At 37.9% G+C, this 72089-nt stretch overlaps 3 protein-coding genes across 3 annotated transcripts; 2 read left to right on the top strand and 1 right to left on the bottom strand.

Moving 5' to 3' along the window:
- The first annotated feature begins 8385 nt into the window (after positions 1 to 8385).
- On the top strand, positions 8386 to 9282 carry LOC122294684 (phylloplanin-like). The gene is made up of 2 exons (XM_043103604.1): positions 8386 to 8652; positions 8738 to 9282. Exons 1-2 carry the CDS (start codon positions 8475 to 8477, stop codon positions 9022 to 9024), a joined length of 465 nt encoding a protein of 154 aa, XP_042959538.1. The 5' UTR covers positions 8386 to 8474; the 3' UTR covers positions 9025 to 9282.
- Positions 9283 to 20499: 11217 nt separating this feature from the next.
- Positions 20500 to 26581, top strand: LOC122301810. Its single transcript, XM_043113185.1, has 10 exons — positions 20500 to 20821; positions 20931 to 21199; positions 21295 to 21504; positions 21620 to 21712; positions 21954 to 22049; positions 22165 to 22824; positions 23882 to 24165; positions 25341 to 25473; positions 26063 to 26159; positions 26278 to 26581. Exons 1-6 carry the CDS (start codon positions 20500 to 20502, stop codon positions 22552 to 22554), a joined length of 1380 nt encoding a protein of 459 aa, XP_042969119.1. The 3' UTR covers positions 22555 to 22824; positions 23882 to 24165; positions 25341 to 25473; positions 26063 to 26159; positions 26278 to 26581.
- Positions 26582 to 47715: 21134 nt separating this feature from the next.
- Positions 47716 to 48615, bottom strand: LOC122294691 (phylloplanin-like). The gene is made up of 2 exons (XM_043103611.1): positions 48346 to 48615; positions 47716 to 48260 (listed from the first exon to the last, which is right to left on the bottom strand). Exons 1-2 carry the CDS (start codon positions 48521 to 48523, stop codon positions 47974 to 47976), a joined length of 465 nt encoding a protein of 154 aa, XP_042959545.1. The 5' UTR covers positions 48524 to 48615; the 3' UTR covers positions 47716 to 47973.
- Positions 48616 to 72089: the final 23474 nt, after the last annotated feature.

Here is a 72089-nt window from a genome sequence, read left to right on the forward strand (position 1 = left end):
GGTCATGGTTCCAACAATAGCTAATGGGCAGCTTGCTAATTATGCTAGCCTCTTTATCTGAGAAAATTGTATGCATTAGAGGGAGGTTCCACTATAGGGTATTTAGGTTAATTAATGAGGATAGTTTGGCATCTGTCTCAAAGCCACTGATTAGAGATTGGACACGATAGGTAGAAGGACTGGGAAGTGATTTATCATCCCAGATCCTCACACTACTACAATTCTTAGTTTTCCAGATTAAGCCCTCTAATAGTAGGTGCCTTGCTAATAGAAAACTTCTCCAAAGAAAAGAGCCATTGCACCTTGGTCTACCCGGAAAAAAAAAAAAAAAAAAAAAAAAAAAAAAAAAAAAAAGGTCAGATTTTGGGTAGTATTTAGCTTGTAAGACCTGAGTAGTGAGGGAGGACTAGTTTTAGATGATTCTCCATTCTTATTTAGCAAGTAAGGCAAGGTTAAAATGTTCAAAATCCCTAAAGCCTAGACATCCAACACTTTTATGTTTACCAAGGGTTTGCTAATTTAGCCAGTGTATTTTAGACCTTTGCTCCTTTTGACCCCATTGAATAATTGTTGTAGTTTCTTGAGGCTTTCGAGAATAGTTTTAGGGAGCTTAAAGATATGAGAATAACTTCTCACCGATTTATCCAACAAAGTCTTTTTATCGGAAACCAATAGATGATAGCCATGTAAGGGCTACATCTTGAAACAACACTCTTGCGCTACAAGGGAACCACTCTGTCGAGACCCCCCACCCCAACCCCCCTTCTCTCTCTCTCTCTCTCTATCTCTCTCTCTCTCTCTCTCTCTCTCTCTCTCTCTCATGCAGCACTAAAAACCCCCTAATGTTCCTTGCAGTACGCTCCTTCAAAGTTTATAAAAGCAAAACAAGTTTATCCGTTTGATTCTCTGCGTGTGGTCTCTCTCTGTCTCTGCTTGTCTTCTTTCTCTGGCCACCGATCCATTTCTTACGATTGATTCTTTTCAAGCGTCTCTCTCTCTCTATATCTCTCTCTCCACCCTTGCTATCTCTCTCCCAAGCAACTTCATGAAATTGAACCAGACGAAGAAGTGTTACCCTAACCCTAACCCTCCCTCCCTCTCTCCCTCCTCCATCTGAAACCCATAAAACCCTAACCCATTGACCTTTCTCCCTCCATCTTGCATGAAACTAAAACCCATAAAACCATAACCCTCTCTGGATTGCTATTAACTAGAAATCTTTAAAACAGAGTCCATTTTCATGTTCATGTTCATGTTCTAAATCTTCCCATTTCAGTTTTAAATTACCGCACTGAAAAAGGGGAAACAAAATGACAGCTTCCCCCATACAGATGTTCATCTTCTTGTTCTAAATCTTCTCATTTTAGTTTTAATTTGCCTCGCTGAAGACTATGATTTTTCTGGTCACTTTAGTGTTTGTGAAGGAAAGAGAGGGATGGGGAGAGAGAGAGAGAGAGAGAGAGAGAGGGTTGGGGTAGAGGTCTTTATAGAAATCTTCCCCTGTTGCGCGGCGTACTAGCTTTGAATATCTAGCCCTTATGTGGCATTCCTCCATTGGTCTCCATTGTTTTACCATTACAGGATAAATCGGTCTACAGCATTTATCTAAAGATACCCATATAGTAGGTAGGGATGGACTGAAGTATTGACTTGAGTAAGATCTCCTTTCCTGCCTAGGACAACATATTGGTCTTCCAGCTAGCCATCTTAGGTTTGATTTTGTCCAATACCGAGCCGAATGCTTCTGACTTGTGTCTCCCAACATACGAGGGGAGTCCCAGGTATTTGTCAAAGGTGCCAGAAGCTTTAATGCCTGCTGTGGCAAGGATGGTTTGTTGGACTTCCTGTCAATTGTTATTGTTGAAGAAAATTAAGGTTTTCTCTAGATTTAGTCTCTGGCCAGATGCTTTCTCATATGTGCCAAGGAGCTAATGCAGCCTACTCCACTTAATAGGATTGGCCTTGTAGAAGACAAGGTTGTCATCCGTAAAAAATAAATGGTTGACCTGGAAGGCACCTCAAGCTACTAGGATACCAAACATCAAACCTTACTACTCAGGTTTGATTATTGGTAGGGCTATTGGATAGCCACTATCATTCTTGCTTGTTTGGCCCTCTTTCGAGTTAAAATGGACCTATAAACTGCCTCTCCAGGCCTCTTGTTGTACTTTGGCTTGTCAACAACACCCATGGCCGCATTAGACAAGCCAAGTGGTCCCATCATCCGAAGCCCCCTGGCCCTTCTTTTCTAGCTTGGCCCATCCTTCAAATTACCTAGCTTGAAAGGTTTTATAGGAGAGCTAAGGGAGGAAGAACTAACCTATTTGTTCCTTGGGAGAGGAACTTCTATGGGGACAACAACTTGGGGAGAGAAAGAGAAAGGAACATTGGTGGGAGAGGCTAGCCTGGATGCAAAAGTGTCATCCACATGCTTATCAATTAAATGTGGGGAAGTCTTGAGACTAGCTAAACTTGCTTGAATTGGAAAGGCAGATTGAGCTTGGAAATCAAGGTTGCTTTCCTTACCATATTTGGACCCCATCACATACTCATTGTCAGAGCTCCCAATGTCAAATTACTCTAATGCTGGGATAGGAAAGCCTTTATCATCAATTCCCAACCCAACTCTAAGGCAAACATGTACAATGATGTTGGGATGGGAAATGATGATAAAGGCTTTCCTATCCTAGCATTAGAGTAATTTGACATTGGGAGCTTTGACAATGAGTATGTGATGGGGTCCAAATATTGTAAGGGAAGCAACCTTGATTTCCAAGCTCAATCTGCCTTTCCAATTCAAGCAAGTTTAGCTAGTCCCAAGACTTCCCCATATTTAATTGATATGCATGTGGAGGACACGTTTGCATCCAGGCTGGCCTCTCCCACCAGCGTTCCTTTCTCTTTCTCTCCCCAAGTTATTGTCCCTACAGAAGATCTTGTCCCAAGGAACCAATAGGTTAGTTCTTCCTCCCTTAGCTCTCCTGTAAAAGCTTTCAAGCTAGGTAATTTGAAGGATGGGCCTAGCTAGAAAAGAAGGGCCAGGGGGCTTTGGATGATCGGACCACTTGGATTGTCTGATGCAGCCATGGGTGCTATTAACAAGCCAAAGTACAACAAGAGGCCTGGAGAGGCAGTTTATAGGTCCATTTTGACTCGAAAGAGGGCCAAACAAGCAAGAATGATAGTGGCTATCCAACAGCCCTATCAATAATCAGACCTTAGCAGCAAGGTTTGATTACTGGTATCCTAGTGGCTCGAGGTGCCTTTTAGGTCAACCATTTATTTTTTAAGGATGACAACCTTGTCTTCTACAAGGCTAATCCTATTAAGTGGAGTAGGCTGCATTAGCTCGTTGGCACTTATGAGAAAGCATCTGGCCAGAGACTAAATCTAGAGAAAACCTCAATTTTTTTCAGCAAGAACAATTGACAAGAAGTCCAACAAACCATCCTTACTATAGCAGGCACTAACGCTTCTGGCACCTTTGACAAATTCCCAAGACTCCCCTCGTATGTTGGGAGACACAAGTCAAAAGCGTTCGGCTCGGTATTGGACAAAATCAAAGCTAAGATGGCTAGCTGGAAGACCAATCTATTGTCCAAGGCAGCAAAGGAGATCTTACTCATTTCAGTACTCCAATCCATCCCTACCTACTACATGGGTATCTTTCGATAAAGTCTTTAAACCAATATATCCTATAATAGTAAAACAATGGAGACCAATGGAGGAGTGTCACGTAAAGGCTAGATATTCAAAGCTGGTTGGCCGTGTAGTAGGGGAAGATTTCTATAAAGACACCTACCCCACCCTCTCTCTCTCTCTCTCTCTCTCTCTCTCTCTCTCTCTCTCTCTCTCTCTCTCTCTCTCCATCCCTCTGTTTCCTTCACAAACACTAAAGTGACCAAAAAATCCTTATCTTCTGGGCCATAGAGCACTGCAGCAACATCTAGAGGACCTCAAAACCTAGGATGCCAAGTTTGTAGGCCACCATTTTTTATCTTCATTCTGTATATTGTTTTCCTTTTTCAGTGAGGCAAATTAAAACTAAAATGGGAAGATTCAGAACAAGAAGATGAACATCTGTATGGGGGAAGCCGTAATTTTGTTTCCCCTTTTTCAGTGCGGTAATTTAAAACTGAAATGCAAAGATTTAGAACAAGAACATGAACATGGGCTCTATTTTTAAAGATTTATGGTTCATAGCAGTCGAGAGAGGGTTATGGTTTTATGGGTTTTAGTTGCATGCAAGATGGAGGGATAAAGCTCAATGGGTTAGGGCTTTATGGGTTTCAGATGGAGAAGGGAGCGAGGGTTACAGTTAGGGTAACACTTCTTCATCTGGTTCAGTTTCATGGAATTGCTTGGGAGAGAGAGAGAGAGAGAGAGAGAGAGAGGAGACTCGCACAGAATCGAACGTAAGAAATGGATCGGTGGCCAGAGAAAGAAGACAAGCAAAGACAAAGAGAGACCTCACGCAGAGAATCGAACGGATAAACCTGTTTTGCTTGTATAAACTTCGAAGGAGAGTACTACAAGCAACACTAGGGGGTTTTTAGTGTTGCATGAGAGAGAGAGAGAGAGAGAGAGAGAGAGAGAGAGAGAGAGAGAGAGAGAGAGAGAGAGGGGGGGGTTGGGGCTGGGGCTCCCGATAGAGTGGTTCCCTTGTAGCGCAGGAGTGTTGTTTTAAGATATAGCCCTTAGATGGCAATCATCGATTGGTTTTTGATAAAAAGACTTTGTAGGATAAATCGGTGATAAGTTATTCTCGTATCTTTAATCTCCCTAAAACTATTCTCAAAAGCCTCAATAAACTACTACAATTATTCAATGGGGTCAAAAGGAGCAAAGGTTTAAAATACACTAGCTAAATTAGCAGACCCTTGGTAAACATAAAAGTGCCGAACGTCTAGGCTTTAGGGATTTTGAACATTTTAACCTTGCCTTACTTTCTAAATAAGGATGGAGAATCATCTAAAACCAGTCCACCCTCACTACTCAGGTCTTACAGGCTAAATACTACCCAAAATCTAACTTTTTTTAAGGTAGACCAAGGTGCAATGGCTCTTTTGTTTGGAGAAGTTTTCTATAAGCAAGGCACCTACTATCAGAGGGCTTAATTTGGAAAACTGGGAATTGTTGTAGTGTGAGGATCTGGCATGATAAATCGCTTCCCAGTCCTTCTACCTATCGTGTCCAATCTCTAATCAGTGTCCTTGAGATAGATGCCAAAGTATCCTCATTAATTAACCTAGATACCCTATAGTGGAGCCTCCTTCTAATCCATACAATTTTCTCAGATCAAGAGGCTAGCATAATTAGCAAGCTGCCTATTAGCCATTGTCAGAACCATGACCTGTTAACTTGGGGATGCTCAGCTAATGCAAAGTTTTTAGTGAGGAGTGCTTACCATCTACAAAGGTCCATTCTAGAAAATAGGCTAGGTGAGTCTTCAATTGCTTAATGTATCTACTCCATCCTGAATATGTTGCTCATGCTATCTGGTCGGGCAAGGCTACTCGAGATATATGGACCCTATCCTCGAGGAGGATTCAGAAGACTAGAGTTGATGATGGTTCATTTAAAGAGCTGCTGCAGAACATTATGGCCTATTAATTAAAATTACAATGAAACTTGACTTATTTAAAATGGGTTTTAAAAACTCACTACGGGAAATTAAGATTCTAAAGTAACCCAAAAAGAAGTCCCAAATGATCTAGAAATAGTGTAAAAAAAAATAAAAAATAAAAAACCCAAAACAAAGCCCAAACCGTTGAACCTGTTGATGGAAAAATGAGCGTATGGGCATATTCTTGTAAAAAACCTATGTAAAATAGTGTTGTAACAAGTGTTGTTGAGGAAAGGCTTGAAGTGTGCTCGTTATTGGTCAAAATAGATGTCTTCACTCGACCCTCGCTCAACAGGGCACTCGAATGAACTGTGCCACTCGACACTCGCTCGACACTGAGCTCGAGCGAACTCTGGTAGAGTGGGCCGCTTGACACTCGCTTGACACTGAGCTCGAGAGAACCTAGGCAGAGTGTGTCCCTCGACACTCGCTCGATGCTGAGCTCGAGCGAACTTAGGCAGATTGTGCTGCTCGACCTTCGCTCGATATTTCGCTCGAGCCAATGTTCCAGATCACTTACAATTTAGGGTTTTGAAGCGCCTCCTTTGATTGGAACTATAAATAGAATAGCTTAACTTCTGTTTTAGGTGTGGAGAATCAGAGCAAAAACCCTAAGAGCCTCCAAGAACTTCTTAGAGCAATCTCCCCCCCATTTGGTTAATTCTCTCTTGGATAAACACTTCTCCACTACAACATACTCAAAATCAACTCTTACATGAGTCCATTGAAGTGGACATATTTGTTGGCCGGAAGAGTTCGAAGCTGCTGTTGATGCAGAGATCGAGAGGTTCTCGTGGGAAGCTATAGAAAGGTCGGAGTTCCGACACTACATGCGTGTAGAGATTGAGTGGGTCGCTCATGGTTTTGCAAGTCAAGTTTAGCTATTACAAAGGTTTTTTGAGTGTTTCTAAATTGGTCGTAACGAACTAAAATTTTTATAGTTGATTTGAGATGGTGTCTTACACCCCTAGTGGTTTTAGATTTTGAAGATGTTCTGCAAATGCGTTTCCACTCCGTGATCAAAATCATATGTTGATTTTTTGTATTATTTGATTCATTTTCTAACTGCGTGTTTGACTAATTTTCAAAAGGTCATAAAAATTGGATTACACCTATTCACCCCCCTCCAGGTGTAGTGTCATGTAGAACCACTGCTTTTTCAAAACCAGTCTGGCCAATTTTCTCACTCTTCCTGGGCTGATTTGGTTATGAATTTGGCTTATAATGTTTGACCTCGCCACGTGTGTAAAATTGTGGCCTCTGATCTCCAACCTTGTCATGGGTATAAAATAGTTTTCTCTAATGTCTAATTCCGCCATGGGTATAAAATTGTTACTTCCAATTTTCAAGTGAAATCCCTTTGCTAACTTGGTGATTTATATTCTGTTTGACTATTCACAGAATGCACAATCCTACCATGGGGTAAACATGACATCTGTTTTATTTCTAATGTTATTCATTATGATTGTACCGAAGATCCATTATTATATATATATATATATATATATATATATATGTACCATCATTGAAATAAGATGCTTCTGGAAATAACACTACAATTTTGACAATGGCCAGTTGTCTAATGCATTCTGTAAATGGCTTGTCTTTACACACTGGGATAGATAAGTGCCTCTTGAGTTCTTGATAACTCATCCTTTTATCTCTAATATTCTTGAAATGACTTTGAGGTGCCGGTAGAACATCAAGAACAGAAAGCATGGATGGGACTAGTTGAGCATAGAGGAATAAGTGCTTGATAAGCAAAAGTGGGTTACCAATTTTGAATAAGTGCCAAGGGGACAGGGGACCATTGGAGTATTTTATTCAAGAATTTAATTCTTCGCTATGAAAGTATTGTGAGTGAGGGGGACAGTTTCTAGCCTTGTGGAGTTTCTTTCCTGTTATTTTATTTTACACATTCGATCGGGCTCAGTTCAAAGAAACGGATAGGTTTGGAATAAATGAGTTTTACATGTTATGAAGTTGTTTTCTTGTCATTTAGAATATATATTCGTATTGTTGAGTTGTGATTTTAAGAGACAGAAAGTAATCCCTTGACCCTCCGGATATGAGGCGTTAAAGGTGTTGCAAAGAGTGAAAGGACTTCGGAAAGGGCTATAGAAAGCTTTCTTTGATCAACAGCCAATGCACAAGTCATGATATTCACATCAAGCGGTCTGTCGCTGTCTGCAAATTCCACCCCGAATGCCCGCAGGCGCCGGAAGCAACTAGCTGTAATTGTAGCGTGAGATCAAAGAAAAGTTGACAAAAACCTGGATTTGCTCAAGCATTATATGTATATATGGACCTATCTATAACATTTTGAAGTATCGAATTTTCAATTAGCGCTTATGAGCAATGGACCCATCTACGAACTTATGGAAAGAATCAAATGAGTTACCGGTGATTTTTGGGTTTACCAAAATTAAGGGGCAAGGAGCAGAAGGGGTGCTGATGATGACGACTCTTATCGTGTCGGATTGAAGACGTAGTAACCGCACAAATTAATTAACATGGCGTGCATGGTGTAGCTGAGCTTCATGACAAACTTTGATTTTCAGAAGTGAAAAAGTGAGAATACATAGGTAATAGAATGTATAGTTGTTATCTCTTTTGACTTCATTTACGGATCCTCCAAATTAATTGTATTTTTCTTCTACACGCATGCTTGCACATGCAGCAAGCTATTTATGTTTCAAGTCAGAAAAATCGGTTGCAAGTTGGACACTCGCATCCTATAAAATGGTTGCATGCATGGGCAGAGTTCCTGCAAGTCAGTTGTAATATTATTAGAGCAAGACACTGTAACTGAAGTACTGATACTCCGTTAGTAATCAACGTACGAGACATGGCCTCAAAATCAGCTGTCTTTGTTTTGCTTATGGTAGTTGTTGCAGTAGCAGCCCCAATAGCAGTAGCACAAACTGGGATCTTGGATAATCCGCTGTCTGTGATCCGCATACAGGGGACTGTGTTTTGCTCTATCAATGCCACTCTCAATGGTACTGCCAGCCCGGTCTTCCCAAGTAAGTAAATTTCTCAAAATTTTTTACCAGTTCGTGCATGCTTAAATATTCCTAATATGTTCTTCACTTTGTCATATTGTTATAGATGCTCTGGTACAACTGCGGTGCCGATCTGGAAATGTGGTTTCGATTTCAACGACGAATCGGTTGGGAGTGTTCGGCATCCTGGTCCTTCCCATACAAATATCGCTCCCTTCACTCTTGTCTGATTGCAATCTAATTGTCACCACACCACTCGTCAGGTGCAATGCTACTCTTCCCAGTGTGGGGGTCTTGAGATCGCCCTTACAGTCCGTAGGAAACACTACTGTTGGCCTCCTTCGTGTTTTCAACGTTGCTCCAACTGGATTCGTATATGTTCTCTCACCTTGATCAGCAAATAAATACAAGGATAATTAATTAAGCTGATCATGACCACTGCATGCAGCTTGTTAATTACGTATGCGAATAAGGCCATTGGTACCAATCACAGGAAGATTATAGTATTAAATATTACTTTTCTAAATCAAGTCGTCCTATCCTAAGAATTGTCTCCTTTCTTATTGCGAAGGTTGTCATGACCAAAACTGTAAACTTCTTTACGAAGCAGTTCTGCTGTCATTAAGGAATAAATTAAGCCTTCTATCAAAACTAGCTTGTTTCTGAATATTATTCTATCCATTCTGTTTTTTATTGTGAATATTAACAAATTTTCAATTGAGTGTTGATTTAGCAATTTGAATTTGAAAAGAATTAATTTGAAAAGTCTAATTTTTTGTAGCTTACCTTAAAAATACTATATAAAGATATTTATCAAAACTCATAATTGGTTTGCCAAAATTGGTTGAAAATGCTATATATACACTTTTAAGAAAGCTGTAGAGCATTTTAGCTTTGCTGGATCCATGCGGGGGGAACTGGGAAGAGCTTTGATTCAAACAGTTTACAAAGCAAAGGTAGAAAATAGAATAAAATAGAAAAGGAGAAGGAGAAGAGATCGAGAGACTTTTTGGCCTACATCTTTACTATTGTCAATAGTTCTCAACTACATAAAATATATCCCTATTTATAGATGAATGAGATTAGAAAAATAATGGAAATACAATAAATCAATTAGTATAATGATTTACAAAATAAACTAAATATCCTACCATTCCCTCAAACTCAAGATGTGATGAAGATGTCATCTTGAGTTTGGAGATAAGATCATGCTGCCGGCCAGGGGAATGGGACTTGTGGATCCAACTGACGACCTGACAAAATGTGTATTTGTGACACATGGTGCAAGTGGACAGCAAGTATAAACAAACCGATGTACGAGTTTGATGGCGAATTAGAGAGCAATTATATGGCCCAACAGGCTGCATGGGATGCTCTTTCCATCGATGATTTCATTGTAACTTTGGAGGATATTCCTTTCTATATCTCTTCTTTGATATAATAGAATGAAAACGAGTTTTCACCTAATAAAAAAACGGTAAAGCAAGCCCGTTGAGTGAAGGCCAAGAAGGAAAGTGTAAGGATTGAACTAAGTCCAACATTTTAGACTTTCTAACTCTTCAAGTCCTAGCCATGAGGTTCCAGTCTTCAATCTTAGCTTCTGAAGCGTTATGAACAAAAGCATTGAGAAACAAGATCTTAGAACGAAATTGAGGCCAATCATTTGCTCACCAATATGGTTCAAATTTGAAAACAACAATGCAAGAAGCAAAACGTTGAATAGGCCAAGATAAATCAATAAGAATAGCCTCGTAAATTAAAATGAATACACCAAAACTCAAAAGATGTTGGCAGCACAAAGTAACACAATCCCAAATGAAAAATGAAACACAACAAATAATAGCAATGATTTCTTATCCACCTGACAAAGATGATTCCCAACAATTGCCTATCGTTCCACATTATTCTTCAATTCTCTTATAAATGGTTTATCCGGCCTTCTTCTATCTATGTGCCCTTTTATTCGTTCCTTTTTTTTTTTTTTTTTTTTTTTTTTTTTTTTTTTTTTTTTTGTGCGTTATGTTTCTGTTTTTCAGTTTCTTTTTTTTTTAAAAAACAAAATATGTACTATTTTTTTTCTAGTTTGTTAATAAGTTTGTTTTTTTGAGGAAAGTGTAACGTTCATATGTCCAGGTATGAACACTTCACTACAAGAATTTGGACTTTTAGCAGCGATTTAAAAATCGCCGGAAAAGAAATCGCCGCATCATATCACTTATAACGGCGATTTATTACTCGCTGGGGTAAACTTTAGTCAAGCTGGCGAGATTTGTCACTCGGAGTATCCCAGCAATTTTGTAACCTTTTAGCGGCGAAAAATGTCGCTGCTAAATGTCATAACTCATCTCAGGCGCCAAACTTGAGTTTTATTTCCCTCCCCGCGAGTAATTCACACAGTACCCTCTCTGCTCTCCGTGTGTGTTTGTCATCGATTGCCCATCAGCTTCCTCGAAAATCCGTTCCGGCGAAGCCATACGTGGTAGTGAGAGTAGTAATCCCCATTCCAGAAACGCTCCCGAAGCCCAATCGATACGCCTCCACTACAATAGCTCAGCTTGTGCCGGCGAAGGTTTCTCATCCGTTCCTTCCAAAACCCAAGCTTTGCCTCCATCTTACGTTTTACCCATTAGGCATTCTATGAACCCCCTTCCATTCTTCTACTTCGGCCACCCAATACTTCGGCTACCAAAAAGTTTTTCCCCCTTCTGTTGAAATTCCAGTGGACAGACGGCGAGAACTGCCAAATACGCCCTCTGTTGTGCATTAGATCTACCAGAAATCCCCCGAAAATCCCATTATCCCATGCATCCTGTGTGCGAGGATGAGTAGTCCATTCTAAGCCCTCGGGGAGCCAAATTCCACTGCTCGGGTGCTGCTCAGCGTGTCCAAGGTATAGATTCTACTCAGAAACTCTGTTTGGAAGTCATTATTTTCTCCATACATGCATGAACATAGCGCCATTTGAGGGGTTACTTGGATTGTTGGATGACTATAACAAATCATTTTATATAAACTCTTCGTCGTTTTTTTTATATTTATTTTAATTTTTTTGTGATCTGTCGATGCTGTGGCTATTGTGGATTCATTGGTTGATTATCAGTTGTGGTAGTTGGCAATTTCCCCATATAATTCCTCTAATATATTAGGTCTTTCACTTTGATTATTTTTACTGCTGTGATTTCTCCATGATTCTAACAATGTGCATTTGAGGTTAGTTTTAGGGCTAGATTCTGGGAAATAATTGATTAGGGAAAAATGGATCCGTATATCTCCAACATGAACATGCAGTCTTTAAACAAAAAGCCTTGAGATATAGCAAGAGTTATTTTTGTTCTACTACAAGTATAAAGAATCAGGGAAACTTTGATGAGTGCTTCCATATTTACTACTAGTCTGCCCAATTTCTCCTGGTTCTAGCCACTATCCCTTCTATTATTGGTCCATGTATATTTAGGCCCCTTAGTATAAATGCCACTAAGATCACAAGCTGAATAAACTTCGAAAAACATTTCTATATATTTATAGCTTCTCAAAGCTGCTCTGAGTGTTTTTTCAGAGTAATTTCAGAGTAATTATGTAGCTGGCCTAATTGGTTTCAGTAGATCCCAACTTGACACCCTTTTTGAGGTTTATGGATGGCCATAGAATCTATCGGACACTTAATGCTAAACTAACTTCAGGTTCCTTCACACTCACACTAATATGCCAAGTAGAATAATTAAATGAGGCTCACTTCCAACTCCTTATTCCATAATAGACACAACCCACCACTACTACCCATACTGCCATCACTAAGAAGATTATGATTGTTGCAAATCATAAATTTATATTGGAATCCCATAGCATTCCTAAACCCAAAAGTTTAGGTCAATAGAGTGAGTTGCCCATAATCCAAACCAATCAACTCGGGCAGTTTTAACACTATATATGAAACATAGACACAACTCTTAATATCAGTGGCTAATACCTTTTTCAAGTCTTAAAATACCAACCTGAACAAACAATAATAAATTTTAAATTCTCACCTGAAATTTAAAATGAAATAGTGGCAATAGGAAAGTCACGAAGGCTTGAGCAACTTCTAAGATTAACCACCTCGTAAGGACCTCTAATCAAGGCTTCTTTGTATTGTATTTGCAAATACCTATGAAAAGCATGCACCTCAACTAAACTTGTACACCATTCGAGGAACGCTGACTTCAATTTTGATTGTGGTTAATAGATCTGGGATATTTGCTTAAGAAATGACAATCATGTGAAATTATAGTTGTCACATCCGATTAAAAAAGAAAAAATCACGATAATATTTACTACATAAACTCAACATCCAGAATTGCATATACAAACTGACCATATATAGCAAAAATAGTGAAAAATAGGTAATGGAGGGTAAAGCCACTAGCTTGATATCTAAGATTTAGACTTCCCTTGCCAGATTACACAAATGTAATCTAAACTCTTACCAAAACCATACATTTACTAGCATTTAAGGTCACATTCAAACTTAGCACAAGTACTAAATCTACTGAAACTGACTGAAAGATTTAGACTTCCCTTGCCAGATTTGGTATTGACGTTGTGATTCAATATCCTCATGCATCTGCTTCTCTTCATGCACAATTTGATTGCTGAGAAAACAGAGGAATAATGGGTTTGCGTATCCCACCTGTCTAAACAGCCATCTTCATGTGGCACGCGTGGATGAATTTTCACTCGCTGGTATTCTTTACTTTGAAGAATGCCAAGTTTGAAGTGCAAAAAATAATACCAAATGAAGCTAAGTTTTTTATTGGGGCCCAAAACATGGCTGGAAATATAAACAGCATAGAGATGCAAATTATTTTGGTAGCTTCACAATGGCTATACGTAAAATCATCCAAGTGACAAAATTAAATGTACAAGTGAAAAGATTGTAAACTGTATATAATGTGTGTGTATGCTAGACACAATAATTCTGCCTTAAGTGCACCTGATCTTGTGTCATGTCATACTCATGCCCTTTGCCTTTTTCTGCTTGGTTATCTCTTTATTTGTTTCAACCAATGGAACCATCTAAAAAACCCTATTAGGTTAACAAAATATAAAAATAGATCAATATTTTTGCACAATCAATAAAAATTGATTGTGCAAAAGGAAGAGTATATGTTTACTTCAGTTCAATCTGGAAAAACTCCCCTCCATTTCAGCTATAAAGCTGTTTTCTCTCTTCCTTTCTCTTTGTGGGGTCTCTAACGACCCGCCATGCATCCCAAAGGCTTGGCTCCACTTAAAATGTCTTAATTTACCTGCTTTTCTGTTATATTGCATGTACATGATGATACTTTCATGAGTGAATAAATATATAAAGGTTACTCCTCCATATTGTCTCCTTTGTGTTAGTTATGCAGTAGTATTTTTTCTGCCATTCTCTTCTATTAGGTTTTGTCATAAATTGTCCAAATTCATGCATTAAATATAATGAATACTACCTCAATAATTGAAACTTGAATACATTAGTCTCTTTTTCCAAATAGCAAATGTACAGAAATTAGAAAAATGCTAGCCTTTATCCTGCAACTTCTGCTGTTTTTCTGTGAATCTCCACAACTGCAGCAGCTAGATAGCTATCTGCTCTCCATATATATAACATGGAGATGTATGAGATGCAAAACTAGAGTGCTGCCTGCAAATTATGGATGGTGATTATCTCATTCTTACTGTACTACTTATATTTACATTGATGTACTGACTCTTTTCATTTAGATTAGGATAATTATTTAGGATAGTTAATATTCAGCCTGGACTGCTGAGTATCTAATTCTTGTGTTAATGTTATTTTTGGCTGAGGAATTCATGTTCTAAGGTAATTACCTTCAAACCTTCCGAAGGTTTGATTATCTGGAAAGGAGAATCCAGCCATTGTCTGGAGTTGCTGCTATGGAGAGACACCCTTTGAAATGTGGTGATACCAGTAATTATTATCCTCCACATCTGTCTATCTTAACCTTCATGTGCATACATAAGTTGTCTGAGAACTACTTAAAACGATAACAATCAAAATAACCACCACACAGATGGAGTTAACAACCAATCTTAATCAATAGATTGGTTGTCAGGAGAAGGATTAGTTGGGATATAAGAGTCTGTACTTCATGTTTTATATTATCTGTTATTGCATTTATCAATAACTTCACCAACGATTTGAATCCTTTAAGCCAGTAAGTAAGAGAATCTTTTACCAGCGATACATTATGCAAAACACAAAAACAATACAGAATAAATCATGAGTATAAGTCTTCCAAGGTGCAATCTTTGCACTTTGTTTGATGATAAGCGATTAGATAGGTATCTAATTAACCTTCATGATAACGTATGCTTGTATCACCTGTCTAATTTGGCATAACTGGGCATAACCTGTCCTCTTAACTTGGTTTTGCCGCCTCTTAGTAAATCCAATGCAGACCATCCTCAAACTGTAACTGTCAGTAGCTTCACATCCACATGAGCCTCGATCATTGTCTGCCATTTCCTTAGCATTGACCTCAACTTGTCTTTGGTAAAATCCATTCTCTGAAATGTTTGACACTTGTTAAAAAAAAAAACGTGTTTGTTTCTCATCCTAAAATAGCATTAACCATGTTGTGCGCAGATGAAACTATATTACATAAACATACCCAGAAATGGAAACAGGACATTCTTCCCTTGAACATCCTCAGCTCTCAATCTGATCTTTCTGTATGCATGATCCTCATCATCCTGAAGATCAGCCATTGATACCTCAATAACTCTATGTTTGATCCCTTCAGAAGCAATCTGTAAAAGAGACAGCAGATACCTTAATTAGTAGGTGCACAGATAACATTATTACTGCGTGACTGTAGAAACAAAGAAAATTTTACAAATATCATAATTTCTTACTTAATAAACAAAAAAGGAGGTATTATAATTTCTAAAAGGAAAGAGGAAGGTGTATAAAAACTTTTCCTTAATTCAGATTTAAATAGCCAAAGAAAAGTCCTAGCTGTTACCCTGCTTAAAATGAGATTCAGTACAAGGACTCGCACGAGATATTCCTGAATCCAATACTACGTCTATTTTATACTATGCAGAGCCTAGTTTGTTAAAAAAACTAGTAAAGTTGTCTTATGAAGTTAATATAACAGTCTCATTCTAGAATCAAAGAAATGATTCGCTTCCATTGAGATACTGTACGAAATCAACATCGGGACAGCATGTAGAACTGTAAACCTGGTTTTGCTCCATATCTTTAAAAAAATCATGTTCCAGAGACTTCAATAAGAAAGCGAACAACTGACCTAAATATTCTTATATAGCACCATTAATTTACATCAAGTCATATATCAATGAGAAAGGGTTGGTTAACCATCAACCCAATTTGCCATATATCAATGAGAAATGGTTGTTTCCTGAAAGCAAATATGTTACACTTGCTTCTCCAATAAGGATGAATTATACACAAATATGGAAGTTTCATACTCTTCTGCATTAAACATTGTTGTCAATACTTCATTTTGCACCCGCCATACTATCCATCGGGGCAAGATTAATATTCCCCATTATCCCCGTGCTAATAGCAAAATCTTCATTCATCAACTACTGTGCCAACACGGTCTCTGTTTATTTAACTCTTTTTCCATTCTTTTTTTTTAGATGGACAAAAGTTGGATGAACGAGGCCAATAGACTTTTATCGCCTGTATATGCCGAAGGGGTTAAAAATTTCCTCACACAAGCACGAAGGCATGCTTGCGGACGGGATCGGATTCGGTGTCCATGCCGTACATGCCTTAACAATCTGTGGCTACCAACAAATGAGGTGGAATCCCATTTGTTTATCAAAGGGATCAATCCAAATTACACAGAGTGGATATTTCATGGGGAGGAGGAGACAACATTGAGATTCAGTGATGATGATGTTGGTGACAACGTTTTACCAGAAGATGATTACATCGATGACATGCAGCATATGTTGGATGACATCCGGTCGGGCACCTTTGTTCATGTGCTTGAAGACAACACTACTGCACCAAATAGGTCACCAATACCCGAAGATTCACCATCAACTACTTTTGAGAAGCTACTGGAGGATGCCCGACGTCCTCTTTTTGACGGATGTACTAAATTTACAAAGTTGTCATTCGTTGTCAAGTTATTACATATCAAATCAATCGGTGGATGGTCAATTAAGTCATTTGACATGCTCCTTGATCTGTTGCGGTCTTCCTTTCCTGATGCGCTTTTGCCACAATCATATGAGGAGTCAAAGTCTTTGGAGCGCAGGTTGGGATTCAATTACAACAAAATCCATGCATGCCCCAACGACTGCATTTTATTCTGGAAGGAAAATGCCGCTCTTAATGAATGCCCTGTATGTAAGGCTTCGAGGTGGATTCCAAATACGCACGGATCACGCGTTATACCTCAAAAAGTGTTGCGCCATTTTCCGTTGAAACCGAGATTGCAGCGTCTCTTTATGTCTGCAAAGATAGCAGGTGAAATGAGATGGCATAAAGAGCAACGGCCGATAGAAGATACCAGTATGAGACATCCGGCTGACTCTGAGTGTTGGCAGAAATTTGATGAACATCATAGTTGGTTCGCTGCGGATCCTCGCAATATTAGGCTCGGACTAGCAAGTGACGGCTTCACTCCGTTCAACAACTTGGCTAAACCTCATAGCATTTGGCCTGTGATCCTTGTCCCGTATAACTTGCCGCCGTGGTCATGCATGAAAGACCAATTTTTTATAACATCTTTGATTATTCCAGGCCCAAGGTCACCAGGGAATGATATCGATGTTTACTTGCAGCCGTTGGTTGATGAATTGCTTGAATTTTGGGAAAATGGGGTACCTACCTATGATGCCTCAACTAAGGAGACATTTAGGTTGCATGCTGCATTGTTGTGGACAATCAATGACTTTCCTGCCTACGGGAATCTCTCTGGCTGGTCAACAAAGGGGAAATTAGCTTGTCCGACTTGTAATGCCGACACAGACTCCAATTGGTTGAAATATGGCCGAAAACATTGTTATATGGGACACCGACGTTTCTTGCCGCCGGATCACATGTGGAGAAGGAGAAAAGGGTTGTTCAATGGTAAAGAAGATCATCGCATGCCACCAAGGGATATAGGAGGATACGATATTCTAACTCAATTGCAGATGATTGGGGAGGTGATGTTTGGCAAATCTCGTAGGAAGAGAAAACGTACTGCTGAAGAGCTGAATTGGACAAAGTCCAGCATATTCTTCACATTACCTTATTGGTCAACACTTCGACTTCGGCATAATTTAGATGTTATGCATATTGAGAAGAATATTGCCGAAAACATCTTATTCACTTTAATGAACATTTCAGGAAAAACTAAAGATAATATCAACTCAAGGCGTGACCTGGAGATTTTGGGCTATAGAAAAGAGTTACATTTGAGGCATGAAGGTGATCATGTAACAATGCCAAATGCACTGTACACATTACATGGAGATGAAAAGAATAAATTTTGTGAGTGGCTGACCGATATCAAATTTCCAGACGGGTTCTCTTCCAATATCTCGAACTGCGTTTCTCTACGCGATTGCAAAATCACTGGGTTGAAAAGCCACGACTGTCATGTTTTCCTTCAAAGACTAATCCCAATCGCTGCTCAGGGTTTTTTAAGAAGTGACATTGCATTGGCTTTGACTGAACTTAGCACTTTCTTTAAAGAGTTGTGTGCTCGAACACTGGATGTGAATCGCCTATCCCAGCTCCAAACAGATATTGTCACAATTCTTTGCAAACTGGAGATGATATTCCCTCCCTCCTTTTTCGATATCATGATCCACGTAGCTGTTCATTTGCCCCGTGAGGCCATACTTGGGGGACCAGTTCAATATAGGTGGATGTACCCATTTGAGAGATATCTCGGCAAATTCAAACGGTATGTTAAAAATAAAGCTCGACCAGAGGGTTCAATAGCCGAGGCCTACATTCACACTGAATGTTTGACATTTTGCTCCATATACCTCCAAGATGTTGAGACGAAGTTCACTCGAGCAGACCGCAATATTGATGCTGATGAAGAGGAAAATATAGATGGATTCAGAATTTTTAACCAGAAAGTTCGTCCCTTGGGTATAGCTTCCAATGTGCAATTAGAAGATAAACTTTTTAAGGCAGCCATCTGGTATGTGCTCAACAATTGTTCGGAGATTGGAGCCTATATACAGTAAGCATCAATGAGTTTCCTACAAAATCTACTTACTTGCACTTTATCCAGTTTTTATATATGCAACAATAACGTCTTGCCATTGTTGGTTTGCGATTCCGTGCACCCAAATATAGGGAACACTACGAGAAATGTAAAGTGCAACACCCAAGTTGCATCGATCGCATGCATCAAACTGAATTTCCCACTTGGTTCAAGCACCGTGTAAGTTCTTCTCCATCCTTATCTCCGTTGACTTTACTCTCAGGTTTTTCTGACATGTTTTGGAAAGATGAAAATATACATTGTCAATTTTCTTCGATTTTTTTATAGATCCAGGAACATCGTACGGAGACTCCACTTGATGTATTTGCTGATCTGTATGCGTTGGCTTGCGGCCCTGACCGGTTGATTGCATCATATGATGCTTGCATAATAAATGGAAAAAGGTTTCATACGAAGCATCGTGAATCGCGCCGGCGTACACAAAATTCCGGAGTGTTGGTAATCGGGGATGACGCCACAAATAACGCAGACTTTTACGGTTGTATCCAAAATATCATCGAGTTACGCTACATGGAGTGGCGTCGGGTGTATCTATTTGAATGTACTTGGTTTGACGTTGGTGATAGAAAACGAGGGGTGCGGGTGGATGACCATATGATTAGTGTCAACATGAACAGGACTTGGTATAAGGATGAACCATTCGTGTTGGCGAGTCAAGCTGATCAATGTTTCTACATAAGAGATTTAAGGGCGAAAGGGAATTGGGGTGTTGTGCAGAACTATACAAATAGGAATGTATACAACATTCCGTCCGTGCCGAGGATTCAGGAAGATATTAATGATGGTTTTCCAAGTAGTAATGAGGCTGATCAAGAAAGTGAGTCATCATATTATTATGAACCAGTTCAGTGCGATAATGCAGATCCAATGTGGAATCAACTGGATAGGATTGATATACCACCTAGTCATATTGATGCACGAGAAGTCATGCATGTGGATGGTCAATGCATAGAAGAATCTGGATTTATTAATGATGACATGATTCCTTCTGGTTCTGGAGATGCGACTAGTGAGTCATCATATTCAGATGATGATGACCTATCCACAGACGAAGAGTATGTGTTAGATTTATAATTACAAGCTATTACTAAAACCTCGTTATTGTATGCCTTGCATACTTAAAACCATTAAGTATTTCATACATTTTTTGAATGATTTGTTAAAACCATTCAGTACAATTATTGAATCCTAAAATACCTCAACGTTTATGTAGCTTTCTTCCATTTATGTTTTCATATATGAACATTTCCTCTAAATTTGATTGACTTCTAATGTGTATCATATTATTACTGTGTCAGGTGAGGGAGCAACATTACTACATTGCATTAAGGCTGAAGTGGACAAAGTTTGGGTTGGATTTTCTTCCTCATATCTCGACTAGTTTATCATGCAATCCCATATTCAAGTTGGAGGCATGAGGAGCACTATTACTCCTCAAGGTATCACAAAATACTTGGTTAAGTTATTGTCATTCAAATACACATGGTCATCAAATACTTCATGGGTTAGGCTACCCATGAAGTAATTGAAAATGGTACATAAGTGATCAATTCATTTCAATTGTTGTCTGTGATTTAGCTGTTATTTTGTGGAATGGACCTAACGTTTAAACACAATGATATTAACTCATACACACGCAGGTGACCGAGCGGGACCCAGTTCTAGAGGTGGAGGGAGACTTCGAGGTATTCGTGCTCGGCGACATGTACCATACTCGGCTCGCCACAACCGACCACGGGGAGCGAAAATCTCCTCATATCATAGCCCTGAGGAGGGTAATCAATCATCATCGGATGACTCGACACAGCCCCCAAGTCCCCCACCAGCAAATATACTAATTCCCACACCTGCGCCTATTCGAGAACCCTTACAAGTGCGGGAACAATCGCCTCCTAGAGAAGAATCGAGAATGGAAGAAAGCAGTATACCAGAAACTGGTGATGGTTTTTTCAATATGAATGCGTTGACCCTTCCATATGTGCTTGTAAGTGTAAAGATACTTTTTTTGATTACATACACTAATCTAGTTCATATTTTGCTGCGCAGTTGCGGACGCCCCCACGGGGCCCGAACTAACGCAGCAACAGAGAAGAAGATATCGTGGGCCCGCTAGATGCATAGAGTTTGAGAAGGTGAGGAAGTACGGTAAAGTGCCCTTAAAGATAAACGATGGTGAGACAGCCCCGTGTTGTGAACACGCTTCTATGTTCACAACACGAGTATCATGGATTGTTAAGCAATTTTGTGACATGAGTCATGCGCGATGGACTGATGTCCCGGCTGCCATGAAAGAGGAGCTCATTGACCGCGTTCGGGTAAGTTATCGGGTCTCATAATTTGCTATTATGAATACTGGAGTGGTTTATGTCGTATTACATAAACATTAATACTAGTTCGCTATGTCTTGTAGTCTGACTTCGTGCTCGACTGGGAACGTGAAAACCACCGATTGACGGTGACAAAGGCACTTCGTAAGCGCTTCAACAGCTTCCATCACGACTTGCACAAGATTTACGAATCCTTTGGAAGCCATGAAGAGGCGTTAGCTCATGGGACAAGCTTAGTGGACCCCCTTGTATGGGTCAAGTTGTGTGGTAGGTGGGGCAGTGACGCCTTCAAGGTATATATGCTATTTCTCATATTAAACCATAAATCCTTCCATTAAATATGTAAACTATATTGTTGTGGCAAATCCGGTTGTTTAAGTAAGCTAACATGACTTATGTGCATGGCAGAAAATTTCAAGTCAAAATCGGGAGAACCGAAAGAAGCAGGCAATTAATCACACATCGGGACGTAAATCATTCGTCCGAATACTTGAGCAAAAGGTATGAGGATTCCTCCCAGTCCTCATTTAAGTATCTATTAAGTATTAAATGATATTGTCCTCAACATGCACACATTATTTTAGTGCTTTGTGATTGGGTGATATGATTACCTGAGCTCAAAAAGTGTGTTTTGTGATTGTGGTTAATGTCAATGATGTTGAGAATAATATGCACATGTGGTTGCCAATACTTATCTAGATCCAAAATCTAACCTTCTTATACTTAATGCTAACAAATGTAGCGCGCTGAGAATGGAAATTTGGTGGACTTCTATAAGGAGACGCGCTGGTCGAAGAAGAAGAATAAGTTTGTGACAGATGCTACTGAAGATGCTTACGTGAGTAGTACACTTATAGTCCCATGCGTCTCTACGTTTCTTTCTGATAATAATATATTGCATATTTAAACACATGACTCGATTCCCCCCCCCCCATTGTTTTACCGTTGTGCAGAAGGAGATGCAAGGTAGATTGGATGGCCTAGAACCAGAGCAACGTTGTGATGAGGCAGCAGCGAGTGTCTTTAGGGAGGTCCTTGGCCATCGACCTGGATATGCGCGAGGACTCGGAGAGATGGTCATCCCTGAGTCCTCGCGACAACGTGACCAAGTGAAAATGCAATGCTACCTATCTGAGATTGAAAGACACAAGAAAGATGCTGAACAACACAAGAAAAATGCTGATGACTATAAGAGTCAGCTGGAAGAAATGAGATCAGAGATGCGGGCTCTTAGGGAGCATCAGTTTGCGACCGACAGATTGCTTCAGTCCTTTTTTAAGGATCATCCGTCATTCACTGAGTCATATCGACAGACTCAGTGTAATGAGCCCTCCGACCCATAAGGGGGGGTCCTACGTTTTTTGCCTGTTTGGGTGGTATTTTGGTAGTCGATGGTGACAGCTGGGCAATATATATATTACTATATATATATATATATATATATACTAAACGAACTATGTCAACACCGGGGAGATAAGCAACTCTCGGCCTAATGCCGCTTTTTGGAGGAGTGTTTTGAGCATATATTCCGGTTTTGTGATTTCTGGAAAACTTATCCGAGGGTTCCGCTGCCTCTTTGCCATGCCTAACTCGAAAGACTTCAAAACCAATAGGTAAGTACTCTCTAACGACCAATCTTTCAAGTGGTCGAGTTGACCAGAACAACTGTATTGGGGCTTAACCAGAACTTGCTTAAACGGTATATTTGTTTAAGTATTCCGGTCTCTGTTGATTATCCTCAGCATTCTACAGTGCTCTTTAGAATCCTAGTGGTAATTGGGGTAGGCTGGTTTTTGCAATCTGTAGTTGGAGTACTGAGCTATGATTAATTTTACTTGTGTTTATTTATCTGCTTTATTGAGGTAGTTGTATGCGAATCATTCGTTGGTTGTTAACATGTGACGAGTGAATTAATATATTATACATTGCTTATAAAGGGACACACTTGGATTAATAGAGCTTCCATGACTATGGGTTATAGTTTGGAACGTAAGCGATAAACATCAAATTATTCTCTATTTGGCTTGGTTATTTAGATGGTATGGTATGGCCTTGCTAATCCAAATGATTAGCATTTGGTATTGCATTTAGGTTACAATGCAAGTGACTCAGATTCAGGTGGATTGATGGGAGATGAAAAATAAGTCAAAGGTTTCAGATTTTCTGTGAACGTGACTGTAGGAAACTGAAAACGCAAGTTTTCTCCCTTTGCATTCCTCTTCTTCTTTGATAAAGCTCCTTGGTTTAACTTGCAAAATCATATCTCTAATGCTGTATTAAGAAAACTGCTTTTCTGTTTTCTTAGCATACTGGAAAAAGAATTATTGTCTCTCATATGTCTAGATTAGATATCTTAGATCTACAAGTGAAAGATATAGTCAGAGGAAAAGTTTAGTGAGGAGGATAAATTCAATATCTGTTACACTGCTGAACGTGGCTTGTCACTGTTGTTAGACTTAATCTGTTATTGCATTTTTTGACAGTCAGGCGTGCCACTTATGTGCATGAGCCAATGATTGCCTTCTCCATCATTGTTTGGCTGTTCATAACCAACTCTGTTATTGCCCATTGTATTTGCACACTCATGCATCACCAACAGAGAGGTGATTTTGTTAGACAAGGGTTGATCTGAGCCACTAAAATCCCATTTTCTATATGCGTTGTCAGCAGGCTGATACTTTGATAGGGGAAGAGGCTCGGTATCTTCGCCTGGCAATGGGGCATGAAAAACAATCCCTTGATGCTCTTGGTGAAGCACACAGTACTTGCCTAAATGATCTCATGAACTTTCCTACCCGTAATGCTTACGGTCTCTCAAGTGTTGCTGGAAACATAGAGAAGCTTGCAGCTTTGCAGAATGAATTTGAAATTGTGAAGAAGAAGATGGATGGTGATAAAGCCAAGGCAGAACAAATAGTGAGAAGAAGGTCAAAGTAGCTTCACATGGTTATGAGGTATGTGGCCCATGAGATCCCAACAACTCTTTGTTTCTGGCGTCATTTTATATCCATCAACCCAATTCTGCTTCCTGGCTGACATGGTTTTGGCTGAAATATGTTTTGGCCCATGAGATACTCTTCTAAAATAATCGATGATCTGCAACAATGAGTTCATTAAAAAGCAAACAAGAAAGCGTATATATATATATGCTTAAATTTAAATATGCTCCGAGGGCCGGCCGGGAGACTCAGTACTCATGAGCTAGGCAATTAGATTAGAAGAGCATACATTCTTTCTGTATGTATGGATGAACAAAATTATAAACATATAAAGACGCACTTCACCTTCAAATCACGAGGCCTTAATTCAACTCTCATATAGTAGCTAGTGATCTCTACTGATCTCTACTAGTCATGTATTTTCTCATTTTCCAAGAAGAATATATCATATTTTCTGCAACATTAATATGTATATACATCCAGGCAGCACCATTAACATGATGCATGAATCTTCAATAATAAGTAGTTTGGATGAAGGGCGGCTGATCCTTCTAACCAATTAATTTCTGCCTGCCTGGACAGGTATTAAGTACTAATTGAAACGTGTTCAGAAATTAAGTAAAACATTATAGTCAGTTTTTCATACAGGGATCATCTGCAGATAATGGTATTAATTGCTGACCTATATCAGTTCAATATGATCAACTAATAGTTTTTGGACTATGCATCCTGATGGTCCCTCCAATCCAGAATGAAGTGCTTGGTGAGTCATCCAAATTGTAGTAAACAGGATTGTCAAAGCCTTAATATTTACTACTAGTTTGCCTTTTTAAACTGACCTTCATTTCGTCATCAATCATATATGAGAAGTTCTTTTTTTTGGGGGTGGTAAGAGTTTTGTAAGTATTAATGTTGGCTAATGTCCTCTGGAAAAAGGAAAATCTTAACTCTCCTCAAATTGACTTATTACACCATTTCTTCTTTCAACCAATTCCATACTAAATTATTGCAACTCCACGTCAGGAACTTCTCTCTCCTGTAAGCATTATACTTGATACAAAATGATTATCCAAATATTGATTTTCTATGTATGGATTCAAATGCTGAATGTCTATCTAGTATGAAGCACACAGTACTTGCCTAAATGATCTCATGTACTTTCCTACCCGTAATGCTTACGGTCTCTCAAGTGTTGCTGGAAACAAAGAGAAGCTTGCTAATTTGCAGAATGAATTTGAAAATGTGAAGAAGAAGATGGATGGTGATAAAGCCAAGGCAGAAAGCCTTGAGAATAAGGTCAAAGTAGCTTCACATGGTTATGAGGTATCTGGCCCATGACATACCCAACATATCTTTGTTTCTGGCGTCATTTTATATCCTGATTTTAATTCTGCTTCTTGGCTGACATGGTCTTGGCTGTAATATGTTTGGACTTGTTCCCCCGTTAACCTTGGAACCTTTTTTTTTTATAATACCAATAACTGTACTTGCATGTGTGTGTGCGCGCTATAATAGTTGCAGTGCAGTCCAATGTCTTTCAAAATGTGAAATGTTATCCTCCAACAAGAATTTGCCATCTGGAAAAGATGAACATCATATATTTCAATGTAGTACCAAAAGCACATAGAAACAATCTTTTAATCAAGCTCATGGAGTTTTCACCTGTTAATGATACGTAGACTTGTCATAAAGTAGATCCATTCTTTTTTCCTCTGCTAATAATATGGAAACTTGACTTGGAGATCCATTGCTTTTCAGTCATACTCATGGTACTTAACATCAACCTGTATATATATGAAGTTAAATGGATAGAAAGGCTTTGTGTTTCCAAGACATACGTAGCATCCAAATAAATGGTAACTCTATGTTTGATGAGTGCTTTAAAGGGATTTAACGCATTAATTACATGCAGGGGTGGACCTGTTGACTGCATAGCAAATGAGCAATTGTACTAACTCCAACCATGGAGAAACGATGGGCCTGGGATGCACTTATGTACAAAGACTAAGGTTACTGTAGTGAAATTGATTTTATGATCAAGTTCATTTTCCTCTTTTAAATATTGAGGCTTCATACACCAATTACTTGAATACGATTTGATTAGGTTTCACTTTTCCTTATTCTCAGGGGAAAATACGCATGTACTGACTTCCATGCAATATGGAAATAGGTGTCAGCAAAATGTTCATGCTCGCCACCTTTCTCAGACAACCAAAGTGCCCAAGTGTGGGTGGAAATGTCCCAAACATAGGTCTCACTTGTTAGATTAATGTGTAACTTGGAATAGATTGGTATTTAGTGATACTACAATCTTCAAATCAATTATATAATACAGATGATAGTTTATTATGTAATTAATAGCTCAGCTTGTATTTGAGATATGATCAGAATACATTTCCACCCAATGATAGTATAGTTAATTGATTTGTCACTTGTGTGAAATTAAACACTTTGATAGAATGGTCTCAGAAATATTTGTTGATGTATGGATTGTATTATTCTCCCATGTCAATCAGGTATAATTGGATGAAAGCATGAAAATTCATGCTTGGGAACAAGTTAATGAGACCCATTATTCTTACTAGGTCTTATGAGACTTAGTAAGAATAATGGGTTATTAAAATTCGATGCTTAAGTTTTGGCGGCGATTAAAGACTCGCTGTTAAAAATGTAAAAAATAACAAATAAAAAGCAATGGGCAGGTTGTCCGGTTTAGCAGCGATTTCATAATCGCTGGGAAATATATTTCCCGTTTAGAAATCAATAGCAGCGATTATGTAATCGCTAGTTTATCCTATAGCAGCGATTTATGAACCGCTGCCAAATACCATACCGGCGATTTCTACCTCGCTGGTATATCATCTAACGGCGATTTATGAATCGCTGCCATATCATAAGCCAGCGGTTTATGAAACGCCGGAATTTTATCTTCCAGCGATTTCTTAATCGCTGCCATTTAAAATTCCAGCGATATATGAAACGCTGCGATATCATTCCATATATACCAGCGATTTTAGAATCGCTGCTATATACTATGACAGCGATTTTATAATCGCTGGCAAACAAATTTCGTAATTGTAACCTATTTACCAGCGATTACAGAATCGCTGGAATATTATATACCAGCGATTTTCTAAACGCTGGCAACTCATTCTCGGTTATGAAATTTATTTTCCAGCGATTAGTGAATCGCTGTCATATACTATAGCAGCGATTAACAAATCGCTGCTATATTAATTTCTAAACCGAAACTTTATTTCCAGCGATTTAATAATCGCTGCTATATACTATGACAACGATTTTTTAATCGCTGGCAAACAAATTTCGTAAGTGTAAATTATTTGCCAGCGTTTGTAAAATCGCTGGGTTATAATATTTACCAGCGATTTTAAAATCGCCGCGAAATAGAAAACGGTTTAGGGTTCATATACCGGCGAGTTGAAAATCGCTGGGATATATGTGTTATATTCCGGCGATTTTTTTTTTCCGCCGTAGTATATTGGAAATGGCTATATAGTACCGGCGAAGAGGCGGCGATTATATTATCGCCGGTATTGATGTATGGCGGGGATTTTCCTTATTTTACCGGCGATTATTAATCGCTGGGAAAGGTCGAATCTGTTGTAGTGCTTGTGTTATCAAATGGTGAATTCTTGAACTTATGCATCTTTTTATTTTATGCAGTCAACTTTGTGTATACAAACCGTATGGGTCATCTTGACAAAGTTTATTTACAAGCACCGTAAGGAACTTATATTTATGTTTATTATAATTATCACTACAACAGAAACGTTTTTTTGGGACGAAAAATTTCATCCCAAATTGTAGGTTTTTTGTCCCAAAAAATATTTTGGGACAAAAAAAAAATCGTCCCAAGGTCGTCCCAACATCACTGTCCCATAAGGTATTTTGGGACGAAAATCACCATTTTATCCCAGAAAATATCTTTAGGGACGATTTTGAAATTGACCATTTGATACCGTTCGAACGGGCTAGTTATTTGTCACGGTTCAATTTCATTCCTGAATGATGTTTGAATGGCAATACATTGGGCGTTCGAACGAAATTACATTGGTTGAACGGTTATGAAAACACGTTCAAACGATCCCAAATTTTGATAACGTTCGAACGGTACAAAAGAGATTTCCGTTCGAATGTTAAAAGAAGAGATCGAACAGTAAATGGAAAGAAAAGTGTTGAGTTATGTCCGAACAGTACGCTAATGAATTGCGTTCGAACGTTTTTTGACCAATCTGGTTTCGTTCGAACAGCTATATCAATAATGTTTGAACGTTCCAATAATAATAAAAAAACCAATTTGATATTCATAAGATTTGAAAAACATACATTAGAAACAATTTAGTACTCACGAAAGTTTTATAATAAGTGCGAACTAATAAATAACCACGAGACTGACATTGTTCATACATAATTAGATAATGTCATAATCTATATGTAAAAAACCATCAGTTGCTTGGAGGCTTGTACTGTTGCATAAGCTGCTGCATTTGGAGTTGCATTTCTCTCCTGAACTGTTCTTGTTGTTCTTCTTGTTGTTTGAGGCGCACCTCCATCTCTCCTTATTTCGCCAATTGAGCCTCTAACTCATGTTGCCTTGCAACCAATTCTTCGATTCTGCGATTCGAATTCTCTTGCGCTATAGGGCTGCAGAAGCAGACCAGGAAGAAGAGGAGGAGGGGGAAGGTTTGACACAGCGACCCAAACCCCTCAAATATCCTGAACGTTGATCCAGAACTTGTGTGAAAATCTCAACTTCATTTGTTGAGGAGTTTTGATCTGACGCAGATTCAGCACGTATGGCAACCATTTTATCTTACACATAAGATAAATAATTAATATTATCATAAATATTCTAATATATTTATTTAGAACAATTTATAATACTTATATAATTTTCATAGGCATTACGATGACTCCACTCTCCATTACGATTATTATGTGATGCAGCATATAATTTTGTTAGATCATAATTGGCATCTGAATCTTGCTATAATAAATATTTGTTAAGATATAAAGTCATTAGGATTCATATATTTAGTTAACTATATAAAAATAAAAAAAATAGCAATACCAATTTCTTAGAGAGGCGGTGGAAAGATCTTGAGCCTGCATGATGAGTAATCTTCAGTTTCTATCTATTTGTTTTGTTTATAGAACTTCGCTCCTACATAGGAATTGAAAATATTAGAAAGCGAAATTAAAAATAGGATGACTAAAATAATTAATATAATTATACCTTATATGATGGATCCTCAAACATGTCAAAAAGTTTTTCCCAATCAGAAGGTTTGTCATCTTGAAAAGGATGTTGGCGTGCATCTTCCATATTCTCGAACTTATTATAGTGCTCATGACAACTCGACTTATATTTGCGGAATGCATTACTCATAAGCTCTTCCACAGTCTTACGCTCATCTCTTCGACCAAAATTTAATTCGAAATCATCCTCCAAAAAAAAAATTAGACAAACGTATTATCATTTATAATATTCAAACTTTAAGTAAAATAAAAAAATTTACCAACTCACTATCTGTTTTTAACATTATCGAACAACTCTTCTTGATAAGCTCTTTAACATCTTGGGGGACTTTCTTCCTTGAACTTGTTGCGAAAGGTGCATAAGTTCGTGTAAGAGTACCCACATGCGATGCAAGCCAAGCTGCTGGTTGTCCTTCACCTCCAGTATGTTCGTCAAGAATGTTAACATCAAGACTATGCCGTAATTTTAACTTTGACCAGTATGGAAGATCGAAAAATATACTCTTCTTAGTCCAATTCAACTCAGATGTAGCTTGTTTTCTCTTTCGATATTTTTTACCAAATTCATTACAACCAGCATCTACAAATTGTGCAAGTAAATCTTCACCAGACAAATATGATGGAGGTTGGCTCCATTCAACAGTACCATCAAACATTTTTTAATTTCCCCGCCATCTATGATCACCAGGTAGAAATCGACGATGACCCATGAAACATAATTTCCTCCCGTAAGTGAGCCATTCAGATTTAGTATGTTTGTTACAAGTTGGACATGCTGTTTTCCCCTTAGTACTCGAACCTGACAAGTTTCCATAAGCTGGAAAATCATTTATTGTCCATAAAACGGCAGCATGTATCTTAAACGACTTGCCTGTTGATGAATCAAATGTGAGAACCCCATTCTTCCACAAATCTTTCAATTCTGCAATCAATGGCTGTAAGTGTATGTCTATATCATTTCTCGGTGATCTCGGACCTGGAATGAGCAAACTCATCATGAAATATGGATCTTTATACACTTTCACGATGGTAGATTATACGGCATAAGTACAACTGGCCAAGTACTGTGACTAGTACTCATGTTCCCAAACGGATTAAATCCATCTGTTGCCAACCCAAGTCTCACATTACGTGGTTCTTCTGCAAACCATGGGTGTTCCTTATCAAATTCCTTCCACACCTGGAAGTCAGCAGGATGTGATAAAATATCATCGTTTCTAACTTTGGCTGATGAGTGCCATATCATGTCACGCTTAACAAAATTTCGGCAGCATCTCCCCATAGTTCTCCAAATATACTCGTCTGGTTGTGTGCACTGACGTTTAACACGTCCATACACCATCGCCATCATGCATATCCGGAGAACAAGGGATGAATGAATCTACCAAAATCTTAATGCTGAACGTATAATAGATATAAATCGATAGTTTGCGAGAATAATCTTACAATTCCAAACTGTCCACTCTGGACAATTCAAGAGTTATCAATCTTTCAATTCATCCAGATTGATAACTCTCAAACAGGTCTAAGGTTTATTTTGATGAACAAGCAATACAAGATATGCTAACATGTATCCTACAGACAATGCAAGAAATGCTAATTAAAAGTCAATTGATTAATTTAAATAGTTAGTATTTAAGTATTATTAAATCTAGAATATTTGTATTGTAATTCCAAACTATAATTTTATTAATTTAAATAGTTACTTTTTAAATATTATTAAATCTTAACTATTTCTATTTTAATTCATGACTTTAATTTTATTAATTTAAATATTCACTATTTAAATATTATTGGAATTAACTATTTGTATTTTAATTCCAAACTTTAAATTTATTAATTTAAATTTAAAGTATTTAAGTATTATTCAATCTAGAATATTTGTATTTAAGTATTATTAATTCTTAACTATTTGTATTTTAATTAGCCTTCAATTCATTAATGGAGAATATTAAATCTTAATTATTTGTATTTTTTTAAAATTCAGTTGATTAATTTAAATTTTAAGTATATGTTCAATTATAAACTCTTAATTATTTGACAATTAAACTAAATTCATATACTTAATTTAAAGATTAAGTATTTAAGTATTATTGAATTTTAATTATTTGTAGTTTAATTAATATTGAATTGATAGATTTCAAGATTAACTTAGATATTCTAATTTGTAATTAACATTTTAACACTGACCAACATAACGTTCAAACGGTTAACTTGACCGTTCAAATATATGACACACGTTCGAACGGTAAACATGTATCATTCGAACGGATCTGGAACAGATTCCAGTCGTTTTCAACCTCTGAAAACCCCAACATATATTAAACTCATTACATCAAACGAAAGCACACAATATCACAAACTCAGTGCAGCAAACGAAAACACTTATATTCAAATCAAAATGAGTCAAAGATAGCATAAATACCTGGTTTTGATAGATGAAATTGCAAGAGTAAACGTAATGCCCAAAATAGTGAAAAAGCTCTTCAAGAAACAGTACAAATAACCCTTTAATCCGAAAATATACGAGATGGATGAATGCAAAAAATATTTGGGGGCTGGATTGAGAGAGAATGGCGCTGGTTATATGGGAAATGAACTGGGAGTGATTTTGGGAGTGGTGAGACGAGCGCGAGATTGTGAGGTTCTGTGGTCTAAATGTAGCACATTTACGTTCGAACGGTAACTTACTAACCATTCGAACATGAAATTATTTTGCGGGAAAGTTTTCCCTCGTGATTTTAACGTTCGAACGTGAAATATTTCGTTCGAACGTTAATATCCCGGGTAAAAAATGTTTGAACGCATAATAGTACGCATTCGAACGATACTCAAACTCAGATTCAGTGTAAATTTTTATTCAATTAAAAATTAGATTTGCACTAGATTATAGCTACTGATGTCCTATAAAAGTTCCAAGCCAAACTGAATCAAATTAAAGTGTATTTCTTTCCGAGAGTACAAAACTTAAGACATTCTATGTAATCAAAAAGAACTGTTTTTTATCTGATTAGGTTTACAAATTCGATACTTCAAGTAAAATAATGAAGTTAAATTGCTAAATAAGACGGAGAAAATGCTTACAAGCTTCTGATCTCGGAGACAATGATTAAGAATTATTTTTAAAAAATGCATATCTTATTCACTGCAAAGTCTCTTTGCTATACAATTGTTTAGTTTGATTTGAAGAACAATTGACATACGATTGTTTAGTTTAATTTAATGAACAACTTGACATCAATAGATATAATATATATGCTTGATTATATATTATAATCAAATATTACTATATATGTTAATATGTTAATATATCCTAATATATATAACATATATAAATAGAGAGTGTTAGTTAATTAGCTTATAACTAAAATATAATTAGCTTAATATACTAAACAACTCATAACATGCATATAACATATAACACTATTATATGTTACCTAATATTATTATATAGAGAACTCTATATAGTATACTATATTATACTACATCATATTCCCAATACTATATATAAGTTAATATAATATAATATAATATTATTACCTAAATGAAAATATACTATATACTACATTATAAATAATAAATATAGTAATAATGAAAAATTATTACTATAATAAACAAATCTTTTAATAATAACCGTAATTGGCAATAAATTACAGTTAATAAGTTCGAACAGTATTAACTTACCGTTTGAATGGTATTGCATATATAAATTACCCCGGACGTCATTTTCATGGAAGCCAAACGTGTGCATTACGTGGTTCTCCGCCGTTAACCGTCGATCTCCGCCGTTCAACGCCGTCTTCTCCGACGTAAACAGTACCCACTCAAAGCCAATTGATCTAGGCACCGATATTCTTCTTTTTCAAAGCATTTTACCGTTTAGATTTAGGTTTTGATGGATTATTTGTTTGAATTAGGATAAACTCATTTTTTTATCAATACTCACCGTAGATCTGCTTTAATCCTTTGTATGAATGTTTATTTAGCTTTGCATTTGATTTATTTGGGTGAAAAATCCATGGAATTGAAGGATTCCATGGATTTCAATGGCTGAGTTGACTCGACCCGGAAGCCAATCGATTCAAATATCGTTCGAACGCTACAGAAAGCGTTCGAACAATATTCACTAACCGGTTGAACGTTTGGTTCGGCGTTCAAATGTTCATCCAACCGTTCGACTGTTAATCCAAACCGTTCGAACGGTATTTGAATGTTTGAACGTTATTTGAGACGTTCAAACATTTGGTCTAAGTAGTAACCCGTTCGACCGTTCATTTAGACGTTCGAACATTAGATGGACCATTCGACCTCTACGTTGAGTGTTCGAACGGTAAACGTTAAACATTCGAATGTTGTTTTACACGTTCAAAGGTATAGTTTTACCGTTCGATCACTATTCCAGAAGTTCGAACGGTATAAACTATTTTAGTAATATTAGTTAATTGTTTTTTTTTTTCCATATTATAGTTCCAATCAATTTTAATTAAAAATAATTTCTATATTATAATACAATTAATGTCATAATTTAAAAATATAAAATTTAATATTAATATTTCTATTAATATTAATCACATTAATATTAAATAAAGTGATATTATTTATTAAAAGTTATTTTGTTCACAATGTCTCACTTTATTAAATTGTTATTCCTTGATGTATATTATGAATAGTTATTTAATGTATTTTTATTGTTAATATTGTGTATCTAATTTTTAATTGTAAATTTCATGTTGATTATAATGTCTTCTTCTAAGGCGGGACATAAGCGATGCAATCTTGGTGGGACTAGTAGTGGTCCAGTCAGGGAGGCGACTGTTTCACTAGAGCGACCAGTGAAAATTTTTTATTTCCAAAGTCTTGTCTGGGAGGGTCATTCACTGCCAACAGTCTTCAGCGATCGTGGTTGGGGACCTATCCTAGATGCACGAGAGGAAACCTGGGAGCCAATCTCCTATATTGATATTGTTGCTGAGTTCTATAGAGAGCTTAGTAGTGCCAGCCCCAATGATGGAGGGGCCTACAGGATCTCCGTCCGAGGAGTACCTGTTGTATTTTCACGTGTACTACTTGCTGAGCATTTCAGTATTCCTATGTTGCCAGATGCATATCCGAATGTGGTGCCTAGAGAATCTGATCCTTCAACTGAGGCGGAGACAGCTGAGAAGGAGGCATCAGTTTATACTGATGAGGTCGATACCCTTGTTGATCATGAGGTGAGGGGTTTGGTTGTTGGTCCAGATGCTCCACCGTATGACGGGATGAAGAGCATCAAACATGCAGATTTATCCTCTTTCTTCAAGATTTTGAATTTGATAATTGCCAACAACATTGACCCTCGGCAACACAAGACAGAGGTTGGCATTGATCGGATGAAATTTGATACGGGTTGCTCATGGCATTCTTATCGACTTGGTGGGGTATATATTCGATAGGATTCGATCAGAGTCTCGGTACATTTCGATGAATATACTGCCGTTTGGGATCCTGATCACCCGATTTCTACTGTTTGCTAGTGTTGTGCCTGATGTTGCCGAGCATAAACGGGAGTCGATGGGACCGATAAATAGCACCACCCTCTCACGCAACACAGGACACTCGAGACTGCGTCTTCGTGGACATGTTCCAGATCAGGTTGATCCTCAGAGAGATGCAGAGCCGGGAGATCATGGAGTATCAGCTGTTGGGACATCCACACAGGCCGAGGCATCAGTAAATAATGTTACTCATGAGGAGATGAACGAGATTGCAGCGATCAGCGAACAGACATCAGCGGTGATTGATGCAGTGCGTACAGAGATCCATTCTGCTGTGTCTGTGCTTCGTATACAGATTGATGCCATGTTTGCGACTCAGGTCACCATCTGTACCCGACTGACACAAATAGAGGAACATATAGCTGCAGTCGAGGAAGTGTGCACATACTTGGGTCTTAATTAGTACCTTCTATTTTTTTTTTTTTAGTTTTTGTTTTAAGTATGGACAATATTTTGTATTTTGTAAATTCAGTATTTAACTATGAAATAGTATTATTTTATATTTTCTAAACTAATTATTAATTTATATTATTCCTATATTATTCTTATTATTTAATTAACCAATTTCTTATATTTACTAGTTAATATAAATATAATTCTGCAAAAAAATTAAAAAATTAAAAATTGGTTACCCTTGGTCACCGTTCGACGATAAAAATAAAAAAAATTAACATTCGAATGATAAAATCATTTTCCCTCTAAAAAAATTTTACTTAACACGCCAAAATTACGTTCGAACTATAAAATTTATACATTCGAATGGTTTATATTTAGTGTTTGAACGTTTAACTAATTTGAGACAAAATATTTCGTCCGTTCAAACGGTCTGGACAATCCATCATTTTTTGGGAATGAAATTCATATTTCATTCCAAAATCTAATTTGGGACGATTTTCATTTCGTTCCAAACCAAAATCGTCCCAAAATCAATTTTTTGTTGTAGTGTATGTTCCACATTTATTATTCAAATGCTCACTATAGAGGGAGTTCATACCTTGAATTGAATAATACTAGTTGAACCTAGTATAATAATAAAGAGATCTCCCCTTGCCAAATATAAAAAAGTCTGTGTTTAATCATTACAAAAAAAGACAAACACTATACATGGATCTATCCCTTAAGTCTTTTTAGAAAAAAATGTTGCTCTAATCATTATAGAAAAAATGAGCAACAAAAATAGACATATCAAAGGGTAGTGCAAACTAATCTTTGGAGGAAATACTCTTTCATGTATCTAGACCCTATCATAAAGTTTGATTTTTCAGGTGAGTGACAACTCTTATAAACATCTATAAGAAGGAAATGCTAATAATAATAATAATAATAATAATAATAATAATAATAATAATAATATATAAGAGAAAAAGAGATCAAAAACAATTATTATATTTTATGTAAGTTTGCTCACTTACACTGAAATGTGTATGAAAGAAGGAAGGAAAAAGATTAATTTTTTTTTTTTAAAAAGAGGGAGGGGGAGGGGGGGATATAATATATATATATATATATATATATATTTCATTAGTTTTAATTTTTGTTAATATTTTGTTTTCATTTTGGTTTATTTGGTATGTGTCAATATTGGATGTTTTAGCTTCTGAAGTAGAAGCATGGGACTTGTAGGTGTTTATGTGGCAATTGGTTTATGTTTTTATGGGATACGTCCCAGTAGGACTCTATGCCAAGAGTTCGCGCAGGGTACAACTAGCTATTAAGTGACTTAAGTCACTTAGACAACTATGACCCAGACCCCCTATACATCCTAATACCTCCCTTACCCATTTCCCGCGATACACAGACCCATCGCACTACCTTACAGGAGCCCTAGCCGCTTCTCATTCAATTTACTTGTGATAAACACTCAGTTTTTATTATCATGATCCACGATTCAATCTCCTGATGAGATTATTTCATTCAAGTCCATCTTTTTCACAAGTTCTAGGGTTCGGGGCACATATATATGGAGATTGGGATTTTTGTTTTTGCTGTGTGAAGTAGGAGTTTGGATTTTTTTTTAGTTTGAGTATGCATTTATACATATGTTTAGTATGCATTTATACATATGTTCACATGGGTTTATATTATTCATGTATAAAGGCTTGATTTTGGTGGGTTATGGGATTATTCATTTCGGTTTTAAATGAGTGCCCCCCAAGTGTTTGTGTTTATACCTCAACCAAACCATTATATTTATATGCTAATAATTTTTGGTTGTTCTCTTATCCATACATTTAGAACATAAGAGTGGTTGGTTTTTGTGGAGAGTTGAGATACTTCCTAATTCCAAGTTGTTCATCATGTCATATACTCTGTGGTCCTCAGACTCCTCTAATTCTAATCAGTGTTATTTTCATTACGACCTTGTTGGTTTGGTCATCCAAATGAGGCTCAAAGAGAGAGAGACCAAAGAGGAAGAAATTTACTGCTACAATCTCTCTCGAACAATCCTCAAGTGAGGAAGAGCCTCAAGCTGAAAAAGTCCAATTTGGGGAGACCTCAGCTCCTCCACCAGAAACTTCAAATCCTGGAGCCACTTTTGAACACTTCACTATTGCTAAAGCTGAAATGGCGTATAAAACTACTATCTCTCGACAAATCCACTACGTAAACAGAGTCCTACTGCATTTGGAGCTTCTACCACATTTAATATTTAAGGGTATTCGATTGGATAACTCTTCAAGAGAGTTTTTGCTAGGAATTATTGAGAGTACATTCCGTGAGCTTGTGAGAGAAAATTTACTAGAGAATTTTTTTTTTCCTGGTTTTCATCTCTCTGAGTGTGATCTTGCTCCATGTTGGAGAATTAAGTTATTCAGTTCCAACCACTAGAGTTACAGGAGAAAAGTCAATATTTGAAAATTACCAGAGCTTCTAGCTGCAACTAAAGTAGAGGTAAACGAGACCTTTGTCGAGTCAATTAAGTAGAGTAAATTAACAAAGCTTTTGTAATTGAGAACATGCTTATAATGTGATTTTCAAATAATAAAATTGATTTTTCTGGGTTTGGATGTCCCGTAGGGTTTTATCTTTAACGAGTTCTTTAAAGGGTTTCCCTTCATCACCATTTATTCTGTCATGCAAACGTGAATATTTAATTTATATGTTTGATTGATTAAATAATTGCCAGATTGAGATTTAACAAATTTGTTCAGGTGAATTGTTAGATATTTCCATTTGCTAGAGGTCATGTTCGGAACATAGGTGATAAATGCCTCTGGATCCCTATCAAACACGAGAGGCTGCCAATATTCTGTTTACAATTTGGTGTCATAAAGCATGTTAGAGTCCAGTGTCCAAGGTCAACATTTGATGCAAGAGCAGCCTCCAGCCAAAAGCTACCCAAATCTTCAGCTGAAGGAGGGAGGGTTTCGAAGACTCAGATAAGTGGCACCAAAACAAGCCTGAGGCAAACATGTACTATGATGTTGGGATGGGAAATGATGATAAGGGCTTTCCTATCCCAGCATTAGAGTAATTTGACATTGGGAGCTCTGACAATGAGTATGTGGTGGGTTCCAAATATGGTAAGGGAAGCAACCTTGATTTCCAAGCTCAATCTGCCTTTCCAATTCAAGCAAGTTTAGCTAGTCTCAAGACTTCCCCACATTTAATTGATATGCATGTGGAGGACACGTTTGCATCCAGGCTGGCCTCTCCCACCAACGTTCCTTTCTCTTTCTCTCCCCAAGTTGTTGTCCCTACAGAAGGTCCTGTCCCAAGGAACAAATAGGTCAGTTCTTCCTCCCTTTGCTCTCTAGTAAAAGCTTTCAAGCTAGGTAATTTGAAGGATGGGCCTAGCTAGAAAAGAAGAGCCAGGGGGCTTTGGATGATGGGACCACTTGGCTTGTCTGATGCAGCCATGGGTGCTATTGACAAGCCAAAGTACAACAAGAGGCCTGGAGAGGCAGTTTATAGGTCCATTTTGACTCGAAAGAGGGCCAAACAAGCAAGAATGATAGTGGCTATCCAACAGCCCTACCAATAATCAGAACTGAGCAGCTAGGTTTGATTACTGGTATCCTAGTAGCTCAAGGTGCCTTCCATGTCAACCATTTATTTTTTACAGATGACAACCTTGTCTTCTACAAGGCTAATCCAATTAAGTGGAGTAGGTTGCATTAGCTCCTTGGCACTTATGAGAAAGCATTTGGCCAGAGACTAAATCTAGAGAAAACCTTAATTTTCTTCAGCAAGAACAATTGACAGGAAGTCCAACAAAGCATCCTTGCTATAGTAGGCACTAACGCTTCTGGCACCTTTGCAAATACCTAGGACTCCCCTCGTATGTTGGGAGACACAAGTCAAAAGCATTCGGCTCGGTATTGGACAAAATCAAAGCTAAGATGGCTAGCTGGAAGACCAATCTATTGTCCTAGGTAGCAAAGGAGATCTTACTCAAGTCAGTACTCCAATCAATCCCTACCTATTACATGGGTATCTTTAGATAAAGTCTTCAGACCAATATATCCTATAATGGTAAAACAATGGAGACCAATGGAGGAGTGCCACGTAAGGGCTAGATATTCAAAGCTAGTATGTCGCGCAGCAGGGGAAGATTTCTATAAAGACACCTACCCCACCCCTCCTCTCTCTCTGTCCCTCTCTTTCCTTCACAAACACTAAAGTGACCAGAAAAAGCCTAATCTTCTGGGCCATAGAGCACTGTAGCAACATGTAGAGGACCTTAAAACCTGGGGCGCCAAGTTTGTAGGCCACCATTTTTTATCTTCATTCTGTATGGGGGAAGCTGTATATTGTTCTCCTTTTTTAGTGAGGCAAATTAAAACTAAAATGGGAAGATTTAGAACAAGAAGATGAACATCTGTTTTAGGAAAGCCGTAATTTTGTTTCCCCTTTTCCAGTGCGGTAATTTAAAACAGAAATGGGAAGATTTAGAACAAGAACATGAACATGGGCTCTATTTTTAAAGATTCCTGGTTCATAGGAGTCGGGAGAGGGTTATGGTTTTATGTGTTTTAGTTTCATGCAAGATGGAGGGAGAAAGCTCAATGGATTAGGGCTTTATGGGTTTCGAATGGAGAAGGGAGAGAGGGAGGGAGGGTTAGGGTTAGGGTAACACATCTTCATCTGGTTCAGTTTCATGGAATTGCTTGGGAGAGAGATAGCGGGGGAGAGATAGAGAGAGACTCGCAAAGAATCAAACGTAAGAAATGGCTCGGTGGCCAGAGAAAGAAGACAAGCAAAGACAGAGAAAGACCTCATGCAGAGAATCGAACAGATAAACCTGTTTTGCTTGTATAAACTTCGAAGGAGAGTGCTGCAAGCAACATTAGGGGGTTTTTAGTGTGTGTGTGTGTGTGTGAGAGAGAGAGAGAGAGAGAGAGAGAGAGAGAGAGAGAGAGAGAGAGAGAGAGAGAGCGGGTTGGGGCTGGGGGTCTCGACAAAGTGGTTCCCTTGTTGCACAAGAGTGTTGTTTTAAGATATAGCCCTTACATGGCTATCATCTATTGGTTTCTGATAAAAAGAATTTGTGTGATAAATTGGTGAGAAGTTATTCTCGTATCTTTAAGCTCCCTAAAACTATTCTCAAAAGCCTCAATAAACTACTACAATTATTCAATGGGGTCAAGAGGAGCAAAGGTTTAAAATACACTAGCTAAATTAGCAAGCCCTTGGTGAACATAAAAGTGCTGGACGTCTAGGCTTTAGAGATTTTGAACATTTTAAACTTGCCTTACTTGCTAAATAAGGATGGAGAATCATCTAAAACCAGTCCTTCCTCACTACTCAGGTCTTACAGGCTAAATACTACCCAAAATCTAACTTTTTTTCAGGTAGACCAAGGTGCAATGGCTCTTTTGTTTGGAGAAGTTTTCTATCAACAAGGCACCTACTATCACAGGGCTTAATCTGGAAAACTGGGAATTGTCGTAGTGTAAGGATTTGGCATGATAAATCGCTTCCCAGTCCTTCTACCTATCGTGTCTAATCTCTAATCAGTGTCCTTGAGATAGATGCCAAAGTATACTCATTAATTAACCTAGATACCATATAGTGGAACCTCCCTCTAATCCATACAATTTTCTCAGATCAAGAGGCTAGCATAATTAGCAAGCTGCCCATTAGCCATTGTTGGAACCATGACCTATTAACTTGGAGATACTCAGCTAATGCAAAGTTTTTAGTGAGGAGTGCTTACCATCTACAAAGGTCCATTCTAGAAAATAGGCTAGGTGAGTCTTCAATGACCCAATCAAAACCAAAGTTTTGGCAAAACATTTAGAGAATTAGGGTGCTTAATGCAGTCAAGTCCTTCCTTTGGAGAACTACCAATGAATCCCTTCCCACTAACCTCAATCTGCACAAAAAGGAAGCCAGTAGAGTCCCCATTTTGCTTAATGTATCTACTCCATCCTGAATATGTTGCTCATGCTATCTGGTCGGGCAAGGCTACTTGAGATGTATGTACCCTATCCTCGAGGAGGATTCAGAAGACTAGAGTTGATGATAGTTCATTTAAAGAGATGCTAGAGAACATTATGGCCTAGTAATTAAAATTAAAATGAAACTTGACTTATTGAAAATGGGCTTTAAAAACTAACTAGGGAAATTCAGATTCTAAAGTAACCCAAAAAGAAGTCCCAAATGATCTAGAAAAAGGGTAAAAAAAAAAAAAAAAAAGCCACAACAAAGCCCAAACCAACCTCCAAACCGTTGAACCAGCCCAGCCAATTTTCTCACTCTTCCTAGGCCGATTTGGTTATAAATTTGGCTTATAATGTTTGAACTCATCACAGGTGTAAAATTGTGGCCTCTGATCTCCAACCTTGTCATGGGTGCAAAATAGTTGTCTCTAATGTCTAATTCCGCCATGGGTATAAAATTGTTACTTCTAATTTCCAAGTGCAATCCTTTTGCTAACTTGGTGATTTATATTATGTTTGGCTATCCACAAAATGCACAATCCTACCATGGTGGTAAACATGACATCTGTTTTATTTCTAATATTATTCATTATGATTGTACCAAAGATCCATTATTATATATATATATATATATATATGTACCATCATTGAAATAAGATGCTTCTGGAAATATCACTACTATTTTGACAATGGCTAGTTGTCTAATGCATTCTGTAAATGGCTTGTCTTTACACACTAGGATAGATAACTGCCTCTTGAGTTCTTGATAACTCATCCCTTTATCTCTAATATTCTTGAAATGACTTTGAGGTGCCGGTAGAACATCAAGAACAGAAAGCATGGATGGGACTAGTTGAGCATAGAGGAATTAGTGCTTGATAGGCAAAAGTGGGTTACCAATTTTGAATAAGTGCCAAGGGGACAAGGGACCATTGGAGTATTTTATTCAAGAATTTAATTCTTCGCTATGAAAGTATTGTGAGTGAGGGGGACAGTTTCTAGCCTTGTGGAGTTTCTTTCCTGTTATTTTATTTTACACATTCGATCGGGCTCAGTTCAAAGAAACGGATAGGTTTTGAATAAATGAGTTTTACATGTTATGAAGTTGTTTTCTTGTCATTTAGAATATATATTCGTATTGTTGAGTTGTGATTTTAAGAGACAGAAACTAATCCCTTGACCCTCCAGATATGGGGCGATAAAGGTGTTGCAAAGAGTGAAGGGACTTCGGAAAGGGCTATAGAAAGCTTTCTTTGATCAACAGCCAATGCACAAGTCATGATATTCACATCAAGCGGTCTGTCGCTGTCTGCAAATTCCACCCCGAATGCCCCCAGGCGCCGGAAGCAACTAGCTGTAATTGTAGCGTGAGATCAAAGAAAAGTTGACAAAAACCTGGATTTGCTCAAGCATTATATGTATATATGGACCTATCTATAACATTTTGAAGTATCGAATTTTCAATTAGTGCTTATGAGCAATGGACCCATCTACGAACTTATGGAAAGAATCAAATGAGTTAATATTTTCATTAGTTTTAATTTTTGTTAATATTTTCTTTTCATTTTGGTTTATTTGATATGTGCCAATATTGAATGTTTAAGCTTCTGAAGTAGAAGCATGGGACTTGTAAGTGTAGATGTGGCAATTGGTTTATATTTTTAGGCGATAAATCCTAGTGGGACTCTATGCCAAGAGTTTGTGCAAGGCACGACTAGCTATTAAGTGACTTAAATCACTTAGACAACTATGACCTTGACCCCCTATACATCCTAATACCTCCCTTACCCATTCCCCACGATACATAGACCCATAGCACTACCTTACAGGAGCCCTAGCCGCTTCTCATTCAATTTACTTGTGATAAACACTCAGTTTTTATTATCATGATCCACAATTCTATCTCACGGTGAGATTATTTCATCCAAGTGCATCTTTTTCTCAAGTTCTAGGGTTCAGGGCACATATATAAGGAGATTGGGATTTTTGTTTTTGCTGTGTGAAGTAGGAGTTTGGATTTTTTTTAGTTTGAGTATGCATTTATACATAAGTTTAGTATGCATTTATACATATGGGATTATTCATTTCGGTTTTAAATGAGTGCCCCCCAAGTGTTTGTGTTTATACCTCAACCAAACCATTATATTTATATGCTAATAATTTTTGGTTGTTCTCTTATCCATACATTTAGAACATAAGAGTGGTTGGTTTTTGTGGAGAGTTGAGATACTTCCTAATTCCAAGTTGTCCACCATGTCATGTACTCTGTGGTCCTCAGACTCCTCTAATTTTGATCAGTGTTATTTTCATTCCGACCTTGTCGGTTTAGTTATCCAAATGAGGCTCAAAGAGAGAGAGGCCAAAGAGGAAGAAATTTACTGCTACAGTCTCTCTCGAACAATCCTCAAGTGAGGAAGAGCCTTAACCTGAAAAAGTGCAATCTGGGGAGACCTCAGCTCCTCCACCAAAAACTTCAAATCTAGAGCCACTTTTGAACGCTTCACTATTGTTGAAGCTGAAATGGCATATTGAACTACTATCTCTCGACAAATCCACTCCATAAACAGAGTCCGACTGCATTCGGAGCTTCTACCATATTTAATATTTAAAAGGATTCGATTGGATAACTCTTCAAGAGACTTTTTGCTAGGATTTATTGAGAGTACATTCCGTGAGGTTGTGAGAGAAAATGTACTAGACAATTTTTTTTTTTGTTTTCATCTCTCTTTGAGTGTGATCTAGCTCCATGTTGGAGAATTGAGTGATTGAGTTCCAACCACTGGAGTTACAGGAAAAAAGTCAATATTGGAAGATCACCAGAGGTTCTAGCTGCAACTAAGGTAGAGGTAAATGAGTCCTTTTTCGAGTCAAGTAAATAGAGTAAATTAACAAAGGTTTTGTAATTGAGAACTTGCTTGTAATGTGATTTTCAAATAATAAAATTGACTTTTCTGGGTTTGGATGTCCTGTAGGGTTTTACCATTGAAGAGTTCTTTAAAAGGTTTCCCTTTGTCACCATTTGTTCTGTCTTGCAAACTTGAGTATTTAATTTATATGTTTGATTGATTAAATAATTGCAAGACTGAGATTTAACTGCCAATGAATCCCTTCCCACTAACCTCAATCTGTACAAAAGGTACTAGAGTCCCCATTGTGCTTAATGTATCTAGTTCATCCTGAATATGTTGCTCATGCTATCTGGTCGTGCAAGGCTACTCGAGATGTATGGACCCTATCCTCGAGGAGGATTCAGAAGACTAGAGTTGATGGGGGTTCATTTAAAGAGATGCTGGAGAACATTATGGCCTAGTAATTAAAATTAAAATGAAATTTGACTTATTTAAAATGGGCTTTAAAAACTCACTACGGGAAATTAAGATTCTAAAGTAACCCAAAAAGAAGTCCCAAATGATCTAGAAATAGGGTAAAAAAAAAGAACAAAACAAAGCCCAAACCAACCTCCAAACCGTTGAACTAGTCCGGCCAATTTTCTCACTCTTCCTGGGCCGATTTGGTTATAAATTTGGCTTATAATGTTTGACCTCACCACAGGTGTAAAATTGTGGCCTCTGATCTCCAACCTTGTCATGGGTACAAAATAGTTGTCTCTCATGTCTAATTTCGCCACGGGTATAAAATTGTTGCTTCCAATTTCCAAGTGCAATCCCTTTGCTAACTTGGTGATTTATATTCTGTTTGGCTATCCACAAAATGCACAATTCTAATATTATTCATTATGATTGTGCCGAAGATCCATTATTATTATATATATATGTACCATCATTAAAATAAGATGCTTCTGGAAATATCACTACAATTTTGACAATGGAAAGTTGTCTAATGCATTCTGTAAATGGCTTGTCTTTACTCATTGGGATAGATAACCGCCTCTTGAGTTCTTGATAACTCATCCTTTTATCTCTAATATTTTTCAAATGACTTTGAGGTGCCGGTTGAACATCAAGAATCGAAAGCATGTATGGGACTAGTTGAGCATAGAGGAATAAGTGATTGATAGGCAAAAGTGGGTTACCAATTTTGAATAAGTGCCAAGGGGACAAGGGACCATTGGAGTATTTTATTCAAGAATTTAATTCTTCGCTATGAAAGTATTGTGAGTGAGGGGGACAGTTTCTAGCCTTGTGGAGTTTCTTTCTTGTTATTTTATTTTACACATTCGATCGGGCTCAGTTACGAAGAAACGTATAGGTTTGTAATAAATAAGTTTTACATGTTACGAAGTTGTTTGCTTGTCATTTAGAATATATATTTGTATTGTTGATTTGTGATTTTCAGAGATAGAAACTAATCCCTTGACCCTCTGGATATAAGGCATCAAAGGTGTTGCAAAGAGTGAAGGGACCTCGAAAAGGGCTATAGAAAGCCTTCTTTGATCAACAGCCAATGCACAAGTCATGATATTCACATCAAGCAGTCTATCGCTGTCTGCAAATTCCACCCCGAATGCCCGCAAGCGCCAGAAGCAACTAGCTATATATGTAGCATGAGATCAAAGAAAAGTTGACAAAAACCTAGATTTGCTCAAGCATTATATGTACAAATTTCTAATATAAATATTTATATATTTATACAATAATTCCCAGAGAAATATTAATTAACTATTGTATGTATAATATTAATTTTATATTATAATTACATGGCAAGGGGAGATCTCTTTATTATTATACTAGGTTCAACTAGTATTATTCAATTCAAGGTATGAACTCCCTCTATAGTGAGCATTTGAATAATAAATGGGGAACATAATTATAATAAACATAAATATAAGTTCCTTATAGTGCTTGTAAATGAACTTTGTCAAGATGACCTATAGGGTTTGTATACACAAAGTTGACTGTATAAAATAGAGAGATGCATAAGTTCAAGAATTCACCATGTGATGACACAAGTGTTCATACCTTGACATAGGAACGTTGCACTTTCCTCAAAAAAACAAACATAGAAACAAACTAGAAAAAAAATACTACATATTTTGTTTTTTAAAAAAAAAAAATTTGAGAAACAGAAACATAATGCAAAAAAAAAAAAAAAAAAAAAAAAGCACATAGATAGAAGACGGCCAGATAAACCATTTATAAGAGAATTGAAGAATAATGTGGAATGATAGGCAATTGTTGGGAATCATTTTTGTCAGGTGGATAAGAAATCATTGCTATTATTTGTTGTGTTTCATTTTTCTTTTGGGATTGTGTTACTTTGTGCTGTCAACATCTTTTGAGTTTTGGTATATTCATTTTAATTTACGAGGCTATTCTTATTGATTTATCTTGGCCTATTCAACGTTTTGCTTGTTGCATTGTTGTTTTCAAATTTGAACCGTATTGGTGAGCAAATGATTGGCCTCAATTTCGTTCTAAGATCTTTTTCCTCAATGCTTTTGTTCATAACGTTTTGGAAGCTAAGATTGAAGACTGGAACCTCATGGCTAGGACTTGAAGAGATAGAAAGTCTAAAATGTTGGACTTAGTTCAATCCGTACACTTTCCTTCCTGGCCTTCACTCAACGGGCTTGCTTTACCCTTTTTTTATTAGGTGAAGACTCGTTTTCATTCTATTATATCATAGAAGAGATACAGGAAAGAATATCCCCCAAAGTTACAATGAAATCATCGATGGAAGGAGCATCCCTTGCAGCCTGTTGGGCCATATAATTGCCCTTTTATTCGCCATCAAACTCGTACATCCGTTTGTTTCAACTTGCGGTCCACTTGCACCATGTGTCACAAATACACATTTTGTCAGGTCGTCAGTTGGATCCACAAGTCCCATTCCCCTGGCCGGCAGCATGATCTTATCTCCAAACTCAAGATGACATCTTCATCACATCTTGAGTTTGAGGGAATGGTAGGATATTTAGTTTATTTTGTAAATCATTATACTAATTGATTTATTGTATTTCCATTATTTTTCTAATCTCATTCATCTATAAATAGGGATATATTTTATGTAGTTGAGAACTATTGACAATAGTAACGATGTAGGCCAAAAAGTCTCTCGATCTCTTCTCCTTCTCCTTTTCTATTTTATTCTATTTTCTACCTTTGCTTTGTAAACTGTTTGAATCAAAGCTCTTCCCAGTTCCCCCCGCATGGATCCAGCAAAGCTAAAATGCTCTACAGCTTTCTTAAAAGTGTATATATAGCATTTTCAACCAATTTTGGCAAACCAATTATGAGTTTTGATAAATATCTTTATATAGTATTTTTAAGGTAAGCTACAAAAAATTAGACTTTTCAAATTAATTCTTTTCAAATTCAAATTGCTAAATCAACACTCAATTGAAAATTTGTTAATATTCACAATAAAAAACAGAATGGATAGAATAATATTCAGAAACAAGCTAGTTTTGATAGAAGGCTTAATTTATTCCTTAATGACAGCAGAACTGCTTCGTAAAGAAGTTTACAGTTTTGGTCATGACAACCTTCGCAATAAGAAAGGAGACAATTCTTAGGATAGGACGACTTGATTTAGAAAAGTAATATTTAATACTATAATCTTCCTGTGATTGGTACCAATGGCCTTATTCGCATACGTAATTAACAAGCTGCATGCAGTGGTCATGATCAGCTTAATTAATTATCCTTGTATTTATTTGCTGATCAAGGTGAGAGAACATATACGAATCCAGTTGGAGCAACGTTGAAAACACGAAGGAGGCCAACAGTAGTGTTTCCTACGGACTGTAAGGGCGATCTCAAGACCCCCACACTGGGAAGAGTAGCATTGCACCTGACGAGTGGTGTGGTGACAATTAGATTGCAATCAGACAAGAGTGAAGGGAGCGATATTTGTATGGGAAGGACCAGGATGCCGAACACTCCCAACCGATTCGTCGTTGAAATCGAAACCACATTTCCAGATCGGCACCGCAGTTGTACCAGAGCATCTATAACAATATGACAAAGTGAAGAACATATTAGGAATATTTAAGCATGCACGAACTGGTAAAAAATTTTGAGAAATTTACTTACTTGGGAAGACCGGGCTGGCAGTACCATTGAGAGTGGCATTGATAGAGCAAAACACAGTCCCCTGTATGCGGATCACAGACAGCGGATTATCCAAGATCCCAGTTTGTGCTACTGCTATTGGGGCTGCTACTGCAACAACTACCATAAGCAAAACAAAGACAGCTGATTTTGAGGCCATGTCTCGTACGTTGATTACTAACGGAGTATCAGTACTTCAGTTACAGTGTCTTGCTCTAATAATATTACAACTGACTTGCAGGAACTCTGCCCATGCATGCAACCATTTTATAGGATGCGAGTGTCCAACTTGCAACCGATTTTTCTGACTTGAAACATAAATAGCTTGCTGCATGTGCAAGCATGCGTGTAGAAGAAAAATACAATTAATTTGGAGGATCCGTAAATGAAGTCAAAAGAGATAACAACTATACATTCTATTACCTATGTATTCTCACTTTTTCACTTCTGAAAATCAAAGTTTGTCATGAAGCTCAGCTACACCATGCACGCCATGTTAATTAATTTGTGCGGTTACTACGTCTTCAATCCGACACGATAAGAGTCGTCATCATCAGCACCCCTTCTGCTCCTTGCCCCTTAATTTTGGTAAACCCAAAAATCACCGGTAACTCATTTGATTCTTTCCATAAGTTCGTAGATGGGTCCATTGCTCATAAGCGCTAATTGAAAATTCGATACTTCAAAATGTTATAGATAGGTCCATATATACATATAATGCTTGAGCAAATCCAGGTTTTTGTCAACTTTTCTTTGATCTCACGCTACAATTACAGCTAGTTGCTTCCGGCGCCTGCGGGCATTCGGGGTGGAATTTGCAGACAGCGACAGACCGCTTGATGTGAATATCATGACTTGTGCACTGGCTGTTGATCAAAGAAAGCTTTCTATAGCCCTTTCCGAAGTCCTTTCACTCTTTGCAACACCTTTAACGCCTCATATCCGGAGGGTCAAGGGATTAGTTTCTGTCTCTTAAAATCACAACTCAACAATACGAATATATATTCTAAATGACAAGAAAACAACTTCATAACATGTAAAACTCATTTATTCCAAACCTATACGTTTCTTCGTAACTGAGCCCGATCGAATGTGTAAAATAAAATAACGAGAAAGAAACTCCACAAGGCTAGAAACTGTCCCCCTCACTCACAATACTTTCATAGCGAAGAATTAAATTCTTGAATAAAATACTCCAATGGTCCCTTGTCCCCTTGGCACTTATTGAAAATTGGTAACCCACTTTTGCCTATCAATCACTAATTCCTCTATGCTCAACTAGTCCCATCCATGCTTTCTATTCTTGATGTTCTACCGGCACCTCAAAGTCATTTCAAAAATATTAGAGATAAAGGGATGAGTTATTAAGAACTCAAGAGGCAGTTACCTATCCTAGTGTGTAAAGACAAGCCATTTAAAGAATGCATTAGACAACTAGCCATTGTCAAAATAGTAGTGATATGTCCAGAAGCATCTTATTATATATATACATATATATATGGATCTTCGGTACAATCATAATGAATAATATTAGAAATAAAACAGATGTCATGTTTACCCCCATGGTAGGATTGTACATTCTGTGAATAGCCAAACAGAATATAAATCACCAAGTTAGCAAAGGGATTGCCCTTGAAAATTGGAAGTAACTATTTTATACCTGTGGCGAAATTAGACAGTAGAGACAACTATTTTACACCCATGACAAGGTTGGAGATCAGAGGCCAGAATTTTACACCTTTGGTGAGGTCAAACATTATATGCCAAATTTGTAACCAAATCGGCCCAAGAAGAGTGAGGAAATTGGCCAGACTGGTTCAACGGTTTGGAGGTTGGTTTGGGCCTTTTTTTTTTTTTACCCTATTTCTAGATCATTTGGGACTTCTTTTTGGGTTACTTTAGAATCTTAATTTCCCGTAGTGAGTTTTTAAAGCCCATTTTAAATATGTCAGGTTTCATTTTAATTTTAATTACTAGGCCATAATGTTCTCCAGCATCTCTTTAAATGAACCACCATCAACTCTAGTCTTTTGAATCCTCCTTGAGGATAGGGTCCATACATCTCGAGTAGCCTTGCATGACTAGATAGCATGAGCAACATATTCAGGATGGAGTAGATACATTAAGCACAATGGGGACTCTACTACCTTCCTTTTGTGCAAATTGAGCTTAGTGGGATGGGATTCATTGGCAGTTCTCCAAAGGAAGGACTTGAGTGCATTAGGCACCCTAATTCTCTAAATTTTTTGCCAAAACTTTAGTTTTGATTGGGTCATTGAAGACGCACCTAGCCTATTTTCTAGAATGGGCCTTTGTAGATGGTAAGCACTCCCCAATAAAAACTTTGCATTAGCTGAGCAACGCCAAGTTAACAGGTCATGGTTCGAACAATGGCTAATGGGCAACTTGCTAATTATGGTAGCGTCTTGATCTGAGAAAATTGTATGGATTAGAGGGAGGCTCCACCATAGGTATCTAGGTTAATTAATGAGGATACTTTGGCATCTATCTCAAGGACACTGATTACAGATTGGACACAATAGGTAGAAGGACTGGGAAGCGATTTATCATGCCAGATCCTCACGCTACAACAATTCCCAATTTTCCAGATTAAGTCCTCTGATAGTAGGTGCCTTGCTGATAGAAAACTTCTCCAAACAAAAGAGCCATTGCACCTTAGTCTACCTAAAAAAAAGTTAGATTTTGGGTAGTATTTAGCCTGTATGACCTGAGTAGTGAGGGAGGCCTCGTTTTAGATGATTCTCCATCCTTATTTAGCAAGTAAGGCAAGGTTAAAATGTTCAAAATCCCTAAAGCCTAGACGTTCAGCACTTTTATGTTTACCAAGGGTTTGCTAATTTAGCTAGTGTATTTTAGACCTTTGCTCCTGTTGACCACATTGAATAATTGTAGCAGTTTATTGAGGCTTTTGAGAATAGTTTTAGGGAGCTTAAAGATATGAGAATAACTTCTCACCGATTTATCCTACAATGTCTTTTTATCAGAAACCAATAGATGATAGCCATGTAAGGGCTACATCTTGAAACAACACTCCTGCGCTACATGGGAACCACTCTGTCAAGACCCCCCAGCCCAACCCTCTCTCTCTCTCTCTCTCTCTCTCTCTCTCTCTCTCTCTCTCTCTCTCTCTCTCTCTCTCTCTCTCTCTCTCTCTCTCTCTCTCTCTCTCTCTCTCTCTCTCTCTCTCATGCAACACTGAAAACACCCTAATGTTGCTTGCAGTACTCTCCTTCAAAGTTTATAGAAGCAAAACAGGTTTATTCGTTCGATTCTCTGCGTTAGGTCTCTCTTTGTCTTTGCTTGTCTTCTTTCTCTGGCCACCCATCCATTTCTTATGTTTGATTCTTTGCAAGTCTCTCTCTCTCTCTCTCTCTCTCTCTCTCTCCCCTTCCCCTTGCTATCTCTCTCCCAAGGAAGTCCATGAAACCGAACCAGATGAAGAAGTGTTACCCTAACACTAACCCTCCCTCCCTCTCTCCCTCCTCCATCCGAAACCCATAAAGCCCTAACCCATTGAGCTTTCTCCCTCCATCTTGCATGGAACAAAAACCTATAAAACCATAACCCTTTCTCGACTCCTATGAACCAGAAATCTTTAAAAATAGAGCTCATGTTCATGTTCTTGTTCTAAATCTTCCCATTTCAGTTTTAAATTACCGCACTGAAAAACGGTAAACAAAATTACGGCTTCCCCCATATAGATGTTCATCTTCTTGTTTTAAATCTTCCCATTTTAGTTTTAATTTTCATCACCGAAAAAGGAAAACAAAATACAGCTTCGCCCATAGAGAATGAAGATTGAAATTGGTGGCTACAAAACTGGACTCTAACATGTTTTATGATACAAAATTGTAAACAGAATATTGGCAGCCTCTCGTGTTTGACAGGGATCCAGAGGCATTTATCACCCATGTTCAAAAGATGACCTCTAGCAAATGGAAATATCTAACAATTCACCTGAAAAAAGTTGTTAAATCTCAGTCTTGCAATTATTTAATCAATCAAACATATAAATTAAATACTCAAGTTTGCAAGACAGAACAAATGGTGACAAAGGGAAACCTTTTAAAGAACTCTTCAATGGTAAAACCCTACAGGACATCCAAACCCAGAAAAGTCAATTTTATTATTTGAAAATCACATTACAAGCAAGTTCTCAATTACAAAACCTTTGTTAATTTACTCTATTTACTTGACTCGAAAAAGGACTCATTTACCTCTACCTTAGTTGCAGCTAGAACCTCTGGTGATCTTCAAATATTGACTTTTTTCCTGTAACTCCAGTGGTTGGAACTCAATCACTCAATTCTCCAACATGGAGCTAGATCACACTCAAAGAGAGATGAAAACAAAAAAAAAATTGTCTAGTACATTTTCTCCTCTTTGGCCTCTCTCTCTTTGAGCCTCATTTGGATAACTAAACCGACAAGGTCGGAATGAAAATAACACTGATCAAAATTAGAGGAGTCTGAGGACCACAGAGTACATGACATGATGGACAACTTGGAATTAGGAAGTATCTCAACTCTCCACAAAAACCAACCACTCTTATGTTCTAAATGTATGGATAAGAGAACAACCAAAAATTATTAGCATATAAATATAATGGTTTGGTTGAGGTATAAACACAAACACTTGGGGGGCACTCATTTAAAACCGAAATGAATAATCCCATATGTATAAATGCATACTAAACTTATGTATAAATGCATACTCAAACTAAAAAAAATCCAAACTCCTACTTCACACAGCAAAAACAAAAATCCCAATCTCCTTATATATGTGCCCCGAACCCTAGAACTTGAGAAAAAGATGCACTTGGATGAAATAATCTCACCGTGAGATAGAATTGTGGATCATGATAATAAAAACTGAGTGTTTATCACAAGTAAATTGAATGAGAAGCGGCTAGGGCTCCTGTAAGGTAGTGCTATGGGTCTATGTATCGTGGGGAATGGGTAAGGGAGGTATTAGGATGTATAGGGGGTCAAGGTCATAGTTGTCTAAGTGATTTAAGTCACTTAATAGCTAGTCGTGCCTTGCACGAACTCTTGGCATAGAGTCCCACTAGGATTTATCGCCTAAAAATATAAACCAATTGCCACATAGACACTTACAAGTCCCATGCTTCTACTTCAGAAGCTTAAACATTCAATATTGGCACATATCAAATAAACCAAAATGAAAAGAAAATATTAACAAAAATTAAAACTAATGAAAATATTAACTCATTTGATTCTTTCCATAAGTTCGTAGATGGGTCCATTGCTCATAAGCGCTAATTGAAAATTCGATACTTCAAAATGTTATAGATAGGTCCATATATACATATAATGCTTGAGCAAATCCAGGTTTTTGTCAACTTTTCTTTGATCTCACGCTACAATTACAGCTAGTTGCTTCCGGCGCCTGCGGGCATTCGGGGTGGAATTTGCAGACAGCAACAGACCGCTTGATGTGAATATCATGACTTGTGCATTGGCTGTTGATCAAAGAAAGCTTTCTATAGCCCTTTCCGAAGTCCCTTCACTCTTTGCAACACCTTTATCGCCCCATATCTAGAGGGTCAAGGGATTAGTTTCTGTCTCTTAAAATCACAACTCAACAATACGAATATATATTCTAAATGACAAGAAAACAACTTCATAACATGTAAAACTCATTTATTCAAAACCTATCCGTTTCTTTGAACTGAGCCCGATCGAATGTGTAAAATAAAATAACAGGAAAGAAACTCCACAAGGCTAGAAACTGTCCCCCTCACTCACAATACTTTCATAGCGAAGAATTAAATTCTTGAATAAAATACTCCAATGGTCCCTTGTCCCCTTGGCACTTATTCAAAATTGGTAACCACTTTTGCCTATCAAGCACTAATTCCTCTATGCTCAACTAGTCCCATCCATGCTTTCTGTTCTTGATGTTCTACCGGCACCTCAAAGTCATTTCAAGAATATTAGAGATAAAGGGATGAGTTATCAAGAACTCAAGAGGCAGTTATCTATCCTAGTGTGTAAAGACAAGCCATTTACAAAATGCATTAGACAACTAGCCATTGTCAAAATAGTAGTGATATTTCCAGAAGCATCTTATTTCAATGATGGTACATATATATATATAATAATGGATCTTTGGTACAATCATAATGAATAATATTAGAAATAAAACAGATGTCATGTTTACCACCATGGTAGGATTGTGCATTTTGTGGATAGCCAAACATAATATAAATCACCAAGTTAGCAAAAGGATTGCACTTGGAAATTAGAAGTAACAATTTTATACCCATGGCGGAATTAGACATTAGAGACAACTATTTTGCACCCATGACAAGGTTGGAGATCAGAGGCCACAATTTTACACCTGTGATGAGGTCAAACATTATAAGCCAAATTTATAACCAAATCGGCCTAGGAAGAGTGAGAAAATTGGCTGGGCTGGTTCAACGGTTTGGAGGTTGGTTTGGGCTTTGTTTTGGCTTTTTTTTTTTTTTTTTTACCCTTTTTCTAGATCATTTGGGACTTCTTTTTGGGTTACTTTAGAATCTGAATTTCCCTAGTTAGTTTTTAAAGCCCATTTTCAATAAGTCAAGTTTCATTTTAATTTTAATTACTAGGCCATAATGTTCTCTAGCATCTCTTTAAATGAACTATCATCAACTCTAGTCTTCTGAATCCTCCTCGAGGATAGGGTCCATACATCTCGAGTAGCCTTGCCCGACCAGATAGCATGAGCAACATATTCAGGATGGAGTAGATACATTAAGCAAAATGGGGACTCTACTGGCTTCCTTTTTGTGCAGATTGAGGTTAGTGGGAAGGGATTCATTGGTAGTTCTCCAAAGGAAGGACTTGACTGCATTAAGCACCCTAATTCTCTAAATTTTTTGCCAAAACTTTGGTTTTGATTGGGTCATTGAAGACTCACCTAGCCTATTTTCTAGAATGGACCTTTGTAGATGGTAAGCACTCCTCACTAAAAACTTTGCATTAGCTTAGTATCTCCAAGTTAATAGGTCATGGTTCCAACAATGGCTAATGGGCAGCTTGCTAATTATGCTAGCCTCTTGATCCGAGAAAATTGTATGGATTAGAGGGAGGTTCCACTATATGGTATCTAGGTTAATTAATGAGTATACTTTGGCATCTATCTCAAGGACACTGATTAGAGATTAGACACGATAGGTAGAAGGACTGGGAAGCGATTTATCATGCCAGATCCTTACACTACGACAATTCCCAGTTTTCTAGATTAAGCCCTGTGATAGTAGGTGCCTTGTTGATAGAAAACTTCTCCAAACAAAAGAGCCATTGCACCTTGGTCTACCTGAAAAAAAGTTAGATTTTGGGTAGTATTTAGCCTGTAAGACCTGAGTAGTGTGGAAGGAATGGTTTTAGATGATTCTCCATCCTTATTTAGCAAGTAAGGCAAGTTTAAAATGTTCAAAATCCCTAAAGCCTAGACGTCCAGCACTTTTATGTTCACCAAGGGCTTGCTAATTTAGCTAGTGTATTTTAAACCTTTGCTCCTCTTGACCCCATTGAATAATTGTAGTAGTTTATTGAGGCTTTTGAGAATAGTTTTAGGGAGCTTAAAGATACGAGAATAACTTCTCACCGATTTATCACACAAATTCTTTTTATCAGAAACCAATAGATGATAGCCATGTAAGGGCTATATCTTAAAACAACACTCTTGCGCAACAAGGGAACCACTTTGTCGAGACCCCTAGCCCCAACCCGCCCTCTCTCTCTCTCTCTCTCTCTCTCTCTCTCTCTCTCTCTCTCTCTCTCTCTCTCTCTCTCTCTCTCTCTCTCTCTCTCTCTCTCTCTCTCTCTCTCTCTCTCACACTGAAAACCCCCTAATGTTGCTTGCAGCACTCTCCTTCGAAGTTTATACAAGCAAAACAGGTTTATCTGTTCGATTCTCTGCATGAGGTCTTTCTCTGTCTTTTCTTGTCTTCTTTCTCTGGCCACCGAGCCATTTCTTACGTTTGATTCTTTGCGAGTCTCTCTCTATCTCTCCCCCGCTATCTCTCTCCCAAGCAATTCCATGAAACTGAACCAGATGAAGAAGTGTTACCCTAACCCTAGCCCTCCCTCCCTCTCTCCCTTCTCCATCCGAAACCCATAAAGCCCTAATCCATTGAGCTTTCTCCCTCCATCTTGCATGAAACTAAAACACATAAAACCATAACCCTCTCCCGACTCCTATGAACCAGGAATCTTTAAAAATAGAGCCCATGTTCATGTTCTTGTTCTAAATCTTCCCATTTCTGTTTTAAATTACCGCACTGGAAAAGGGGAAACAAAATTACGGCTTTCCCGAAATAGATGTTCATCTTCTTGTTCTAAATCTTCCCATTTTAGTTTTAATTTGCCTCACTAAAAAAGGAGAACAATATACAGCTTCCCCCATACAGAATGAAGATAAAAAATGGTGGCCTACAAACTTGGCGCCCCAGGTTTTAAGGTCCTCTACATGTTGCTACAGTGCTCTATGGCCCAGAAGATTAGGCTTTTTCTGGTCACTTTAGTGTTTGTGAAGGAAAGAGAGGGACAGAGAGAGAGAGAGAGGGGGGTGGGGTAGGTGTCTTTATAGAAATCTTCCCCTGCTGCGCGGCATACTAGCTTTGAATATCTAGCCCTTACGTGGCACTCCTCCATTGGTCTCCATTGTTTTACCATTATAGGATATATTGGTCTGAAGACTTTATCTAAAGATACCCATGTAATAGGTAGGGATTGATTGGAGTACTGACTTGAGTAAGATCTCCTTTGCTACCTAGGACAATAGATTGGTCTTCCAGCTAGCCATCTTAGCTTTGATTTTGTCCAATACCGAGCCGAATGCTTTTGACTTGTGTCTCCCAACATACGAGGGGAGTCCCAGGTATTTGCAAAGGTGCCAGAAGCGTTAGTGCCTACTATAGCAAGGATGCTTTGTTGGACTTCCTGTCAATTGTTCTTGCTGAAGAAAATTAAGGTTTTCTCTAGATTTAGTCTCTGGCCAAATGCTTTCTCATAAGTGCCAAGGAGCTAATGCAACCTACTCCACTTAATTGGATTAGCCTTGTAGAAGACAAGGTTGTCATCTGTAAAAAATAAATGGTTGACATGGAAGGCACCTTGAGCTACTAGGATACCAGTAATCAAACCTAGCTGCTCAGTTCTGATTATTGGTAGGGCTGTTGGATAGCCACTATCATTCTTGCTTGTTTGGCCCTCTTTCGAGTCAAAATGGACCTATAAACTGCCTCTCCAGGCCTCTTGTTGTACTTTGGCTTGTCAATAGCACCCATGGCTGCATCAGACAAGCCAAGTGGTCCCATCATCCAAAGCCCCCTGGCTCTTCTTTTCTAGCTAGGCCCATCCTTCAAATTACCTAGCTTGAAAGCTTTTACTGGAGAGCAAAGGGTGGAAGAACTGACCTATTTGTTCTTTGGGACAGGACCTTCTGTAGGGACAACAACTTGGGGAGAGAAAGAGAAAGGAACGTTGGTGGGAGAGGCCAGCCTGGATGCAAACGTGTCCTCCACATGCATATCAATTAAATGTGGGGAAGTCTTGAGACTAGCTAAACTTGCTTGAATTGGAAAGGCAGATTGAGCTTGGAAATCAAGGTTGCTTCCCTTACCATATTTGGAACCCACCACATACTCATTGTCAGAGCTCCCAATGTCAAATTACTCTAATGCTGGGATAGGAAAGCCCTTATCATCATTTCCCATCCCAACATCATAGTACATGTTTGCCTCAGGCTTGTTTTGGTGCCACTTATCTGACTCTTCGAAACCCTCCCTCCTTCAGCTGAAGATTTGGGTAGCTTTTGGCTGGAGGCTGCTCTTGCATCAAATGTTGACCTTGGACACTGGACTCTAACATGCTTTATGACACCAAATTGTAAACAGAATATTGGCAGCCTCTCGTGTTTGATAGGGATCCAGAGGCATTTATCACCTATGTTCCGAACATGACCTCTAGCAAATGGAAATATCTAACAATTCACCTGAACAAATTTGTTAAATCTCAATCTGGCAATTATTTAATCAATCAAACATATAAATTAAATATTCACGTTTGCATGACAGAATAAATGGTGATGAAGGGAAACCCTTTAAAGAACTCTTTAAAGATAAAACCCTACGGGACATCCAAACCCAGAAAAATCAATTTTATTATTTGAAAATCACATTATAAGCATGTTCTCAATTACAAAAGCTTTGTTAATTTACTCTACTTAATTGACTCGACAAAGGTCTCGTTTACCTCTACTTTAGTTGCAGCTAGAAGCTCTGGTAATTTTCAAATATTGACTTTTCTCCTGTAACTCTAGTGGTTGGAACTGAATAACTTAATTCTCCAACATGGAGCAAGATCACACTCAGAGAGATGAAAACCAGGAAAAAAAAAATTCTCTAGTAAATTTTCTCTCACAAGCTCACGGAATGTACTCTCAATAATTCCTAGCAAAAACTCTCTTGAAGAGTTATCCAATCGAATACCCTTAAATATTAAATGTGGTAGAAGCTCCAAATGCAGTAGGACTCTGTTTACGTAGTGGATTTGTCGAGAGATAGTAGTTTTATACGCCATTTCAGCTTTAGCAATAGTGAAGTGTTCAAAAGTGGCTCCAGGATTTGAAGTTTCTGGTGGAGGAGCTGAGGTCTCCCCAAATTGGACTTTTTCAGCTTGAGGCTCTTCCTCACTTGAGGATTGTTCGAGAGAGATTGTAGCAGTAAATTTCTTCCTCTTTGGTCTCTCTCTCTTTGAGCCTCATTTGGATGACCAAACCAACAAGGTCGTAATGAAAATAACACTGATTAGAATTAGAGGAGTCTGAGGACCACAGAGTACATGACATGATGAACAACTTGGAATTAGGAAGTATCTCAACTCTCCACAAAAACCAACCACTCTTATGTTCTAAATGTATGGATAAGAGAACAACCAAAAATTATTAGCATATAAATATAATGGTTTGGTTGAGGTATAAACACAAACACTTGGTGGGCACTCATTTAAAACCGAAATGAATAATCCCATAACCCACCAAAATCAAGCCTTTATACATGAATAATATAAACCCATGTGAACATATGTATAAATGCATACTAAACATATGTATAAATGCATACTCAAACTATAAAAAAATCCAAACTCCTACTTCACACAGCAAAAACAAAAATCCCAATCTCCATATATATGTGCCCCGAACCCTAGAACTTGTGAAAAAGATGGACTTGAATGAAATAATCTCATCGGGAGATAGAATCGTGGATCATGATAATAAAAACTGAGTGTTTATCACAAGTAAATTGAATAAGAAGCGGCTAGGGCTCTTATTAACAAGAGACTCTCGCTGCCAATTTATATCCATGGTTCAAATTGGCATGGATATAAGATAATTGAACGTACCTAATAAGAGCCATAAGAGAATTGGAACAATTGGAAGAATATGAGCCATAAGAGCTGAACGCAATATTATGGGTAATATACGAGTACCTAATTAGAGCCATAAGAGAGATGGTTGTTACTATTGTGGGTATATAATATTATATAAGAAACACTTATATAATTTAATTTATATAATAAATTAGTAAATTTCGTTCAGTGTATAGTTTAAATATACAAAGCGAGAAAATATTAATACTTGTTTATAAATTGATAAAATGCCTAACTGGGTAACTGGCCTTCAACAAACACCACTCATATTAACAAGAGCCCTCGAGAAAATGGCCTTTGTTATAGACCAACAAATATTATATTAAATTTAAAATTTATTAGTAAATTTTATCTTTTACATAAAATTTTATGGTTTCCCAGAAATTTATTTCTTTGCGGGACAAGCTTCAAATGATGGTTGTTTCTTATAATTTCTAACAAGTACCTAATTAGAGCCATAAGAGAGAGAAATGATATTCTCTCTTGAGCTCAGCTCAGCCGGAGGTAGGCATATAGTAAATTATTAATATGTGGAAGGTCATTATGAAATAATGACCTTCATATAAGGGCATGCCAAAACAAGAGACTTGAGTGCATTATCAAGTCCCAATGATGAAGAGCGGGACTATATGAGGAATGTCTCATATGCAAGTGTTGTTGCAAGCTTAATGTATGCTATGGTGTGTACACGACTTGATATCTCCCAGGCCGTTAGCTTAGTTAGTTGCTATATGCATAATCCTGGAAAGACTCATTGGCATATGGCTAAGTGGATTCTACGGTGTATTTTAGGAACCGTAGATATTTGTTTGAAGTTCGAGAAGAGTGAAGATAGTCTAGTAATTGGGTATGTTGACTTAGACTATGCAGGTGATCATGACAAATGCCGATCGACAACTAGATATGTGTTCACTATGGTTGGAAGACCAGTTAGTTGGCGATCAACTTTACAGTCTACAATTGCGCTATCATCCACTGAGATTGAGTACATGGCTGTAATGGAAGCTGTGAAAGAAACCATTTGGTTGTAGGAATTGGTAACAGACTTGGGCTTTAAGCAGCAAGAGGTTACCGTTTACTGTGACAGTCAAAGTGCAATTCATTTGGCCAAGAATCAAGTATATCACTCTTGAACAAAACATATAGATGTTCATCTCCACTTCGTACGTGAGATATTGGAAGAAGGGGACATTCTACTTCAGAAGATTGGCACTGAAAATAATGCAACAGATATGTTGACGAAAGTCGTCACTGGGATCAAGTTCCAACACTGTTTGGACTTGATTAATATCTCATACTGCTAAGCACCTACGGGTGCATTGGCGCCTTAGGGCGCATTTGATAGCGAAAATCTCTCATGGCAAACGAATGTTTCAATAAAGGGGTGCAATCATTGGAAGGATACAATATGTAGTATCCTAGTATGGCACACTTGGGTGGAGGGGGTGATTGTTGAAGGCCTCCCCATGTGTTGCCCATGTGTTGATGTTCCTCACATGTGCTTCCATGTGAATTGGGCATTGCATTTCCACATGGATCCAGCACATATGTGGAGGGAGTGCAGCTCATCCTCTCCTATAAAAAGGAGTGGATGTTTGAAGCAAATATCATCCCCAAGAAAAGAGTGAAGTGGTTGAGTGTAGTGATATTTGAGATAGAGAGTGTTTTGAGAGTGTTTGTAATCATGTACAAACACATTGAATATAGTGTTTCCGCTACAGTGAATGTAGGCAAATTGCCGAATCACTTAAAAACTACCTCTATCTATTTTGTGTTTGATTTCTAGGCAGCTCTAGGCACAACACAAAACACAATCCCCTGTATGCAGATCACAACCAACAGATTATCAAAGATCCCAGTTTGTGCTACTGCTATTGGGGCTGCCACTGCAACAACTACCATAAGCAAAATAAAGATAGCTAATTTTGAGGCCATGTCTTGTACGTTGATTACTAACAGAGTGTCAGTACTTCAGTTACAGTGTCTTGCTCTAATAATATTACAACTGACTAGCAGGAACTTTGCCCATGCATGCAACCATTTTATAGGATACGAGTGTCCAACTTGCAACCGATTTTTCTGACTTGAATCATAAATAGCTTGCTGCATATGCACGCATGCATGTAGAATAAAAATACAATTAATTTGGAGGATCCGTAAATGAAGTCAAAAGAGATAACAACTACATATTCTATTACCTATGTATTCTCACTTTTTCACTTCTGAAAATCAAAGTTTGTCATGAAGCTCAGCTACACCATGCACACCATGTTGATGAATTTGTGCGCTTACGACGACTTCAATCCGACAAGATAAGAGTCGTCATGATTAGCATCCGTTTTCCTCCTTGCCCCTTAATTTTGGTAAACCCAAAAATCACCGGTAACTCATTTGATTCTTTCCATAAGTTCGTAGATGGGTCCATTGGAAAGAATCAAGTCGTGTACACACCATAGCATACATTAAGCTTCCAACAACACTTGCATATGAGACATTCCTCATATAGTCCCGCTCTTCATCATCTTTAGGAGACTGCAATGCACTGAGCTTGAAATATGGGGCCATAGGAGTACTCATCAGCTTTGTCTTCGAGTCGATGTTGAAGCGTTGCAGTATTCTCTTCAGATACTGCTTCTGAGTAAGGTGAACTGTACCTTTTTCCCTATCTTTGCTGATCTCCATTCCCAGTATTCTTTGTACTTCTCCTAGATCTTTCATTTCAAACTTATGACTAAACTGAGTTTTTAAGGGATTTATCTCCCCCTTACTTTTATATGCAATTAACATATCATCTACATATAAAAGAAAATAAATGAAAGATCCATTAGCAAGTTTTCTGAAATACACACAATGATCGTATTGGCAACGAATATATTTTAGATCCATCATAAAGCGGTCAAACTGCTTATACTATTGCCAAGGTGACTGCTTCAAGCCATAGAGAGATTTCTTCAGACTGCAGACCCAATTTTCTTTTCCAGCTTCTTTAAAACCTTATGGTTGAGACAGATAAATCTCCTCTTCCAGATCACCATGCAAGAAGGCTGTTTTCACATCAAACTGTGCTAACTCAAGATCATATTGTGCTACCAAAGCTAGTAATATCCGAATGGATGAATGCTTCACAACAAGAGAGAATACTTCACTGTAGTCAATTCCCTCTGTTTGAGCGTAGCCCTTGGCAACCAACCTAGCTTTGTATCGCACTCCATTTTAGCAGCTTGATCATCTTTCTGATTAAAGATCCACTTACAGCCAATTGTCTTCTTTCCTTTTGGAAGCGTCACTAGCTCCCAAGTCTGGTTCTGGTGAAGAGACTGCATCTCTTCATTCATCGTCTTTGTCCATTCGACTTGTTCGCTAGACTGTGTGGCTTCTCTGTAAGTGGTTGGGATCTCACCCCCTTCAGTTGGTAGTGCATATGTCACGTAGTTGGTAAAATGTGTCGATACACGTTTCTCTCTTCTCGGTCTGTTGGTTGATATTGATTCGGATTGACATGGAGGTACTGTGACTGGACTATCAACATTATCTTGTCCATGCTTTTCCAAATTCTTTGAAGTAATAAACTTCACATTCTGCGAATCATCTGATATTTCACCATCATTGCTGCCTTCATTGGAATCTTTATGCTTATGTGACTTAAGCATCTCAGATTCGTTAAATGTAACATCTCTACTGATGATCACCTTTTTAGACTCTATGCACCAAAGTCTACACCCTTTTACACCAATACTAAAGCCCAAGAATTTTACTTTCTTGACTCTAGGATCAAGCTTACTTTCTTTAGCATGATAGTAAGCAGGACATTCGAAAACGTGTAAAGAGTCATAATCAGTAGCATCTATACCTCTTCACATTTCAGTGGGTGTCACCCCGTCATTAGTAGCTGCGGGTAGTCGGTTGATAAGGTGGCAGGCATATGTCACAGCTTCAACCCAAAATTGTTTACTGAATCCAGCATCCAGCAACATACATCGCACTTTCTCTAGTAAAGTACGATTCATTCGTTCTGCCACACCGTTCTGCTATGGTGTGCCTCGTACTATGAAATGTATGACAATTCCCTCTGTCCGGCATACTTCCATGAAGGGATCTGAAGTGTATTCACCTCCATTATCAGATCTGAGCCACTTGATCTTTCTGTCGGTCTGAGTCTCAACCATTTTCTTCCAATCAAAAAAGATTTTCAGCACCTCATATTTATTCTTCATCGTATATACCCACATACGACGAGAATAATCATCTACAAAAGTTACAAACCAATGCTTACCTCCCAAAGATGCATTTTGGGTAGGTCCCCAAATATTGGAGTGTACATAGTCAAGTATTTCCTATGTATTGTGTACAGAGGTTCCAAACTTGATCCGCCTCTGTTTCCCCAATACACAGTGCTCACAGAAAGACAGTTTACCAATCTTGGCACCTTTGAGTAAGCCTTACTTCACCAGTGTTTGCAAAGTTTTTTCTCTTGCGTGTCCCATACACATATGCCAAAGACTGGAAGTGTCGGCATCAATCTCATCTAGCTTCTCACAGCATGTGGAAGCTCTTCCATCAACAGTACTTCCTTGCAAGAAGTAAAAGTTTCTTCGCCTCAAACCCTTCATAGCCACTTGAACTCCCATTAGTACTTTGAGAGTTTCATCTTCAATAGTGATTCTAAATCCCTTTGAATCCAGAGATCCCAGTAAGATGAGATTCTTCCGCAAGTCCAAGAATATACTGAACTTCTGTCAGAGTTTTGAAGCTGCAATCATGCAGCTTTAACTGAATGCTACCTATTCCCAGTCTTACAGGCACTGTCATTGCCCATAAGTACTGCTCCACCCTCAATTTTTGTGAAGTCAGTAAACTAGTCCCGATTGGGACACATGTGATAGGTACATCCAAAATCCATAATCCATTCATCAGAATGACAAATGGATGATGAACTTGCCAATGCAAAATCTGAATCATCATTTATGTCCACGACATTGGCTGTTGTGGGTTGATTCTGCTGTTGTCCCTTCAACTTGGGACAATCCTTCTTCTAGTGTCCTTTGTTGTGACAAAAGAAACACTCGTCTCTGGCAAGCTTTCTTCCGACTGATGAACCACGTGATGTAGCTCGGGTTTTCGATTGAAAACCTTTCTTCTTTTCGGGATATCTTGACTGTGGTCTCCCTCTTGCTATTAGCACTTCACTTGATATATCTAGTTGTACCTGCATATCTTTTCTACGGTACTCATTGCAAATTAAAGAACTAGATACATCGTCAAAACTAATCTTTTCCTTCCCATACAGTATAGTAGTAATTAAATGCTCATATGTATCAGGCAAGGAATTTAACAAAAGTAAAACTTTATCTTCATCTTGGATTTCAACATCCAAGTTTAACAAATCAGCAAAAATTTGGTTATAACTATTCAGATGTTCATACATATAATTACCTTCACGAAATTGGAATTTGAAGAACTTTTTCTTCAAGTGCAAACGGCTCTCAATGCTCTTCTTCATGAACTTATCCTCCAATTTCTGTCAAATTTTCTTAGCTTTTGTCTCTCTCATGACAAAATACTTCTGTTCTTTGGTAAGGCATAACCAGATTGTACTGCAAGCTTAGGTATTAAGATTCCTCCAATCCTGTTCAGTTATATCATCTGGTCTACATCCAATGCAATATCCAAATCTTGTTGGATCAAAACATCCATGACTTCACATTGCCACATGCCAAAGTTGCTAGTTCTATCGAACTTTTCAACTTCAAACTTACCATTTGACACTGTGGACCTACGCCTAGAACTATTGGGATTTCCAGAGTTCCTGTCTCTTCCACCTTTCATATGAATTTAGAAAAATTTTAACAAAAAATTTCCAAATTCAAAACATATGGATCAGTCTGAAATGATCTAAATAGTTAGAAAGTACTATTTGATCGTTGAAATCGGACTCCAAATGGCTTAGATCAAGCCCAACAAGGTTCTAAAAAATGGACGGTGCAGATCACTGGCGAGTGGGATACACGCGTTGAACAGGGCATCTAGTCAACGCATGGCTTGCACGCGCAATAGCAGCTTTGTGCACATGGGGGCACGTGAGGCGCGTGTTAAGGCTTCCTAGGCGCTTGGGGGCGTGTGAAACTCACGCGTCTTCAACTTCTGGTGCGCATGGGGGCGTGTGGGCACGTGTGACCCAGTCGTCTTCTTCCTCTGGCTGCAACTGAGGTGTGTGAATCACACTCTCCAACTTCTAGAGGCGAGTGCAGGCTCCTCCGATGTTCATTTTTTATGCCATTTGCGGTAACGGATCCATCTCGACGAGAGGAACGTAGTGGTGTGATCAAAAGTTGATTTCAATCAACTGAAATTTTTTGGGTGGCACGAACCGAAGATCTGATACTAATTGTTGTGCCTAGAGCCTCCCAGAAATCAAACACAAAATAGATAGAGACAGTATTTAAGTGGTTCGGCAATTTGCCTATGTTCACTGAAGCGGAAACACTATATTCAATATGTTTGTACACAATTAAAAACACTCTCAAAACACTCTATCTCAAATGGTACTACACTCACACACTTCACTCTCTTCTTGGGGATGATATTTGCTTTAGACATCCTCTCCTATTTATAGGAGAGGATGAGCTCCTCTCCCTCCATATATGCGCTAGATCCATCTGGAAATGCAATGCCCAATTCACATGGAAGCACATGTGAGGAACATCAACACATGGGCAACACATGGGGGGACCTTCAACATTTTGCTCTATCAATGCCACTCTCAATGGTACTGCCAACCCGATCTTCCCAAGTAAGTTAATTTCTCAAAATTTATTACCAGTGCGTGCATGCTTAAATATTCCTAGTATGTTCATCACTTTGTCATATTGTTATAGATGCTCTAGTACAACTGCGGTGCGGATCTGGAAATGTGGTTTCGATTTCAACGACGAATCGATTGGGAGTGTTCGGGATCCTAGTCCTTCCCATACAAATATCACTCTCTTCACTCTTGTCCGATTGCAATCTAATTGTTAGCACACCACTCCTTAGGTGCAATGCTACTCTTCCCCGTTTGGGGGTCTTGAGATCGCCCTTACAGTTTGTAGGAAACACTACTGTTGGCCTCCTTCATGTTGTCAACGTTGCTCCAACTGGATTCGTATATGTTCTCTCACCTTGATCAGCAAATAAGTACAAGGATAATTAATTAAGCTGATCATGACCACTGCATGCAGCTTGTTAATTACGTATGCGAATAAGGCCATTGGTACCAATCACAGGAAGATTATAGTATTAAATATTACTTTTCTAAATCAAGTCGTCCTATCCTAAGAATTGTCACCTTTCTTATTGCGAAGGTTGTCATGACCAAAACTGTAAACTTCTTTACGAAGCAGTTCTGCTGTCATTAAGGAATAAATTAAGCCTTCTATCAAAACTAGCTTGTTTCTAAATATTCTATCCATTCTGTTTTTGATTGTGAATATTAACAAATTTTCAATTGAGGGTTGATTTAGCAATTTGAATTTGAAAATAATTAATTTGAAAAGTCTAATTTTTTTGTAGCTTACCTTAAAAAGACTATATAAAGATATTTATCAAAACTCATAATTGGTTTGCCAAAATTGGTTGAAAATGCTATAGACTTTTAAGAAAGCTGTAGAGCATTTTAGCTTTGCTGGATCCATGCGGGGGGAACTAGGAAGAGCTTTGATTCAAACAATTTAAAAAACAAAGGTACAAAATAGAATAAAATAGAAAAGGAGAAGGAGAAGAGATAGACTTTAGGGCTACATCTTTACCATTGTCAATTGTTCTTAAATACATAAAATATGTCCCCATTTATAGATGAATGAGATCAAAAAAATAATGGAAATACAATAAATCAATTAGTATAATGATTTACAAAATAAGCTAAATATGCTACCATTCCCTCAAACTCAAGATGTGATGAAGTTGTCATCTTGAGTTTGGAGATAAGATCATGTTGCCAGCCAAGGGAATGGGACTTGTGGATCCAACTGACGACACGACAAAAGGTGTATTTGTGACACATGGCGCAAGTGGACAGTAAGTAGAAACAAACCGATTGACGAGATTGATGGTGAAAAAAAGGGCAACGAACTGTTAAGTGCATAGGAAGCCTCTAAAGGACGTGTGACGAATGGAAAAGAACAGATTGAATATGAGACTTATTACAAACAGCAATCCATTAAATGCATAGGAAGCTTCTAGAGGATGTGACGTGTGGTGAACGAAAATAACACTAAAGAATACATTGAATAGAAGAGCCATCACGAGCATCAATAAGTTAAATGCATAAAAAGCCTCCAAAAGAGAAGGGGGGGGGGGGGGGAGAGAGAGAGAGAGAGAGAGAGAGAGAGAGAGAGCCCTAGCCCATCGTCTCCCATCCACGCTAGTCAACGAATGACATCACACCACCATCACAAACAAGGTCAACAGGTCCCAACTACTCCATTGAGGGCCATCCGACAACGGTCCTCCCTTCGGCGACTTGGAAGTTTGAAAGAGCCTCTCTCAGTCGACTATCAGAGTGTGTCATTAGCCATGCAGTCTATAGAAAGAGTCGCCGGCCTTTGGCGGGTCTGTTTGGCTTCATTCGGCAGCAAGATCTATTCTAGTCTTCTTTTCTTGTCCACAGAGGAAGTCACAATCCAATGTCGACCACTATAAGAGAGGTCGGAACACCTATCGGCAGCCACAGAATGCTCCGACAGTCATCCCAGATCCACCAAAAATCGTAGTTGGTCCTTCTTGGTTCCACTCTGCTGCTTTTGTGTTTTGGAACATGATGTAAGGGACTTCCTCTCCTGTGGATCTACCAATTATTTGTAAGTCCTAGGGCTAAATTTGACTAAACTCTGTGGTCCTTGGATAATGGTGCTACCTCTAAGGAAGTAGTTGGAGTAGAATCTATATTAAGTTTAGTGGGGATTTAAGATTTGAGATTTGATGATGACGATGAGCAATAGGGATTCGTCTAAGGTGGAAGGTGAGAGGTGGTTGAAGGTGGAATCAAAAACTTTCATTTTTACAAAAGAGGGAGGAAATAGATTTTGTATCTCTGAATGTAGCAAAAGGTTGGCTAAGTTCATGTGTCTAGGTGGGAAGGCAATGTTGTGGCTAGCGAAAGGGATAGATGATTGTTTAGAACTTAAATGTCATGAAGGATTCTTCAGAGAATTAACAATGGGTAATGGAGTTCTCATTATTCAACATCAGTTCAACGCAAGGGATAGCTTTATGCAACTCTTAGATTTCAAAAAATGGTAGAAGGAAAGGGTTATTGGTGATCCCAGAAGGTGCTAATGGCATTGGATGGAAAGGCTTTCTTCAGTCCATTCGAAGTGTTACTGGTTACAAAGCCACTATTCTGAAGCATGCAAACAACAATTGGGAGTTTGTTGATGGAAAGTCAGTGGAAAGGTGTTCCTCAATCAAAGGTGCTTTGTATGCTGCAGTGTTGAGGTCACAGGTGGGTAGTCCAATCAAGATCAGCTTTGCGGTAGAAGGAAAGGGTAAGGCATTAGTTGGAGACAAAGGCCATCAAGTGACATTGGGAGAAGTTGAGAGACTCTTATGGGACGTCAAAGCTCAATTGACGAGAGTTACATGTGAGGAATTTGATGTTTAAAGTGGACTGAAAAAGGACGAGGGAGGGAGGGGATTAGATCCTATAGGTTCGAATGCTTCAAGTGAGTCGGTAAAGGGCATTTCAATATCAGCCAAGATAGGGTCATTGGACACTGGCATCTTTGTCCATGCTAGTGTCACTCAGGACATCAGCAACATGTCGTCCATGCCTCCTGAGGGAGTAGTAGGCCCACAAACACTAGTTTCAAATGGGGTTAGTACTTTGGAAGAAACATTTGAGCCTCTTTTAGAAGATACAAATGGGGTAACAAAAGTTAGTGCTTCCTTACCTGTTCTATTCTTGAGGGAGTAATAGGGTCTGACAAAGTGGAACTACAAGGATTGTCAGGAGGTGAAGTAAACTTCAGCAATGCCATCATCAATTGGGGGGGGGGGGGGGGGGGGAGGAACCTTTTATGGTGACAAAAACAATGGATAGCAACCATTTAACTATTGAGGAGACTCGGGATTTGTCGTTGGTGCCTAGTGTGGAGGAAGGCTTAGAGTTGGGAGTGTAGTTGGATACTGTGTCTAGGGACAATGTCACTCTCCTAGTTCTCTTCCTCCATTAAATGATATAGCGGGTTCACCATCGGATTAGGTTCTTAATAAAGTTAACGGGTTTAAGCAAATCGTGGGGATTTCAAATGATGCATATGAAGACCAAATTAAAGCTCTACTCACTATGATTAAGGCGAGCCACATGCTTGAAACCAAATCAAGTTTCAAGAAAAGTAGTGAGTTAAAGCGTCTTTCATGGGCAATTAACTACGACGCTAAGAGAGGTAGTTCAAGTCGAGGAAAGACTAAAATGAGGGCATTGTGAAGAGACAATCTTGTAGAAAGATTTGAATTAGTTGTACGGGAGCAAGAGGATGGGATTGGGGAGGTGTGTCCCACATTCCAATTCAGGTTTGGTGTATTTAGGGTAGTTTTCACGGGCTTTTAGATGTTTCAGGGCACTCTTGTATGGGCTAAGTGTTTTCTTGTATACATCATGTGTACTCGGTTACTCATATTGATATATATATATATATATAATATTTTTACTTATAAAATAAAAAAGCCTCTAGAGAATCTGTGGTGAATGGAAAAGAACACTAAATAACACATTGAATATGAGACCTATCAAGAGCAGCAATTCATTAAATGAGTAGGAAGCCTACGGAGAACGTATAGTGAACAAAAAAGAATGCCAAATAATATGTTGAGTATTAGACTTATCAAGAACCAAAAAAATAAATAAAATAAAATAAAAAATAAAAAATAAAAGACTACAAGAGATACTAAGCCGAACTCGATGGCTCTGATGCCAAAATGCTAACGACAATTTGTACAGTCAATTGATGGTTTGATATGAGAAAAATAATATTAAAAAATGAATGTAATTGAGAAAATTTTGCAAAAAATAAAGCTAAAAAAAGAACTTTAAAATAAATAGTCCAGAGCCAGCTATGTTTGGTTCCCAAACTGATCTGAGTGAACCAAACACAGTTGAGTTGACTCTACTTTAATCTCCTTCAACCATCCAAACACTACAAGTAAACTGCTTTACAGATGAATTTGGTAAGCTTGCAGCTTTTTTTTTTTTTTTAGCCGTGAACTCTCTCTCTCTCTCTGACAAGCTAACTAGGGGTATAACCAATCCGGTTCAGTCCAATTTTGGATAAAATCTAAGAACAAACCGGTATGTACCGGTTTTATATTTTTTTAAACTGATTACACACCGGTTACCCCCCTAAATCGGTATGTCCAGTTTTACCAGTTCCAGTCCAGTCCGGTCCCATTTTTCGATTTTAATATATTAAATATATTAGTATTACTAATGTATTTATCAAAAAAAAATATATTGAGAATTTATTAAGCAATAAAATATATTTTATATATATTTTATATTTAAAACATATAATCAAATAAATATTCATGTTTAAAATTAAAATGTTATGAATTATAATATATTATTTCATACAAAATTATATATATTATATTTAAAATTTATTATATATAATATTACAAATTAATAAAATATATATAATATGTGAACCGGTCCGGTCCCGTGCTAGAAAACATAAAACCGATTCCGGACCGAATTTGACCGATTTTTAAAATGAAATAACCGATTCCAAATCGAACCAGTCAAAAACCGAACAGAACCAATTGGTCCGGACCGATTTTCTGGTTTGTCGGTTTATTCTTACACCCCTAAAACCAACTCTCTCAGACACAATCAATCAACTCTCTCTCGTCTCTTTCTTCTCTCTAACAAGCCGTCCATTAGTCTCTCTCTCTTCCTTTCTTGTTTCTTTTTCCAGCCAACACAAGTTTTTTTTTTTTTTTCAATATCACTACAAGTTGGCATGTGGGGAGGCAGGCATGGTTATGGGTCTCACAAATTTTACAACACTCCATAAATATATATAAACCTATCTAAACATCCAAACACATTTAAAACTCATCTAAATGAGTCCTACAAAATTCCCTCAACCATTTCAATTCACTACTATTCATACATAATTCAAATCATCTCAGCTCATCTCGACATTCAAACGCAACCTAACATTAGCCAAGAGCTATGATGCCATGTTGAAAATAGAACAAAATAAAAAAGAAGATGGTGAAGAGAGG

This window comes from Carya illinoinensis, chromosome 2 (genome assembly GCF_018687715.1).
Source record: "Carya illinoinensis cultivar Pawnee chromosome 2, C.illinoinensisPawnee_v1, whole genome shotgun sequence".
NCBI lineage: Eukaryota > Viridiplantae > Streptophyta > Magnoliopsida > Fagales > Juglandaceae > Carya > Carya illinoinensis.

What these genes read in the sequence shown, in the direction of transcription:
- LOC122294684 (XM_043103604.1), top strand. Translation starts at nt 8,475, where the DNA reads ATGGCCTCAAAATCAGCTGTCTTTGTTTTGCTTATGGTAGTTGTTGCA. An exon ending in TGCCAGCCCGGTCTTCCCAA is followed by an intron (nt 8,653 to 8,737) that starts GTAAGTAAATTT and finishes ATATTGTTATAG; the next exon opens with ATGCTCTGGTACAACTGCGG.
- LOC122301810 (XM_043113185.1), top strand. Translation starts at nt 20,500, where the DNA reads ATGATATTAACTCATACACACGCAGGTGACCGAGCGGGACCCAGTTCT. An exon ending in AGCTCATTGACCGCGTTCGG is followed by an intron (nt 21,200 to 21,294) that starts GTAAGTTATCGG and finishes TATGTCTTGTAG; the next exon opens with TCTGACTTCGTGCTCGACTG. An exon ending in GGGGCAGTGACGCCTTCAAG is followed by an intron (nt 21,505 to 21,619) that starts GTATATATGCTA and finishes TGTGCATGGCAG; the next exon opens with AAAATTTCAAGTCAAAATCG.
- LOC122294691 (XM_043103611.1), bottom strand. Translation starts at nt 48,523, where the DNA reads ATGGCCTCAAAATCAGCTGTCTTTGTTTTGCTTATGGTAGTTGTTGCA. An exon ending in TGCCAGCCCGGTCTTCCCAA is followed by an intron (nt 48,261 to 48,345) that starts GTAAGTAAATTT and finishes ATATTGTTATAG; the next exon opens with ATGCTCTGGTACAACTGCGG.